Source organism: Pygocentrus nattereri, chromosome 26, assembly GCF_015220715.1.
Source record: "Pygocentrus nattereri isolate fPygNat1 chromosome 26, fPygNat1.pri, whole genome shotgun sequence".
NCBI classification, from domain to species: Eukaryota; Metazoa; Chordata; class Actinopteri; order Characiformes; family Serrasalmidae; genus Pygocentrus; species Pygocentrus nattereri.
The window spans coordinates 19350658-19422746 of NC_051236.1; the positions used below are offsets into that span (position 1 = coordinate 19350658).

Consider the following 72089-nt stretch of genomic DNA (forward strand, 5'->3'; position numbering starts at 1 on the left):
TAGCTGGCCTAGAAAGTAAATCATGTAATTTCAGGATAATCTGCAAAATATAGGAAACCATTAAAGAGAATAGAAACTTGATAATCATGTCAGTTAAATTCTGCTATCTTTTATACTTCCTTACACCAAACTGTCTTTTTTTTCAATGATTCCATCTCATCCAGGATTTAACAGACTGCTGATTCCCATGTAAAGCCAAAATGAATCACACCTGATCATCTATAAATAATTTTGGTAATTTGGTAAAAGAAGAAAACTTTTCCTAGTATTTTAGAGTACAATAGGTGGCTGTTTCACTCATACTCATTTTTAAGTGAGGTGTTGTATTCATCATTAATTTCTAAGCTTTGTTGTTTTATACTGTGTACACACAAACGTCTTCTGCTTGCAACAGATGGCCTAGGTTAAGGGGCTTAAAGGGGGAATTTATATCACACCCTGGATAACATGACACTAGGAGTCATGTCTTAACTAGCCAAATGTTTTAATGCTGGTAATTAGCTTTATTATTATTACAATTACAATGATATATATCAAAATGTAGTCTACAAGCTGAACTCAAATTTTAGCTATTCACTCCCCCTCTCTAATTTGCTCCAGTGTGACCCTGTTTATTAACAACTCCACCATTCCTCTTCTTGTCTTTTGATTATTGTTGTCCTTGGAACAGAGCCTGTTTTAGTAGCACTGGCACCTTGTTTGGAGCAGCAGAGTGATCATCATCACATCCTGAGGTTAGCTCAGTGCAACAGGTGCACATGCATGATTTGAGGGGCTGAATCCAAGAAGGAGCATTAGGTAGCTCAGATAGGTGCTCAGGCTTAATCTGGGATTAGCGATGCAGCTCTGAAGATTGCCTTAAGGATTTCTCGGGTCTCTCTGGGGGTGGAGGCAGAGAGCTGTGAGCCAGGCAGGTGATCGGACTCTGATGCTAGACACTTATTTCATTCCAGCTCTAATTGGCCAGATTGCTTATTCATTAAAAAAGCATGGCTTTCTTACATAAAGAATGGTTTATAGATTATTCAGTGTAACAAAAGTTAAAAAAAAAAAAACTAAATATTTAAAAAATGTTAAATACTTTGAATCATAGTGATAACAGAGTATGCAATATTCCACGATAAAACATCTTTAACATCAAAGACCATGAGTGTTCAACTCTTGGTGTAACTCTGTGTGTCTCAGTGCCACCCAGTGGGTTTTGGGATTTGTGTCATCTGGTCTTCAAGAATCACATGACAGCTGCCTCCTGCTTTAGGCTATCAGGGCATGATCTCTGTAACTGATCTGAGAGGCCTTTCTGATGGGCAGTGAATCTACAGTTTGTGTTGTACTGCTATATACTCATTAAAATATTCATTAAATTATATTCATTAAAGTATTTTTTTATTATGAGGCATGAAAAATACTAATTTGTCCACTTTTTTACAATGTGTTTCTTTCACCTTTGCATCCACTTTAGATGGACAAAGTTTTCTTTTTTGTAAAAAAATATTTCCTGCTCTGCAATAATAGTGTGTTATTACTACTGCAGTAAGTTTTGAATAATTACTGCTGAACTATTGTTGCTGAAAGTCTTTAGTTGAAAGCGTTACAGTAACGTAGTGGACGAGTCTCACTGAAAGAAAGCGAGGTGCGAGATAACGAGTTTGAGTATTGCATATTACTATTAGAAATTATAAGTAATATTAATAAGAATAATAATGTTTCACCCACCTGTATTCCGTCTAGGCCTCCTTCCCTGGGATTGGCTAATTTGACAGATCGCTTGTGAGGATGGACTACTGACCAATCCCAGTGCAGGAGGGCGGAGTTTGTCAGAATGCAGGTGGGAAAAAAAATAACGTGCTTGACAATTGCTCTTGGCTCCGCCCCCTCCACCGCACGTTAGCGCTCAGTCTGTGAGAAGTCTGCCTCAGTAATAGTGGATACACAAACATCTAAAACTGTGAGGACGGTGGTGGATTAATATGACCCTGTTTCACGCAGAACACAGTGGATTATGGCTCAAAACACAAAACGTGGATTTTTTTTTTCAAGAATGGGATTTTACCGTGTCACATTGAGAGGAACTTGAGGATTAAAAGGTGTCCAAGCTCGTTCTGACAGAAACCCAGAGAGAGAGAGAGAGAGAGAGAGAGAGAGAGAGGTCATCGCAGTTAAATCTGTCGATGAAGTAACTTTTATCATCTCATTCAAGCCTTGCAGGTGAGTTTCAACGAGATTTTGAGAAAAATCTGTCAGAAGTGAACAGCAAGTGTACAAAAATGACTGACATTAGACTGTTTTTGTGTATGAAACACATTTGGTAGGCTATTTCACCAAAGCACTAACTAGAACATAGGAACACGAGAGCTACTGTGTGCAAGCAGTTTAGCAAGATTCACCCTCCGTGGCTAAATACACGGTAAAAATAGTGCAGCCAAAAAAATTACTTCATGGGGTAACAAGCAACGTAATTAGTTTTATTCATCTGAATATTATAGATGAACGTTTGTTTCATTCAGAGTGCTTATCTGAGTTGAATTAAACCAGTTCAGTTGCTTGTTAGCACATGAAGGAACTTCTTAGGTTACCGATTTTTACAGTATAGAGATGAACCATCTTAGAGATGGGCTTCAAGTTATCTCCTCAAAATGTCTCCTTCAAAGGTATCCTCTGGAAAAAATAACATCATTCTGTTTCCAGATCATTTCAACCTTGTAAAACATTAGGTTTTTTTTTACATGAGGGAGGGAGGGAGAGAAAGTGATTTATTTTTATTGTGAGTGGTCCACAGTTTCTCCCTGTCCTCCTGAGCAAGCCAAAGGAGCAGATTATAGATCTAGTATGTAGATGATGAGAGAGACTTTGAGTAGCTGAGCACAGCTCAGACATTCTTAGCCTCAGAGCAGAACTGACTTTTGAGTTTTCAGATTACTTCCAAATTTGTCTTAAAGATTTTTCCTGCCCGAGTGCACTTTCACTCGCTCCGAAGCACTGTAAGCATTATTATTATAGCTGTGTTATCTTTAAGAGCATTATAATTCTTAGTCCACTTTCATCCATCTCCTCCCATGCCACAATAAAACTACACATCACCAGGTGGAAATATAAATGTGTCATTTTGGTGAAACTGTATTCATGCTTTCAGGAAAATAAAGTGGCAAAATCAAGTTAATGCACATTTCAGGGTTTGTAGAGCAGCCTACTCCCATTGTCTTGATACATTTAGAAACTTGTAGGCTTGCAGGCTGAAGCTGTGTGGCTGGATTTATGTAAATCTGTGGTGTGATCTTTCTGAGGGATGGGTGACTGATCTTGTTTAGTGTTTAGGCTGTCCGATTAAGCAGGCTGTATTTTTAGGCCTGGAGCTCAGATGGCAGTATTGTCTGCGTGAAAATTGGTTTGCAGAGATCACATCAACAGCACGTCTCTCAAATCTCCTCAGACCACGGTGCTACAATCATGTGTACAGCTCTTCATGCATCTTCATGTAATGATAAACAAGCAGGATGTGTCAGTTCAGGAATACTAAAAACATTGGAGATAAGTTCATCATTTGCAGCAAAGCAAACCAATGCACAGATTTGAACAGTGAAATATGAACAATTTACAAGTAGCTACCATAAACGGCTTTTTAACCAATCTTATCAAAAGGAAAAAAGTGAATACAGACACCTGAACCTCCCTGCCAGCACTACGCAATTAAAATGTCATTGTTAAAAATTTACTCTCATGCTGAATTAGTTAAAAATTTGCCAGATGATAATGCATTTCTGCTATCTTTTACAGCAAGATACAAAAGCTGATGGGCACAGTGCTCAATATGCATTTCACTTTTTTTTTTTATTTAAAATGTAGCCATTGTAAAGGTTTTCTTGTCTATATTTTTTCCAATAATGTATTTATAGGCTATGCGTGATTTGTTATATTGTAATTGACTAATTGTTATAATAATTGGTGGAGTCATTAATATGAATCAATAGTGAAAGCCCAAATAAAAACAAACTCATTATTACATATTTGGTAAAGCTTTTTGTTCCAGGCTCTGGTGACACATAAAAACATCCAGTTGGAGTGAATTGTAAGCTACAACCTTTGTGTGCAGTGTTCTAGCAGGAGCTGCATGTCCTGGCAGGGCTGAGCGAGAGCAGTGAGAATGGCGAAAATCTGCACCGAAGAGTCGTACCCATCAGTTCGAGACATGGACGATGAAGTGGACCGAACTGATAATGGTGCCAGCAGGTTTGACATCACTTTCCTTATTTGTGTCTTGTTCCTTGTTGTGTTTTGTATTTTTCACATATCTACTTTATATGGGCTATACACATTTAAACAGGCTAAATGCACACAGTCCTTTAAACAAATGATCCTCTTCAGTACACTGTTCAAAACAGTTGGCTCTTCAAGGATTCTGTAGTAAAGAAAATGTTTCTATATAGAACCGTGAACACTCAAATAACCTTTTGCACGATTAAAGGGTTCTTTGCATCATGAAATTGATCTTCAGATTGATGGAGAATGTGTTGTATATGGCGCTATATAGAACCTTTTTGAAAAGGGTTCTTCTGTTGTGACTATAACAAGCTTGTATCAATAGAAGAACCCTTTTTGGTGCTATATACAACCTTTTTCAAAAAGGTTTTTATATAGAATCATATGCAGCACATTCTCCAACAATCTGAAGAACCATTTCACCATGTAGAGAAGCATTTAATCATGCAAAGGGTTCTTAGTGTTTATGGTTCTATATAGAATAATTTTCTGTACTAAAGAACCATGAAGAACAATCTCTTGTTAAGTGTGTAGGGCTACACAATGTGTTCATTTGTTGTCATGATACCAGCCTTTTTTCTGTGGGCCTTTTGACCAGTCACATGTCCAGATGAGTTTTGATGAGTCAAGGTATTCATGTGTTCCAACAAAAGGAAATTATTTTGGTCAAAATAATGCTGACTAATCTTTTAGCCTTGTGACCTTATTTAGCACCTTATTAGTATTTTTAATATATTGCAAGGTGCAAAAATCTAATCTGATCATTTCTCCACATTGCCTAGCTATAACCTGTGGACTATTAAGTAGACAACAAACAATGGAGAAAGATGAATAAACAAGCATTGTTTTTCTATGTCTGTGCAAACAAAGATCACAGAATTAACTTGCATTCTCGATTGATCTTCCTGTATGTGAACATAGAGAGATGAATTTTTGTGCCTCTGACTTTCTTCCTTTCATTTATCATAGGATACATTCTATATGTGAAGACACTACCTCTGATATGCAAGGAATCAATTCCACAGCAACCAGTCAGCTTCAGGAGTCTCGCAGAAGCTCGTTCACAGGTGCTGGGGCCATGGCCAGGTAACACGTAGACATACTCACTCTCACCATCTAGACATCATCTACTACATCAACCCCCCTTACTGTGTAGTTTACCATCTTGCATAGCAGTGATTCCCATTCCTGGGCTTGGAGCATCCCTGCTGAGGTAGACCTGGTTAGACTCATTAGCTAATTAGCCAGCTGTTCATAAGGTGAATCAGCTAAGTTAGAACAGAGAAACCGCTGAACAGTACAGTGCAAGGATACTCCAGAACCAGGCTTAGGAAACACTACTCTGTAGAATCTATTATAGAATATGGCAATCTGGGTCAAATACACTGCACATGCAGAGGGGTATGTTTAAATGACAAATACTCACATTAAATGCTCAAAAATGCTCAAACTTAGTTGACAATTACAGTAAGTAACCAATGCTATGCTCAAAAAAAATCCTCACATCTTCCACAAATGGCAAATTAGAAGAGCAGTACTGTGCAAATGTTCCAGACCACCCTTCATTTATTTAATTTTCAGCCAAAATGCCGTGCAGTATATGTTATTCATTCATCAGCATCAGGAAAAAGTGTAAAAGTAAAAATTAAAAAATATTGAAGAGAATTTTACACAGAAGCCTTTACATTATTTTCCTTCTTTTTGTGAAACCTGCTTTCAGTTTTTCTAAGAAATCTGTTGGTATATTTTTCCACGATCAGGTCTTGCATGGTTGTTAAAATCCCATTTTCTCTAAAACCTTTAATTATTTATTGTCCTCCAGTTTTGAAATCCCGTTATTTTTACTTGTATTCTTTGACGTTTTCCCTTCTGTATGCAAATCTATTATCTTGTATCTAATCTCCTCAGAAACATCTCTTGAAAAGCGAATAATAGTAATTTTCAACAGATATTAGATAAATGCAGGTTGGTCTAACAACGAACAGCACGTTATAACAACCAGCCATCAGTGTGAGTATGTAAAGTGTGCATTTGACCCAGGAGGCAGTGAAAGCTACATACTGTAGAGAGCATGGGAGTGTTAGTCTCTTACCTGTATTGATCTCCCAGGCTCTCCCACTTCCTGTTTATGCTGCGGAACTGGGCGTCACATAGGCTGCAGCGTGAGGTCGAGCGGCCCGACTCCTTCTTAGAGCGATTCCGTGGGCCTGAACTCAAAGATATTTCAAGCCGGGGCAGCTATGCCCACTCCTCCTTAGGGCACCCTGACAGGCCTCATAAGAGGAAGTAAGTAAAAAGCACGGACCGTGGGGCAGTCTCTATAGCATGGTTGTCAGACTTCACTCCTGGAGGGCAACACTGCTGCTGAGTTTAGCATCTTATTTGGCCACTGGATTAAACTCATTATTGAATTAGCAATGAACTGAATTTAGAGTGTTGCACTAATTTCTGGGGGGCTGTAGCCCTCCAGGATGTGAGCTTGACACTTCTGCTCCACAGGATAAATAAAGATAATGCAAGTGATCACACTGGTATGATGCACCCTGGTGTGAAGTCAAGTGGAAGTGGAGAACTCGTCTGCATAAGACCAATAACCCCAAGGAAGATGGGTCTAGAATGGTGGACTGACTCAGAAACAGTATGTAGATTTCCACATAGGCTTCCCATAGAGTAGCAAAACATTGCTTTCATTCTAGTAAGAGAGCAGTGAAAGTATAGATTTAGTAGTAGTAGTAAGTTCATGTCTGCAGAAATTTTCATCAGTGCTGATTACTCAGAAACTGAACGCTCCTTTCCTCTTAAGAAATACCAGTCAATGGCCTCTAGCTGTGTACAATGTGAACAACTGCAACAACACAGATGAGTAAGTATTTAGTAGTTACTTTAGAGCCAAACCCTTAGTTATCACTAGGTGACTCTGTGACTTTAATATAACTAGAGGTTGATTAGTAACAGTTATGTGCATAGAGCCAAGGCATCAATCCATTTAACTAGAGATATAATGGTGCTGGTTTAAGAACATTATGTAATTTAGTTGATTTAGTTCCTTGTGTTAGTGTACTTACTAACAGACCTTTTGCAGTGTTGATGCTGCCACCTATAGGCAAACAAATCACAATTTACCCCATTAGATTAGTATTTTAGGTCTGTAGTGGCTCCCCCTGTAGTAAAGAATTTGCTTCACTTGATAAAAATACAATTATTACCTTTAGCAAAAAAGAGGAAAAAAAGAAAGATGAGAAAAAAGAGGAAGAGAAAAAAGATGGAGACAAGGAGGAGAAAAAGGAGGAGAAAAAGGATGAGAAAAAGGATGAAAAGAAGGATGAAAAGAAAGATGACAAGAAAGATGACAAGAAAGATGACAAGAAGAACGATAAGGATGATAAAAAGAAAGAGCCACTGTAAGTATGTTACAAATATTGCTGACTCATGAAATCTGTTGGATCAACTCTAATAACTAAAAAAAGGAAAGTATTACTGAACTGGATTCATTTAAATTGTTCTAAATGATCCCTATTTTGCACAGTGTAAAATATATTAGCTGCTGTACTGTTCAACCTAAGACCTTGGGCAGTTATTCTAGCTTTGTTTCTTTAGGAAAGAGGTGTGGATCATGGACCCGGCCGCAGACACATATTATCGATGGCTAACAGTAATAGCAGCGCCAGTATTTTACAACCTGATGATGATCGTAACAAGGTCTGCTTATGAACATGGTTCAGCCTGTAACTAAGCTTGGGGGTGTGGAGGAATGGGGTGGTTGAGATGCTTATGGTATTGTGGTGGTGATTTTATATTTCTATAGGGCCTGTTTCAATGAGCTACAGTCCACATACACAATCCTGTGGATCATTCTGGACTACACTGCAGATTTTATCTACTACACAGATACATTTGTAAGATCAAGAACAGGTAAAGACAGAGCTCTTACCTTTGAAAAAAAGATTTAAAAGCAAAACTGTTGATGTTTCATTGAGGTTTCATGTGATCTCACGTTTGACTTTTGAAGATTCATTTGTTAATGACCGTAGAACCCATGAAATAGATCAAAAAGTTCTCTTTTCTTATTTTTTAGGTTTCCTGGAGCAAGGCCTTCTGGTTAAAGATGGCAAGAAGTTGATGGACCACTATAGAACAACCTCACAGTTCAAATATGACATGATGTCAATGATTCCAACTGATATTTTTATGCTGAAGGTGGGATATGACAACCCAGAACTGCGGTTCAATCGCCTTTTTAAAATGTCAAGGCTCTTTGAGTTCTTTGACCGCACAGAGACCAGAACAAACTATCCCAATATTTTCCGTATCAGCAACCTCGTTCTTTACATCTTGATCATTATCCACTGGAATGCCTGCATCTTCTACGCCATTTCTAAAACCATTGGCTTCGGCACCGACACATGGGTATACCCCAACATTAGCCATCCTGAATACGGACGCCTGGCTAGAAAATACATCTACTGTCTGTACTGGTCCACTCTCACCCTGACCACCATTGGAGAAACCCCCCCTCCTGTCAGAGATGTTGAGTATCTGTTTGTTGTTGCTGACTTCCTCATTGGGGTGCTGATTTTTGCTACTATCGTTGGTAATGTTGGTGCAATGATCTCCAACATGAACGCCTCCCGCGCTGAGTTTCAGGCCAAGATAGACTCCATCAAGCAATACATGCAGTTCCGTAAAGTCTCCAAAGACCTGGAGGCCAGGGTCATCAAGTGGTTTGACTACCTCTGGACAGAAAAGAAAACCTGCGATGAAAAGGAGGTTTTGAAGAACCTTCCAGACAAGCTTAAGGCTGAGATTGCCATCAACGTCCATCTGGATACGCTGAAGAAGGTGCGGATTTTCCAGGATTGTGAAGCTGGACTGCTTATCGAATTGGTACTCAAACTGCAGCCTCAAGTGTTCAGCCCTGGAGACTACATCTGCAAGAAGGGGGACATTGGAAGAGAGATGTACATCATCAAGGAAGGGAAGCTTGCTGTGGTGGCTGATGATGGCATCACACAGTTCGTAGTACTCAGTGATGGAGCTTACTTTGGAGAAATCAGTATCCTCGGCATCAAGGGCAGTAAAGCTGGGAACAGACGGACGGCTAACATCCGGAGTGTGGGCTACTCCGACCTGTTTGCCCTTTCCAAAGACGACCTCATGGAAGCACTTACAGAGTATCCTGAGGCCAAAAAGGCCCTGGAAGAGAAAGGGAAGGCCATCTTGATGAAAGACAACCTGATAGACGAATCAGTGGCCAACGCAGGGGCTGACCCCAAAGACCTGGAGGAAAAGATTTTGCGGCTGGAGAGCAATCTTGACCTCATGTCCACCAAGTTTGGCAAACTCATGGCAGAATACACGTCCTACCAGACCAAGATCAAGCAAAGGCTCTCCAACATGGAGAGCAAAGTGAAAACACTGCGGGCAGAAGATCTGTCTGAAGTGGTCGAAGACAAACAGGAAGAGAAGAAAACAAAATAGATACAGTCTACAAAACACAGGATGTGAATGGATATAGCACAGACAATGGGCTTAAGGGTTTCTCTCTTTTTTTTATATGTAAATATTTTCAAGTATAGGCAGCACACTACTTTAAACTCTTTATACATTTTGTTTATAAATGTCCGATGTGTGCTTCTATTACGTACTATTACTTTTATGCATCATAAAGTTTAAGTATTTTGAGTTGAATTCATGTGCATATATATATATATATATATTCTCATTGTAAACATTGTTTCTTATATGATGTTTTTCCTTGTAATCAGACAGTGTGGGTCTGCAAGCAACATTCAAGGACTTCTTTATCCTTCAGAGTATGTAATGTCTACTGCATAAGGGTCTTTTTTTAATCTGTAGGGACATTTCAGGATGCTGCAACTACGCTTAAAGAATTTGACAAGTACTGAAGCTACAGGAGAAAATGTCCTTATTTCTACAGTTTCATACACGTCAAAGGACTAACCAGTTTACCATGTGTTTACCAACATGTAGTTTATGTTAGTGAGCTTGTTTTTGCCGTTGGTCAATCAACAGCATTTCAATATGACAGCTGGTGTTCCCTTCAAAATATGCATGGTCAGTTATTCCCAAAACAATGCATAAAATCTTCATTTAAAAAAAAAAAAAATGAGATGCACTGTCCTTTGGGCCACTGACGATGTTTAACACCTAAATTTAAATATATTATTTAATAAATTATGAAATAGACTCTGCCTTTAATTCATTCTCTTCAGCGACAAGTGGATTGCTGCTTTCAGCTAATATAAAAAGGCATCGAATGAGGGTGCTTTCAGATAGCTGATAGTGATTTTAACACATACATGATTCAGACAACATATAATCTGGTTTAGTTAATCTGGTCACAAAAATAAAGTACTTGTTAATATATTTTGATTACATTTTTGATTAGGCAACATCAGCAAACTAGTATTTTAATTGACTGAATGTGCCTATTAAATGCACAATAGTTGAGTCACTATGACTGCTAACAAAAGTAATTCAAATTCATGTAATTCAATCATGAGATTACATTACACTTTTTAAGTAATCTAAAGGAATACATTACTGGGTTCATCTGAAAGCAGGGTTATAGTTGGGTCAGTACTGGACAGCAGACAATGTGGGAATATTATAACTATGATATACTGTTTTAAACAAAACCTTTGTGATACCTCAAAATCTCACTACCTCGCTACCTTGAAGTCACAACGCAGGCTGGTTGTGTCTGCTTGTTTCCTTAAAATATCAATGTTCATTAAGAGTATTCATTTTTAATTTGGTAAACTGCAAAACATCTTATGACTAGGGTTTGTATTACTGTACATTTAAATTGTCTTCAGACATTTAGTGTCTGTCTGACCTCTGTGGGGTTGTTAGCCAGCCTGTGTAAAAGGAAATTACTTGTTTTACTTTACCAAGACAGAGACCATCTTGCACAATGATAGATGATTAACCAGTTCTAACAAACCAGACATGAAATACCAATGCTGCTCTAAAATCTCCAAATAACATGACCATTGGCTTTATAGAAGGTACAGATACTATAAAGCTGCTTCAGGTTGAAACACCGTACAGCACTATTGGAGTGCACCTGACTGCAGGGCAGCATTCATTAGGCCAACACCTACATAATCCCCTCATGGCAAGTGACATATACCTATATAAACATATCAGTTGTCATAACACTTTCTGGGGTGAAAGGACATCAGAATCGACTGAAGCAGCATGTATGGCAACTATTGCTTGTTACAATAAGGCATATGTAAATGTTGATATGGGTTTGTATCAGTTGTCATGAAAGACATGAAAGAGATTTAGGTTTTTTGTAACCTTATGAATATCACCGTATAAAATCAGCATGTGTTAAAAGAACATCTTATGGCAAAATTGAACACTGGCCTTTCTGTGTTTCTTGGAAAAGTGTTCAAGAGTGTCTTTACCACATGTAAGAGTTCAGGCTGTGCTTACCCCATGTAAGGCTCTTAGTACTAGGGAGAGGCTATTCAGAGGCACTAAGCCACAACTCAGGTGGTGTTAAAAGTGGCCAGGGATTGACCTAAGCCTTATTCTTCCAAGTTCATCAGGAGTCTGAGTGGAAGGCAAGAGGTTAGGGAACAGAGTTAAAACAGTCTTCAGACTGGTTGTGTGTAGAGAGATCCAAAACAACTGTACCCAGATACTCCCAAACACTCAGGCTGTAAACAGGAGGAAGGCCAGCCTATTTTTTACTGGCCAGTAAGGGGCATGGACCGGTCACCATATATCTAGCACTGAACTGCTGCAAAATAAAAATCATACTGCTGTAGTACCACTCATGCAAGAAGTGGAGAGAACCTCGGTGAGAAAGAAGGCTTATTCAACAAAGTGTTAACTGGGAAAATTAAAAAGTTTCATTTCATTTGTGTTATTCAAGTTTAAGAGGAATATAAACAGGTTTGAATGGATGAAATGTATGCAAGATGTGTACTAATGAATGTCACTTTGCTTAAGATTAACTGTATTTTTAAAGGTATGCTTTTTTAAGGACATTTTGTTCATACATATTGTCTTTCTTGTGTCCCAGTAGCTATTTTCCTGTTGAATCCTGTCCCAATATATGGCCCAAATCCAATATTCAGAAAAACAGCAGTTTATGGGCTTAGTCAATGGGAATAGAACCCGGCAACCACTCACTTCAGTCTTAGAGCAAATTAAAACTCAAGGCTACTGTTTGTTCTAAAATCTCAGAGCAGTTAATCATTGTTTTAGAAGAAAAAAAAAAATACACATATATTGTTTTTAAACTGTTGCAGGCTGCTAAAATGGTTCTCCGTCTTCAACTATGAGGGCTTAGTGTGCTTACTCTCACATCACATTCAGTCATGGAACTACTGAAAGACAAGCCATTTGAGCTCCTTTATGTTTACACACTAAAGTCACTAAATTTCTGAGTTTTTAATTTATTTAAGAATAACTGGAAACAATCAAATGCTTTCATTCTCAATGTCAAGTTCTGTTACCCCTTTAATGTGAGCGCCATCAGCAGTGGAACAAACCACAGACACATTTATCTGAGAAGAAGAAAAAAAAAAAAACAGCAAAATGATGAGCAAAAGAAAATCTCAGTGGATCCAGGGCATCACTAAAGTGGGTTTCCAGCTGTACTTGGGTAAACCTGAGGGGTGAATCTCAGGATACATGTTTGGCACGTCATGATAGTGGTACAATTTGTGCCAATATCCCCTCATTCATTCAACAGTATAGTTATTTGGGCCAGACACTGTGCGGAGCAAAACAAAGCTACTAAAATATTAACCCAGCTGACTTCAATGGAGTACTGATAAGGGCATTTTGTAATTAGCTTAAAAGTCTGCCATCCTGAATTAAAATGAGACTGGTAAAGGAATAAACCTCAATCTCTCCGAATAAGGGCTTTACAAACATCATAAAGGAGAGGTGGTTTTCTTTGTCTTTCATTTATCTATTCATAGTCTTTCCTTTGCCATGTGTACACCACAAGAGCAGACTGGTTTCGGCTAATCATGTCATCACACTGAAGTAAGACACATAACCAGACTCTGAGGCTAAATACAGAACACTGGCCGTAAGCAAGCAGCACAACTTGCCGACATGGCAGTTACAAACAATGCAGTTCCTCAATAAATACAGATTCCTGGTAACAAAAGTTGGACTGAAGTTGCTCTGTACCTCGAAAAGCATCGCTGGCAATGTGCGGACTGACTGGGGAAGACCTATGAACCATGAGCACGACATGTCAACGAGAGGTCGACAGAAAACTAACAGACATTCTGAATATTGAGTTAAGTGCACTTTCACAGTTCAACCATAGTACAACAGAAACGTCCTCCTCCCTTTACTTTTTTGTTCTTTTTTATATTTCTTTAGGTTTATGTGGTGATCAGTCCTGAAGGTGTTGGAAATCTCTAACCGTCCCTCCTTTTACCGCATAAGAAATCAAAAAGTGAGCTGAATTCCAGGCAGACATGAAAGAACAGACTTTATCCCTTAAAATAAATAGTGCTATATCTCAGTGCATACAAAAAGGGAAACTTAACACTTACATTAGAGGGAGAGAGCCAAGAGTCCAGTGTGGTTTTATGTACTATTTAGGCACAGGCACTCGGTCACCAGAACTTTCCCATTTTAGCCCATTTCATATCCTGCCTTACATTTAAACTTGATATTTATGTTTTGTTGTCGGTGTAGTTGATTTCGCCTTTGACGAACACACGAAAACTCTGAAGTTGAGCGAGTTCTTTTGCGTCTCCTCATGCCTCAGAGCATGCCGAAGCCTTTGGCATAAGTGATGGCTTTGAGGAGTCTCTCTCTAAGTTTCTCCTTCGTGGAGTATTCAGGGAGGAGCAGCACGTTGAAGCAGGTGTGAGAGGTTGGTAACCTGATGAGTAACAAAACGACACAATATCAGAAAATTCAAACCAAAAAAAAAGAACACTCATGTAACAAATAAAAGTTCAGAAAGAAAACGTCAGAAAAATTAGGACAATTATAAATCTCCACTATGCAAATCCCTTGTCATTACCTGTCTGAGTCTGGCCCATTTTTGGCAATGATCATCTTCAATTTGCCCAGGCCACCCACCGGTGCTCTGTCAGTGCCTGTGGTGAACTGCAGAAACAGCCTCTTCTGCTCCTGTCCAAATGAGTGCACCGTCTCCCAAAAGTCCCTGAAGGTCAAACAACAGTATTGTCATCATTATTTACATGTTCAGCAAGTAATGCAAGAATACAGTACATGCTTTCCAGTACAATCATCATCTAAGCCTCCACCTTTGTTGGGTCCTCTGAACAAGGCAGCTAAGTGGTAATTATGGAGCAGATTTGTTTAATAAGGTACGGTAACATGAGATTTTATTCTACGCAATTTCAAAGTATTTCTATAGGTCCACACATAATGCAATGTGCACAAGAGGAACAACAGCTGGGATGCTATATACCAATATTTTAAAAAACCTGGATATACAATGTTCTGCCATTTTTTTTACATACTTAATAATGTGACAATCCCTGTTGTAACCGCCATCATATTCTGTAGTCTCTTCGAGTGCTTGAAAGTCAAGATTCTGGAAGTGAAAAACAGACACAGGTATGACCCAAACCACACACAGTGCAGACACTGTAAAATCAGATGACTTTAACTTTGTATACAGCTCACTTACTCTGCTGCCACATATAAGCAGCTCAATTTCCTCAGGTCGAAACAGATACTTCAGTGGAGACTCATTAGTAACCATATGGAAACCTCTTTTGAATGCCTTGAATTGTTTCTCCACACTTTTGTTCAGCATATATTCGGCATACAGCGCTACAAATTCCTGCAGAAACGCACACAGTTAACTGATCACAAATTAATTTGCACTGCTGTCAAACTAAACTTTTTTGTGTAAAAAGGTGACCGACCTTCCTGTTATCATTGGTAACAGGGATTTTCTCTCCACCTTCCCTTAAATCATACATGACAGGGTTGCCAAACAGGTCTGTCTGTGATATCTGGAACGTGATCATCATGTCTTCCTCCACGTTGCCCTCATACTCCAGCAGCTCCTTCAAACTCTGATAAAGAACCTGTCCAAGGAAGCAGCACACATGACAAAATAGTCAGTCACTTTTTGTTACATTTAGTTGTCTTTCATTAGTTTCTAAATATGTAGCTGAATTTGCTTATTTGAACTGCTTGAACAGGGGAAGTGTTTTAAATTGTGCTCCTGCGTCTCCTGCGTGTCAAGCGAGTTCTCATCTCAAGTTTCTCCTCTTTTCTGCTTTGACATACAAAGAAATAATAAAACAATAGCCAAATGCAATATTACCGGATGAGAATCAGCAAGGTCTCGGAAGGTTCCTTTCTTTCCCATTAGCTTTCTGTAAACCACCATAGGGAAGTGCACGTCCAGAATGCAGTTATTGTAGATAGCTAGGCCCAGGACAATACCTATCAAAGTGAACTGGCCTTCATTTTCAAATGATGAGGGGTTGAACCAGAAAAGCTTTGTGCTTTCATCATAGGTGAACATGCCTGCAAATGACATGGAAAGAACAGGTATAAGGTATGACCAAAAGACAGTTATTTTGTAGTAGATGTGTAGTTTGCTGACATTTACCTCTATATTAAACCAGCATTAAAATGAAGTATCATCATACACCAAAGTGATTACAATTAGATTAAAATGTAGATTATTAAACTAGTAACGCAAAGACACTATTTTTAAGACCAAGTACGAGCCAATACACAGTTCTATTCCATACTGAGTAACCTACTTACAATTAAGTAGTTATTACTGTAAATGAGTGCAGTATAACTTAACAATCCAGGTGATTTTAAATGAAGTGCATTAGCTAGCTATGCTAAATTATTTACTATGGATTAAGTAGCGTTGCAGAGTGGGTCTTGCTGCATGTCAGAAAAGTGTATACAGCTGTAAGTAATGCATGTTTCACAGTTTTGGTTCTCATCTGTCTCTTTCTTCACCAGTCTCTGTAGAACAATGACTGCAGATATAACATCCAAGGCTAATGCATCCAATGATCCCACTTGTGGGGTTTTACTTCTTCCTGGAGTCTATGGCTGGTTGAGCTATAGTTGCATACACTGTGTGATTTTATGAATACTGTTTTCAGTGACTCACACTGTAGCTTTGAATAGACCATCATGTATGATCAAAGTACAGTTTTAATTACCCACAAAGCATGAAAACATCTGGTCTGCCTGACCTGCTAAATGAAACAGACCCTACAGTAATCTGCACATTGAGTACTGAGCAAACACTGAAAAACTGAGCTGCAGCAGAGCTGCTAACACTGCGGACTGAAGCTAAAAGCATGCATGGATGTACACTGTAGGTCAATACGGTCTGTCTACAGTCTATTTCATAAGAGAAAAAGAAAAATCCATTTTATTAATGTTTACACCTCATAACAGCATAGACAAACTTTGGTAGAAAATATTGACTGTTTTGCTTTCACCTGTACTGGGGATACGATTGTGATTGTGCTTAATACAAGATAAAATCACACAGCGTAGGTCTGGTGAGAATATGCCATGGTGGAATGTTAAGTGTCCACTGACTGTGTCTGACCGCCACAAGGTCTGCAAAAATTCCTTGAGTGAGCAAACCCTCGTTCACTGCCAGCTTGAATCGTTTTTTTTTTTGTTAGCGCATCAGCACTAACTCCACTAGGCTTATGTAACATGGTTTTAGGTCGTATGAGACACTAGTATGTATGAATTTTTATGAGCATGAGTAAATTAGAGTAGTAACTGCCCGAACCCAGTATCCATATTGCTGCACCCCCACATTAAACCTCAAATCCTATTCACAAGCATTATAATACTGGTATCAATTTTCTCATACCAACAATCACTTCACATGATCTTTCTCCTTTAGAACATACACTTTGTTTTGTTTTATTTTTGATTTACAATTCCTTTAAGAAAGGCTATTATAAACTATAAAAATAAAATATATGTACTGGGATAAAATAATCTTTGATCCAGTGAAGACACACCAAGGAATCTTTGCAGACTGCAACACACGATGAGTCGGAAAGGAATGGTAACAGACTGGCATTAAATCGCTATTTAGAGCAAAATTTATGTTGTGACTTTTAAAAGAAAAACAACATTTTCATGATGAAAATATGAAAATTATTACCTATATCTGGGTTGAAGATCTCCTCTACTACCAGCTGAAAGAACTCTTTGGAAACACCTCCTTCATCCACACCCTGCTCTCCTTCAAACTCCACATACAGCTGCTTCTTCAAGTCTGCTGGGTTTTCCATGGCGATCATCTCCAGCTGAAATCATGAACAAGGTGGAAGTGTCATTGTCTTTCCATCCACCAGCACTACATATGTCTCCAAATGTAAATAGGTTTTTATACAAATGCTGAAAATACAGTGGCTCGGGTGATGTCACCTATGCCATACCATTTCCATGAGCAAGAAAAGCTTCAAAATCTACCCCAGACTTACCCTGACAAGAGCATCATCTATGATGTGGTCTCTGCGCACTTTGAGGCGCAAGTAAGGGTTGAGCTGCTGCCCCTGCACCAGGCTGTAGAGGGCAGTGATCCTGCGCTCACTGTACATGCGGATCCGGTTGTCATAGTAGAGGCCCAAGTTTTTCGTCACAGCGTTAAGAATGAATGGACAGGTCATGAAGGAGAACTTGCTCTCTGTCTCCACCTTGAAGAAGGTGTAGTCCTTGTCCATTTCCAGAACATCATTTAGCGGTTCATTGATGAACTCTTCAAATGGAATGAGGGGTTTCCGGCAGTCCGACGTGCGGATACCCAGTTCCGTCTCCAGCGGGTCCACGCGCGGCCCTTTCTTGTTGCGCCGCTCCTCACCTAGCAGTTCCTGCAGGGTCAGCTCACTGGACTCAGGGATGGGCTCATCATCCTCCTCTTCGTTGTGGTCTGTGTCAAGGTCGCCACCCAGCACGTTTGCATAGTAGACAATTTTCAAGCACTTGGTGGCCGCTACCACGCCGTCATCCTCGTTAACCAGGTTGTCACTGTTGAACTCGTTGCTGATGACTGTGTAGGTTATAAGCTGCTGGAACGTCTCCACCAGGCGCCGAATCTGGTCGGCTCCATACTGCGACCAAAGGCGTGCTAGCTTGGCCAGAGCTGGGAGAGGTAGCTTGCTCATGGCCTTGCAGAACTGTGGCAGGGCAATCTCCAGGTACTCGGGACTGTGCAGGTTGTTGTTTTCCATGACAATGATGAACACGTTTAAATAATTGGGATCAGCCGCATACACATTATGATAGGTGAGGTCACATTCCACGTTAGGCGATAGGTACACCAATGCATTCAGGAATGCTGCCTCAATCTTCTCATTAGACAACAGTCTGTCGTAAACTCTTCTTACTGCTTCAATGTCCACAGACACTTCAACCGGACCCAGCTTTTGGACGTTGTTACTGTCGTGAGAGGCCCCTTCTCCACTAGAAGCAGCAGCATCAGGGTCCACCTCCATGGCACTGGCCGAACCAGAGGCAGTCTCTTTTTCATCTTCATCCTTGTCCTCGTCCTTGGCCTGCAGTGACTTTAGCTCCTCCTTGGTGTGCTGTTTAGCCTTGCGAAAGCTCTGCACCAGGCTTTCTGCACTGGAGAAGACCCTCCCAATGACACGGATCAGAGGAGAGTAGTCTTCCGTCTCACCACAGAGAGCGAGAATTTCGTAAACCTTTTCCTCCGTCAAATAATTCAGATCTGAAAAATCACAGAAGCAAAATGAGTGTTCAAAAAATATTGAAGATACTAACAATAAACATTTAAAAAGTAATACTGTTTTTAGTAGTTTTAGTTTGATTAGCTTCAAAAAGTGAGTATTAGCAAAACAAATAAAAATCCTATGCTTACCTCTGAAGTCTTCCCTGGTGGAAGGCAGATCCTTGTGGTTCATCTTCCCGTTGCTGCAAGCAGAGAAATTGTGGGCTCCTTTGGCACTATTCTCCGGGAAAGCCGAGCTGGCGCCTTTCTTAGAGGGGTGAGGATCACACAGTTTGGCGTTATTCTTATACAGCTCCAGGGCCTTGATGGCCGCTGCATTGTTATCCATGCGCCGGAAACCAGGAGAGGAGCCACAAGCCTCGTTCGTGCAGGCCTCATTTCCACAGCCCTCAGTTAACTGGTGGTAGTAACGCTCAATTAGATGCTTTGCAGCCGCTCGCTTCCTGCATCAGACATTCAAACAAGGCAGCAGGGGATTAGTAGGGTTCATTCACAAAACTACTTTTAATGCCACAAGAGCAAACACAACTCTGCAAAACAGTATCAAGAAGTATAGAGAGCCAATACAGTACAGCCACTTCAACATCGCAAACAAAATGAAATTTGTACAAACACCCTGCAAATACTCGCTTAGTTCATGTCCACTATATATATATATATATATATATATATATATATATATATATATATATATATATATATATTTATTTTTCCAAACAAAGTTGAAGATAAATGAAAATCAATCAGTCAGAACACCAGGGATGAATATATCAGCATTCATCACAAGAACAGAATATGACTGACATAAGAGTTACTGCAATACTAGAGATAGTTCACAAAGAATATAACTGTAAGATAAGCATAAATACTCATGCACCACAACTTATAGAAAACATTTCATGCCACATTCTAGGCTACAGTCGGTTTCTCAGAGAACACATTATTTTGGATTTTGGCTGCATGCTGATCATGACACCCAGGCATCAATTACATTGTGTGACAGCAGCCACAGCATGGATGTAGGAATCACAAAAATCCAATATAAAATGCCAAAGACAGAGAAAATGCTGACTTTTGCTTTTTGTAATCATGCTGGTACAGACTATTCGCTGTGCCACAGCCATCAATAACAACAGTTTGACAGTGCAACAGACTCCAATACTTGCAATACAGAAAAAAATGTGCTACTTAAAATCGGAAAAGGGGTCTGTGAGAAAAAAAGACCATTTACTCACATTAGACTTGCTTAAAGTTTCCAATGCTGGACTCTTCTATACTGTAGAACTCTAGAGAGAACAAAATGTGGTCAGGAAACAATCCTGTAGACGATGAGAGGACAGGTTAGCTCTGGACTTAACACAGCTTTCCATTTTCTGGTCATGCAACATTAACGAGTAAACTACAATACATATGAAGTAACTGTACATTTTAATAAAAACAATCAGGTTTGTTCATACTTATGTGAAAACGCAACATTTGAGAAGGACAAGTGCGATACGGAGGACCATGATCGTGTTTTTGCAGCCTGAGCTACGAGAGCTAAGTGGAACTGACAGGTGCTGTGCAGAGGAAGTCAATAACAAAGGCTCCGTGCAGAAAACATGCGAGGAGAGGAGAACCTAAACCGCGGAACTCGTCAACCGCTCAGACGTGTTATGACTGGAACACAGTGAGGAGGTAAAGTGTAGCTGGCAGTCCGTGTGTGGGCAGGCCGCCGGGGGGCAGGGGGGGTATGACTGTGCACAAACACGGTACGAGCGTCCAGCTAACTTCCACCGTCAACAGCGGCGGCATTTTCAGCGACCGCTACGGAGCCACTAACACAAACGTGCAGTCTAATGTTAAACACAGACCGAAATCGAATCGATGAACCGACGGGGCGCTCCGATCCGGCGCCCAGCAGCAGCGCTCCGTAACCTTGCAGCAACTGTCACCGGGAGAAGCTTCACTAGCTCTGAGCTAACTCTGCTAGTTCGCTAACTAGCCTAGCCAGCTCCGTTCTTAAGCGCTAGCTAATTCATATTTTTTCAAAGTCGCGCAGAACTTATTTTTCCCCACCTCGCGGTGTTAATATTTAGCAAAGTCACGAAAAAAACAAGCCCTCCCCGAAACTCGGTCGGCTCCTCAGGCCGCAGAATCCGCGCTCTCTCCCCCCGCAGCGCCGGAGCGCAGTAGCGGGGGAGCCGAGCCGCTAAAAAGCGCGCCCCGGCGCCGCGCCTCTGCGCCCAAAACACAGCCCGAGTGACACGGTGACAGCTTACTTCTGAATATGCTCTGTCGCGGGCTTCTAATCCTGCCACTCAACATCACAGTCGCTCCAGTTCTGTCTGTGTTCAGCTCCAGCCCCTCAACCAAACATTCTCGGCCATCTTGATAGCTGAGGCAAACACGGACCGTATCCCAGGATGCAACGTGAAACCTTAACAAACCATAGACGTTCGCCGTCAGACACAGTGCCGGAAAAACAAAGATACCGCATTTACTGTCTGTCTCAGGTTAACCCTTCAGTCGGGCGTCGCACTGATAGCCATTTGAAATGGCTTGGGCACATCCACAAAAGACGAGCATAGCTGCTCGTTTTCAGTTCGTGTTTGTGACTTTTCCCACACTTTTACTTTACTTGGTAATAGGGGTTCGCAGTGCTAACACGTGCCACCAGATGGCGCAATTCAAAAACGAGACCATAGAAATCTTCCAGCGCTACGTCAGACCCGATTAAAGGGACAGTCCGGCCCGAATGGAAAGGGTAACCAGAGAACTTGCAGAGAGGAGAATCCCCGCTCTGCAACGCCTTCCGGTTTGCTCGAACGCTAGAGGGCGCTCCCGAGGGGGTCCAAAATGAACAGGTTGATATGGAGCATTTGAGCAAGGCCATAGCTTATAAATGCTTAAACATTTTTAGTGTAAAAGAATACATTCATTTCCTGAACAAAGAACACAATAAAACATTTTAACAGCGCTGTTATGTTTTTAAAAGCTTTTAAACTCGAGTTATAGGAGTTTAAAACGGCGCGCCGTGTCTGTCAATGACGTCAGTGAGTGCGAACAGCCAATGAGCTGCTCCGTTCGCCCGTCAATCATCACGCTCTAGCAGTAAAGCCCGCCTCCTGCTGCCCGAAACCCGTTTGCTGTAGAAAAAAAGGAAATATATAGATGAGTTTTCTTTGCATTTTTAGTGAAACACATCCGTCTTCTTTCTAAAATGAAAGAAATGTCCTGGACAAGCGATTAGAAACTATTCTTACTTTTCGTTATTAGGTGTTGAGCTGCATTTACTCCCATTCATTGAGGACTCACTCGCGAGCGCCCCCTGCTGTTTAGCAGTCCTGTGTTTGTTACACGGGGGGAATAGGGAGTGGCCAGGCTCCTCACAAACCGGCTCTGGTGTGACCGTCTCTACTGCTGTAAACATGCTTATTCACATCCTGCAGCAGCAGCGCTGTAGTGACAAGAATGAGATTGTCTGATTTAAAGATTAGCAGCCCCCTTTTCTGATGACATATCTTGAAGGTGGGAGGAACTTTGAAAAACTACAAGAGAACTTGTAGAGAGGAGAATGACCAGTTCTCTGGAATTACCAATCTGTAATGTCTTCCGGCTTTTTCAAACGCTAGAGGGCGCTCCCTAGCGAGTCCAAAATGAATGGGTTAAGATGGAGCATTTGAGCAAAATCATAGTTTACAAATGCTTAAACGTTTTAATGTAAAAGAATACAATAATTTCCTGAACACTGAATAGCATAAAACTTTTTAACAGCGCTGTTATGTTTTTAAGAGTTTTTAAACTCGAGTTATAGGAGTTTAAGACGGCGCGTTGTAAATTTATGACTGGTCTGTGAGCACAAACAGCCAATGAGCTGCTCCGCTCGCCAACCAGTAATACCAGCGTCCTGCTTTCCGAAACCTGTTTACTGTCGAAAAAAAGGAAATATTTAGGTACGTTTCTTTGCTTTTTCAGTGAAATACATCTTCTGCTTTCTAAAATTAGGGAAAAGTTGTGGGCAAGTGGTTTGAAACTATTTTAACGTTTTGTTGTTAGCCGTTGAGCTAAACTTCCATTGAGTTTACTGAGTTTACTTACATTCATCGAGGACTCGCTCGTGGGCGCCCTCTGGTGTTGTGCAGTCATGTTTTTGATCTTACTCTCAACATTATAGACAGTAGGTCTTCTGATTTGTCCTAATAACTGACCTCATTTTCTTACATGACTGTTTTCAGTCTTAGACCTTTGCTTTGTTTATTTAGTTATATTGTGCAATTTACTGCTGTCTTACATTTAGGAATGGCAAACCTGTGGCACTGTGAAAAACAGTATGCACAGATCCTCATTTCTAACTAATCAATTGGTTATTTAGTGAAATAGTAACTTAGTCTATCATTCTAAAACTGTTAGCTAATAGACTTCAGGCTAAAACCACCTGTTTGCATCTTTCAAATGTAATTCATTTGTTATTATGTGCTTATGAAAGCGATCACAGATGTTTTTACACATTTAAAACATAGATAATGAGAACAAACCAGTCCCTGCCACTTTGTGATTACTATTGTGTGTGTGTATGGGAGGCCTGACACCTGCTCCACTGATTAAATTATCTCTGAGGAGGAAGGGAAAGATGAGGGCTTGTTTTTATTCTGTAGTGGACAATGGTGGCGTGTGTAGTGCTGAATAATGGAAAGCACATTCGTGTTTAGAGTGATGCAGCTGTGAAGAATCGAGGTCTCGTGAATATAGACAGCTGTTTAGCCCCAAGTCAACAAGGTCCCAGATTAAACTCCACACACAGACACGTATGCTTACGTGTAATGAGATGGACTGGCTCAGTGAAGCCAAACAGAGCAACTGTTGCGCAACATAGCAACCTTTACCCAAACAATTTTGCATCAACAATGAAGACTGTTTTCAACAGCTTTCACATTCTGGAGATTTTCCAGACTTTCACCACAAGACTGAGGTACAAATTGTGCAAAACATCTTCATTAGAGACAGAATTATGAAAGGCAAACAGTTAAGCAGGCTGCAAAAGTCTGTTCGTGTCTGAGGTGTACTTTAGTGTGGGTGGCATTTCAGTGTGTACAGTAGTCTTTTCATGGCCGTGCTTTGATGGGAACTGCATGACAATTTGATTCTCTACAAGGGGAGTCAGTAAATGCATATATGCTATAGACTGGAGGAAGGTGGTCAAGTATTCAAGACTGGTGGAAGAAATCATCAATAATCTTCCACATTTGGGTGACACAACACTCACTGCAGAAAACCCGGATGACATGAAGGAAAGTTACAGTACAGAGTGAAAAGGTGGGACTGTAGCTCAAAGAAAACAAGTCACAAGGGGAAAGACTCCTAACATTACTTCTGATGGTGAAGATTTAGAACAGCATTTGGTGAACAGCATTTGTCTGCTTAATGCTTGTCTACTGGATCTCCTCAACAGTTAAGAAACATGATACAGATTGGCACTCAGTAGAACAAGGGTGAGAGAACAAAGGTCAGAATTGCAAATTTACAAACAAAGGTCAGAATTGCCCAAGCTGTGGTCTTCGCAGTGGTTCTTTATGGATGTGAAAGCTGGACAATAATAAGGACAGGAACAGGAATTTCAATGGCTTTGAACTTTGGTGTTGTTGAAGACTTTTCAGAGATCCTTGGATGGCAAAGAAAACAAACAAACAAAAAAAAAGGGGAAAAAAAACAAAAAAAGGAAGAAGACAGTCAGCACTGAGAGGAAATATGAACAAGCCATTAATAAGGCTAAAAAGACCCAAACAGAAGACTGGATATTCTGGAGAAACATTATCCCTATGGTTGCCAGGCGACAGAGTGAACTTGACAGTACATAATGATAATAATAACTGTGAAAAGTTAATTATATTAATAATCATGTTAATAATAATGACAATTATAGTAAAGGTGCACTGTGTAAGTTTTAGTGGCATCTAGTGATGAGGTTGTAAACAACTAACAAACAACAACAACTGATACCCCTCCCTCACCCCTCCCTTTCCATGTGTACAGTAGAACCTATGGAGTCCATTACATTTTTGCTCATTTGTTGACGAGGATTCACCCTTCCTCGTTTTTTTATAGATAAATAAATAATAATAAATAATATATATGATCCTCTATTTGTGAAAATTTGGGTTCTCAAACTTCTCACAACACAAAATAATTTGCCAGCAGCAACTACTGATTCTTCTACTTTGTACATCTTCCAATTGGTGCTATAGAGCTACCAAAGTCAAGCTGCTGCTTTAATGTAAAAACGCAAGACTAAGTGTTTGACTTGTCAATCCTGGGCTGCTGTAGAAACATGGCAGCACAATATGGCAGCCTGTGCTGGAAGATGACGCCTCCCTATGTAGATATGAAGAGCTCATTCTAAGCTAATGAAAACACAATGATCCATAGTTATTAATAGGTTGGTGACTATAAACTAATGAAAACATAATTTTGTATACTATATTCTATTTCTGCTAACATATACCCCTAAATTTTACACAAAAAATGAATAATGATAACAGTTCATAATAGTATAAAAGCAGTTTATAAACAAATTATTTACTAATTACTAAGTTAAACATTGTACATTTAAATACTATAAAGTAGATGTTAAACATACAATAACATATTTAAATACAATATTTCAATATTCAGTATTTTAGGATCAACAAAATGTTATTAAATGCTAAATACTATGAATAGATAATGTTATTATCTATTTATATTTGAGGTGTTTTGCTTATTAATTATGTTATAACTTTCCTTTTGATGTTATACACCTTGCACAGTTATTATGGAATAGGATAAAGTTGTTTTTTGGGAATAATATCGATAACTGTAATGTCTCAGCACAGATTTGATTTAGGGCTGTGTCCGTTCAGGGACAGCAGTGGAGGAGAATATGATTAGATTAAGTTAGTGACAGCAGGGTCTTTGCAGGTGAAGCGAGGAATCAGGAGAATCCCTAAGGCTGTTTTCCCTCAGAGCCCACTGCCAGGTTTGATGTCAAACACAAGCCTGTGGGTGAGAGATGCATTCCCACAAAGCCTCAGGCCTTCTTTCAGCAGCAGGGTCCCTGGAGACATTCACAGCAGAGAATGCACCTACAGCTCTCAGAAGGGATGGTCTCACACACACACACACACACACACACACACACACACACACACACACACACACACACACACACACACACACACACACACACACCTTTCACTCGCAGTCATAGGAGCCGCTCTACAGGGAGTACAAACATGGCTCTAAGAGAATTGCTGCAAAGCAATAAGCAAGACTCAGGATTTTGCACTTGACATTCAAGCAAAAGGTTTGTAGCCTCTTTCTGCAGCCCCTAGTGACCATTCTGCCACTCAGCAGTTTTTAACTAATATAATGAAAAAAAGAGTTCTATATAGAAATATTTTATGATTAAAATTTTCTTTAGATTGAATGTATTGTATGTAGAATCTTTTAAGTCCCTACATAGAACCCATGGTTTAAAATAGGCACGAATTGCCTTTACTTTTTTTGTTCGGTGTTGCAGTGCAAATATATTTATATTTATTTATATATTTATATATATATATATATATATATATATATATATGCGTGTGTGTGTGTGTTTGTCAGTATATAAATAATTAAAACAATATACAGTTGTAAAGAAAAATACACATTAATCAAAGAAACATTTCCCTAAAGGACAAGTACAGCATTTTTAACCTAATCTATAGCTGGCACATCTGTATTTGATGATCAGTGATAATTGACAGTAATTTTGAGTCATTTCTCTGACAAAGCTGTTCTTTGTAAGTTTCTTTGTTAAAATTGAAAGAAGTAGCATTACTCAGCCAGGAGGAAAAAACACATTATGGTATTGTGTGTGAGTGCTGCCACAAGTTGCTGTGTAAAGCCTGAAATTACAGGGTGTTTTCTGTACCACATTGTATATCTTTATGTATTAACTCTTAACTCTTTATGTATTAAACTTAAAATTTCAGGATTATTACATACTAAGGCTTCTTATTCAGTAACTACAATGCAAGGTACTCTAGTGCAAACTGACTGGACTATTCCTAGGTCATAGGAGTGTGTACTCTTTCACTCTTTACACTCCCAATAATTTGATTAATCCTCTCAGAAAAGGGGTCTGTAGCACAGCCAACAATGCAAAATGTTCTTCCACACGTTGCTTCCACAGTTCCAATGTTATATGATTAAACAATAACAGAACTTGTCAACACACTTATACAACCCCAATTCCAAAAGTACAACATGTAAATAAATGTAAATAAAAGCAGATGCAATGATTTGCAAATTTCATAGATCCAAATTTAATTCACAACAGAGCATAGAACACAGATCAGATTGAAAGTGAGACATTTGACCATTTCAGGAAAAACATGAACTCTTTTAGAAAATGATGGCAGCAATGCATCTCAGAAAAGTTGGGACAGGGCCATGTCTACCATTGTATAGCATCCCCTCTTCTTTTAACAACAATCTGTAAACATCTGGGAAATGAGGAGACCGGTTGCTACAGTTTTGGGGGAGGAATGTTTTCCATTCTTGTCTGATGTAGAATTCTGGCTGCTCAACAGTTCTGGATCTTCTTTGCTGGATTTTTCATTTCATTATGCACCAAATGGTTTCTATTGGTGAAAGGTCTGGACTGCAGGCAGGTCAGTTCAGCACCTGGACTCTTCTTGTGTGAAGTCATGCTGTTGCTGAAATACGTAAGGCCTTCCCTGAAAGAGACACTGACCGGATGGAAGCTGTATATTTCATTCAGCATTAATGGTGCCTTCACAGATGTGCAAGACACCTATGCTATGTGCACTTATGCTTCCCCATACTACTGTGTGCTAATAACAAGCCTGGAGGTCTTTACTCTGGAGGACACACTGTCCATTATTTCCAAAAGAATTTCAAATTTTGATTCATTGGACCACAGGACACTTTTCCACTTCGCCTCGGTCCATTTTAAATAAGGTTGGGCCCAGAGAAGTTGGCAGAATTTCTGGATCCTGTATATATCCTTGTATATGTTTTCATCTTTGCATGAAACTTTCACTTGCATTTGGGGATTGCACGGCTAACTGTGTCCAGAGACAATGATTTCTGGATGTGTTCCTGAGCCCATGCTGTGATTTCCAGTACAGAATTATGCCTGTTTTCAATGCAGGGCTGCCTGAGGGCCCGACAATCATGAGCAGTCAATATTGTTCATTGGTCTTGTCCCTTGCGTACAGGGATTTCTCCAAATTTTATGAAACTTTTGATGATGATATGTACTGTAGATGGTGGGATTTCCAAAGTCTTTGCAATTTTACATTGACGAACATTTTTCTGAAATTGTTCCACAAGTTTTAGATAGTTTTTCACAGATGGGTAAACCTGTGCCCGTGTTGCTTCTCACAGACTCTGCCCCTCTAAAATGCTCTTTTTATAGCCAGTCATGTGGGTTAGTTGCAAATTGCTTCTCCAGTTTTTTTATTAGCACTATTTACTTTTCCAACCCTTTGTTTGTCCCAACTTTTTTGAGATGCGTTGCTGCCTTCAAGTTTTAAATGAGTTAATATTTTTTCTGAAATGGTAAAATGTCTCACTTTCAACATCTGATATGTGTTCTATATTCTATGTGATTAAAATATGGGTCTATGAGATTAGCAAATTATTGCATTCTGTTTTTATTTACATTTATTTGATTTTACATAGCGTCCCAAATTGTTTGGAATTGGGATTATAATAGAAGTCACTGAGCAGTTGCTTCAGTACCACATGATGCAGATGTGGCAAACAGAGATTAGGTTGAAAAACACTGGACTATTCCTTTAAGACATATTTGAATGTTTTAAAAGGAATAAGTTTGATCAAACTAAATGTTATAAATAAAGGACATCGCCATTTTTCAGCAGAGGACATGAAGGACACATCACCATTTCTCAGCAGAGGGCTCTATAGATTTTACCTGCAATCTAACCATTGAAGTAAAGGTGACAAGCTGTCCTTCTCTTTAGAAATGCAATTAACTTTCCACCCCTGCAGCTTTCTCTAATATTGCAACAGTAAAAATTTCATGTGGGCAGGCCATATGCGGCAAAATCAGACCCAGTTAAGATATTTTTACGAGAATGAATTTTACAGCAGTCTGGAGATAGAGCAGTCTGAAATATACTGTGATAAAACAATGCTGTTGGTTCAGGATGCTCTGTAGATGGCACATAATGCCATCGATTTCCAGCCATCGTAAAACTCAAGGTGAGAATTTATTGTGTGCATCACACAAACAGGTGTAGTTGCTGTGGTGCAAAGAAAAATGACTGTCAGTTGAACTGATCAAAGCAGACAGCCTGTCCTGTAGAGACCTCGTAATTGAAGGTCCTCGATGACTGAATTCATTTTAAAAGTATCAAACTGTAGTTCCTACAAACCAATAAATACCCTGCAGCTCACTGCTATGGAAAAATGAAAAGAATTAACTTCTGTTAACCACGTTTGGATGCTTCACAAGTGGCACATGGTCCAGTCATATAGGAATTACAATTTAAGAGTCCTAACTAATCTCATTTGATTCTAAGATTATGACATTTGAAACACTATAAAGCCAGTTCATTCATTCAGGAGAGTGGCTTACGTGCAAATGAAGGACTTCAGCCATAAATGACTTCCATCAGCAACTCAAATCAAGTGACATGAGTCTGAGCCTTACAACACAGAGAGAGTGGGAGAGAGAGTGTGTGTGTGAGAGAGAATAAGAAAGAGAAGCAGTGTGAATATAAAAAGAGAGATAAAAAGAGAGAGTGTGAATAATATATTTATAGAAAGAAGAGAGATTGAAGGATGAGAAAGAGAGAGAGTGAGAGAGAAAGAGATAGGGAGTGTGAATAAGAGAGAATAAGAGAGAGGAGAGAGTGTGAATATACATCATAGAGAGAAGGAGAGAGAGAGAGAGAAAGTAAGAGAGAGGTTATAAATATGAAGAGCAGAGAGGGTCTAGAATGCAGTCACTGGTATTATCTGGAAATAGCACAAAAATGGGCTAAAAATAGAAATCATCCAGTTGATCACCAGGCCATTCCATGTGAATATCTCCTATTCTAGGGGTTCTCAATCTTTTCCACCTTAAAGCCAGCCTTTTTATCAATGGAAAGTCTGATGGCCCACAAGACAACAAAACTCAATGTTTTTGCTTAAAAATGCCATTTTTGGGATATAATCAGCACAGTGATATGTGGGGGGCTACTCTCTCCTACTCTTGCATAAATGTGATGTATATCAGTGAGCATGAAATATCAGCAGAATAATATTGGTGCAAGTGGACAACTGAAAGGTCAGGTGTTTCTAGAAGAAAAGAGCAAACAAAAGCGACTCAGCTGCCTTTGTGCACTGTTACTGCAGGGCCTGAATGAATGTTGTTAATTGTCTGAAAACATTGTATATTTGTTTTTTATTGTTAAGTCAATTATTTTTTCCACACAAAGTGCCATCACAGGCTCACTAAGGACCGCTGGCCCCCTTTCAGTAAGAAATCATATGCTGTTTACGTGACCATTTGCAGAAATCCAGTTATGATCGGGTTATTGAGTGCTTGCAAACACACTCACTGGTGTGTGCATGACAGTTTTCATTGCCCCTGGAAGTCATTTCAATGTAACAGGAAGGCAGAGTTTTACAAAATAAGAGCATGCACAGCAGCACAAAGGAAAGGGTTTCTGTAAATATTTTATCCTTTATGATAATTAATCAGATTTTAGGGCCACCAGGATTTGTCGTTGGGACCGTTCAGTCATCCTGTGCATATTCTACACTGTGTAGGGTGTGGTAGAAATTAAAAAATATCCTTACCATTGCCAACATTGCTAAAAGGCTGATTAAATATGTAAAGGCTGATTAAACTGATAGGAGCAGTTGTTTGTTTATCTTTAAATGTGGATGGAAAAGATTAACATTTTACTCTGCTGTTGATTATGTTCTTATTCTGCAAAACTCTGCCTTCCTGATTCAGTGAAATGACTCCCAGACCTGCTGAAAATCCTCATGCACACCAGTGACTACAGCCTATGTATAATCATTCACACATGCACATACAAAGTGTTTCATATCTGTGTGCAGGTGGTGTGTGTATGTGTGAGTGTTTCAGTGGTGTGTGTAAGTAGTGTGCAGTGCGCATGTTCAAGTGTATTTCACCTTAAATGGCACCCTATACTACATATAACGGCCCCTGAATACATATAGAATACATCCTGAAGACTCAGACGTTCTTCATCCTTCTCGTTCCGTCTCTCCACCTCTCCATCTCTCTCTCTCTCTCTCTAAAACGCAGAAGGAATTTGAATTTGCTGCTTCTGACCTTTCAGAGAGCGAGAGGAGGCTGCAGTTATATTTATCATATGGCTGTCCACCAGGGTGCCCTACTTTGAGTGACCTTTTTCAGCAGGGCAGTTTAACACTTAATGTGAATTTAAAAATTACAAACTCTGTTCTCTGCAGGTATAACAAAACATAAAAGAAGTAGAGAACAATAGTCATCCTCTTACCAACCCACTACTATGAACTTTAGTGTGAGTGTATTTCAGATCTGTATTTGTGAAAGTCGTTTGAAAAATAAGTCTATTTCATTTTTTTCAATTTGACACTGTGATGCAAGAGAAACCTTCTTCACTGCAACTGCAGCTAACGACATGACAATGACAGTGCAAACAAAACTACTGCAAACTGACAGAGACACAAAAAGCTGACCTTTGGTAATAAGGGATAATCATTCCCAGTGTAAAGCCTGTCCTCTGGATGGCTGGTCACTGATGGTTGACCCTCCAACAGGTCTGAGCTTCTTGAGTTCTTTGAAATGCAAAACTCATCTCAGACAGCAAAATCTACATCAACAGATCCAAGATTGACCCTGACCGGCCTTGGAATAAGAAAATATTTATGTGGCCAAAGTGAAGCCAGTCTTAAGATGTGGACCATGTTATTGATATCTTATGTCCATTATGAGAAAATGTCCATTAACATGATTTCTTTTTGAGAGCTGAGCACTTGAAAGCTGAAAATTACACTCTAATGTTCTTCAGACCCTTCAGAGACTTCCAGGAGATCTTTTCTCTAACTGAAGAGGTCAAATCAGTGTTCTCTAAAACACTGATCATCTCTTTTGTTGCATAAGGCAGTACTGTACCAGTCAAAGCTGCAGACAAAACTGAGTAAATGTTAAAAAAATATATATATGAGGTAACAAGCAATTTACTTGTTTCAATTCAAATAAAGAATCAAAGAATGCAGAATAATTTAAAACTTTAGAAGTAAATTTATTTCTAAATCAAATATTTTAAAAGGCAAATATTCTACAATTTTCCATTTTATTTCATTTTTTACATTTTTAATTTTATAATTTAACTTATATATGTTTACACTTATATAAGAATATAAAACATATAATGTGCAGCTATATTAGCTTACAAAGTTTTATTTACCCCAATCAGGGGTTATTTACTGTAATATTTCAATAATACCATTTTCAACCTGGCTATTTTCAACAGGCTGTTTTGTTACTGTGTCTTTAATATCAATATATGTAAATACAAGAGATTGGTAGAACAGCCAAAATCTATCTACGAATTAAAGCACTGACAAAAGAAGATCAAAATTATCAGTTAAAAAAACTACTGAGTACTGAGTACCTTACAGAGTGACAGTGGAATGTCTTAGTAAATCCAGGATCTATTAGCAGAAGAACTGGAGTCTGTTTGGTTGTTTGACTCTGTTCTTGTCTTGTTGGGAATACTGTGGTCTAAAATAAAATGCTAAATGTCCAAAGTCACAGGTGTGACCAATCACAAAGCAGTACAGATGTTGTCACCAATAAAACAATAAAAGCAATTAGTAACTAAATGTTAATCACTAAAATGTAAAGAAGTAAATAGTTTTTTTTCCTTATTAAAATACTTGAGTAGAAGTAAAAGCACCACAATTTGAAAATTGTACAAATCCAGCCATACTTTACTGAAGTACATTTACTTGAGTAAATCTAACCAGTTACTACTTATCGCTGGTTATCCGCTTTTTTTTTCGATACCTATCTTAAACCTAAAACTTAGCAAACTAACAAGCAACATGATGTTGTGACATACAGTGGTGTATGGGGGTGTTCAAACAAACGACTGTATCAACCATGAACTATGAAAGCTGTATCAAGGAAATAAATACTTTGAAGTATCTGTAGTTTCTCTGAATTTCGGAATTAATTTTCAGAACTACAAGATTGAGGTTTATGAAGCTCAGGCACAGAAAGAAAAATGGTTCTACACTACATTTTATCAGTGTCCTTGAAAAGCAACATGCAAGGATATTACAGTTCAACCAGGGGCCCTTAAATGTCTTCATGACAAAAGGATAAGAGGCATAATCAGAATCCTTATTCAGCAAAGACAAGATGTACAGGGAATTTCTTTGGTGCAGGTGACACCATAAAATGAAATCCAATCAAATAAATACAGAAAAAGAGTCTAGTTTCATTCAAGCACTGGTATACATATGTACAGTATGTGCAGCTTTGAGAACAGAACAGCTAACATGTTTATAAAATATGTATATTGCAATAAGTTAAAGTGCAAATGTGTACTGACAACATTAAAGTGGAAAGGTTCTCAGTTTGAAGGATTATGACATGGTATATACAGTGGATACCTTATAGTCTCTCTAATGAAGTGCATGCAGAGGGATGTGAGAAGGGTCCTTGTTTAGGGGGATGATGGTCTGGGGAAGGAAGCTGTGGAGGTGACGGTTGGTCCAAGTCTTTAGAGCGCTCACTTTTGGTCTCCACTGAGATGGACACCACTGGGAGAGAGAGTGAACAGGGTGTGAGGGGTCAGCCATGATTTTCCTTGCCCTCTTCCTCATCCTAGATGATTAACATTTTCTCTGCAAATCACACTGTTCACTGTAGTTTGTGCTTGGTGTGCAAAGATGCAGAGCCGAACCAGATGGAGATGGAGGATGTGAAGATGGATTCATTATGACAGTGTAGAACTGAACCAGCAGTGCTTGGTGATAAGGAAATACAAGCGTGCAGGGACTGCAGTGCTGTATTTGTCCCATTTGAGATCTTGCTGTATGGTGGCACCCAAAATTTTTAAGACTCTGTTTTGTTGACTGCCCTGCAAGAAAGACCAGCATGACTGGGCACCTGCAACCCAGCATATGTTGTGTTTTGAATGCTGGTATGCTGGACAACCACCATGACTATGCTGGGTGACCAGTTAAACCAGCACCAGACCATCATAAACCAGCTTATACCAGCATGGAATTAATGCTGGTCTGTACTGTTTTTCTCAGTAAGGGGTGTAGCCACAAATCGCAGTGGAGGCAGTAGTGTGGGTTTCTTTCTGAAAACAGTGGTCTTCTCCACAATATTTTGTGTATAGAATAGGTCTATAAGCAACTCCTCACGTATCTTAAGCAGGAAACTTCTGCCTCTCTAAAACAGCTGATGCTATCATACATGCTTCTGGGCTTGTGGTGCATGTAGACAGGAGTGTGAAGTCCTGTGATCCTAATCAGACAAAATTCACTGCATGAATCTGCCTCTTATCTTCAGTTGAACCACAAGGTGGATGCAAGAGCTTTAGCATAGTCATCACATGAGAACTCATCACTCAATGCTTTCCTCCTCATCAGTTTTCGAATCTGCTTAAATGGCACTGACGAAGATGTGCTCATCAATCAGCCCACAGCCTCCTCCCCCTCCTCACACTTCATTTACAGGCTGGATAGACACCATCAGAACCAGACCTGTTGAAGACCATTCTGCTTTTTCCCACCTTTAGACACAGTACTGGTGTCACCTGTCCAGGAGAATCACTAGAGTCATCAATCAAAAGCTGCTTTAAACTTGGGCTGAGAAAAGGCTCTTTAAAAGTCTGACTGCTCTTAATTGCTTATTGCTTATTGTTGGCTCAGTTCTCTATTGTACTCTATTTTTAAACCTTCTACTGTTGCACCTTTCCACTGCTGATGCTTACGCTTTGTAAAGCAGCCTGGAGCTTTACGGTGCAATTATATAAAAAAAATTATTATAATTTCGAATATGAACAATTATACAAGTGTTTACATATTTGTCATCCCTCCTCCACCTCATGCTAAAAACTCACTTTGTCAAAGCATTATTCTTGGTAGCAATAGTAGCAGTAGTAGTAGCAGTAGCAGTAGTAGCAGCAGAAGTAGCAGCAGTAATAACAGTATTTGTAGAAATAGTAGAAATAGCAGTAGTAGAAGCTGTGGTGTTGTAGTAGTAGTTGAAGCAGTGATAACAGTAACAGTAGGAGCAGTAGTGATAGTACTTGTAGTAGCAATAACAGCAGCAGCAGTAGCAGCAGCAGTGGTAGTATCAACAGTAATAGTAGCAGTAGAAGCAGTAATAGCAGTAGTAGTAGTAGTAGGAGTAATAGCAGTAGAAGTAGCACCAGTAATAACAGTAGTATTAGCAGCAGTAAAAGTAGTAGTAACACCAGTAATAGCAGTACCAGTAGCATCAGTAATAGTGGTAGTAGTAGCAGCAACAGTGTTAGCAGTAGTAGTATCTGCAGTAACAATAGTAGCAGCAACAGGAATAGTAGTGTCAGTAATAGCAGTAGTAGTAGAAATAGTGGTAAAAACAGTGATAGTAGTAGTAGTAGTAGCACCGGTAACAGTAGTAGCAGCACCAGTAATAGCAGTGGTAGTTACAGTAATAGCAGTAGTAGTAGCAGCAGTAACAGTAGTAGAAGTAGTGGTAATAATATTAATAACAGAAGTTATACTACTACTAGTAGTAGCAGCAATAGTAGCACTAATGACAATATTAGCAGTAGTAGTAGTAAAGTAGTAGTAGTGCAAGTGGTAGCAGTAAAGTAGTACTATTAATGGGAGCAGTAGCCGTAATACACTGCAAAAAAAAATAAAGGGAACACTCAAATAACACATTCTAGATCTGAATGAATGAAATATTCTCATTGAATACTTTGTTCTGTACAAAGTTGAATGTGCTGACTACAAAATCACACAAAATCATCAATGGAAATCAAATTTATTAACCAATGGAGGCCTGGATTTGGAGTCACACACAAAATTTAAGTGGAAAAACACACGACAGGCTGATCCAACTTTGATGTGATGTCCTTAAAACAAGTCAGAATGAGGCTCAGTATTGTGTGTGGCCTCCACGTGCCTGTATGACCTCCCTACAACGCCTGGGGTGCTCCTGATGAGGTGGTGGATGGTCTCCTGAGGGATCTCCTCCCAGACCTGGACTAAAGCATCTGCCAACTCCTGGACAGTCTGTGGTGCAACATGGTGTTGGTGGATGGAGCGAGACATGATGTCCCAGATGTGCTCAATCAGATTCAGGTCTGGGGAACGGGCGGGCCAGTCCATAGCTTCAATGCCTTCATCTTGCAGGAACTGCTGACACACTCCAGCCACATGAGGTCTAGCATTGACCTGCATTAGGAGGAACCCAGGGCCAACCGCACCAGCATATGGTCTCACAGGGGGTCTGAGGATCTCATATCGGTACCTAATGGCAGTCAGGCTACCTATGGCGAGCACATGGAGGGCTGTGCGGCCCTCCAAAGAAATGCCACCCCACACCTTTACTGACCCACTGCCAAACTGGTCATGTTGAAGGATGTTGCAGGCAGCAGATCGCTCTCCACAGCGTCTCCAGACTCTGTCACGTCTGTCACATGTGCTCAGTGTGAACCTGCTTTCATCTGTGAAGAGCACAAGGCGCCAGTGGCAAATTTGCCAATCCTGGTGTTCTTTAGCAAATGCCAAGCGTCCTGCACGGCGTTGGGCTGTGAGCACAACCTCCATCTGTGGACGTCGGGCCCTCATACCATCCTCATGGAGTCGGTTTCTAACCGTTTGTGCAAACACGTGCACATTTGTGGCCTGCTGGAGGTCATTTTGCAGGGCTCTGGCAGTGCTCCTCCTGTTCCTCCTTGCACAAAGGCGGAGGTAGCGGTCCTGCTGCTGGGTTGTTGCCCTCCTACGGCCTCCTCCATGTCTCTTGGTGTACTGGCCTGTCTCCTGGTAGCGCCTCCAGCCTCTGGACACTACGCTGACAGACACAGCAAACCTTCTTGCCACAGCTCGCATTGATGTGCCGTTCTGGATGAGCTGCACTACTTGAGCCACTTGTGTGGGTTGTAGAGTCCGTCTCATGCTACCATGTGTGTGAAAGCACCACCAACATTCAAAAGTACCAAAACATCAGCCAGAAAGCAGAAAGGTACTGAGAAGTGGTCTGTGGTCCCCACCTGCAGAACCACTCCTTTATTGAGTGTGTCTTGCTAATTGCCAATAATTTCCACCTGTTGTCCATTCCAGCTGTGTCTAACAGCATGTGAAATTGATTGTCAATCAGTGTTGCTTCCTAAGTGGACAGGTTGATTTCACAGAAGTTTGATTTACTTGGAGTTATATTGTGTTGTTTAAGTGTTCCCTTAATTTTTTTGAGCAGTGTAGTAATATCAATAGTAAAGCAGTAGTAGTACCAGCTAATACCAGCAGTGGTAGTAATAGCTAACTAGCTGTAGTAATAGCAGTAGTAATTGTAGCAGTAGCAGTAGTCATAGTCTCCGCAGTAATAGCAGCTGTAGTAATATGAGTAGTATTTGTATTACTACTTTTTATTACCTGCAGCATTATTAACAGCAGTAGTGGAAGCAGTAGAAGTAATAGCAGTAGAAGTAACAGTGGTACTGGTAAAGGATATTTATTTGACGAGATATGTTAACCGTGTTGAATGTGAAGTTAGAATGACAGAAACATGAATGCTCAAGCACTTTCGTTGTGCTGTATGTCAATAAAAAGGCTTGCAGTGAGTCTGAGAGAGAATGTTCTGGTGTTTTAGAGCCATAAATTGAATTAACCTCATCTCAATTCTATTTCATTCAATGAAATATTTCTGTAGAGCTTTTAACAATGCACATTATCCCAAAACAGCTTTATTGAAATCCAGATCCAGTGTTGCCAAGGGAGAGAAAAATCACTAACAAACACTGAGAACAATAAAGAGTAACACAGAGAAATCCCTCCTTCTCTGGTCAAGTATATTTATATCTTTCATATTGACCCCAGAATGTGAAAGATATTTCTCCACACAGAGCAGCATGAAGTCTAACTCTGAAAGGCAACTTTCTAAATAATGCATGATTTCAGCTGGTATGATTTTTTTTCTTTACTGCTTCAGAAGCATCATTATGCTGCACACATAGCCCATGAAATAGAAACTGGAGTCATACATTCACAAAGACATTTGGTTTAGGCAGCTGTCACTGCTATTTGTGGCAGAGAGGCTTCAGTCACTCAATTAATTACACACACACACACACACACACACACACACACACACACACACACACACACACATATATACAAATCTGCATGCCGACAGACACACAAACACACAAGAAATCACTGAATTATACATTACACTGGTGGAGACAGTAGCAGTGGTACGTTCTAAAGAAAACATTATTTTGTTCTAAAGAAAAAGAACTAAAAGAATCAAACGGCTATCCATTAAGTAGTGATTGTGAATAATTTCATAGTAAGAAACACATATATGAGTGTGTTCACACGGTGAAGCAGTGCTGTGGTGCCATACAGCCACTTATGGAGGCCTGTGCAATTACTCACATGAACACTGGGGGTCTCTGTAAACTCACGCTTGTGTTAACACCTTCAGACACTTTCTCTGATCATACTCTGTATTTCAAATGAGTAGATGTTATTCCTCAGACTTTAGCTTAATAGCAATTTTACTATAGTAATAGAACAGTTGTTAGGCGTGGCTTGACATCCTTGTATTGTTGCATATAGTCATCAAAACCTTGTATCTCTGAAACATTTACATTACACAGAAACAACAACTAAACATAGTATCATTTTTTCAGTATTTAATGTGTCCACCCTTTATTACAGCTATCACTCTTTTCAGAAATCTGCAGGTATTTTTTCCATTGTTTCTTGTAAACACCTCCAAAGTTCAGCCTTTGATGTTGGTTTGCATTGTCTGATCCTTATGATCTAAGTGGTCAATACCAAATTTAGAGTCAGTCCATAAAACCTTATTCCATGTTTCATATGTTCAGTTTTGGTGTTCTAGCACAAACTTCCTCAATTTTTATCTATTTTCTTTTCTCAGTAATTTCTTCTTGACAGCTACACACACTTTCAGACCCATAGCATTGAGTTTTCTTCTCACGGTTTATCTGCTGTTTATCTGATCGTGCCAGTGTTGGTGGTCTACCAGGTCTTGCATGGCTGTAATCAGTTTTTCTGTATTTTTTAATACACTTTGGAACTCCAATTTTAGAAACTCCTGTTTTTTCACCTTTTTTCTTTTGACTCTCCCTTCCTTATGCAAGTCTAATCTTATCTAACATCTAATTTAATCAGAAATACCTCCTGAAAAATAAATAAGGCATACTAAATTGTTTGTTTTGACTGGAAAATAATGGAGTATAACAGGAGTGGTCTGTTTTTCTATTGGTTTATTCATCATGAAATGTTTACATAATAACATATATACATAATTTTTACATATTGACATAACAGTGAAGATCTGAATTCTGGTTCTCCAAAGCTTTAAAAGGTTCTACACGCTCACATATTGCTTTGGTATGGTTTTATTAGGGAACTGAAAGCATCTGGACATTTATCAGCATTCTCTCATGCATCGAACTCTTTGTAGACTAAAACATGCCATCTTTGTTTACTTACAGCTACAGTTTCCAAGGAGCTCATTCTTATATTTGGATTTTTAAAAACTTTATAGTTTCCCAAGTTGGGCATTTGATTGCTGCTGTGTGAATGACAGGGTTGTGCATAAGCACTAACTGGATGTTGAATCAGCACCTGCAGAAAGTCTCAAACCAGAGAGAGAGACCGCAGGAATGACCCCCAAACCCCCCCCCCCAAAAGAGCATCAATAAACCATTAGGTTGGTCACAGTAGGGGCTGGGAGTCAAGGGCGTGTGTAAATGTCTTATAAATGAATATATATTTTGTTTATTCTATCCAGTGATGGACATAAAAGTAGTGAAGGTTTAATACAGAGTTACTTTATAGTTCATATCAATGAAAAATCTAATCTATTCACTGTTAGAAAGATTTCAGCTTTGTTAGAGATTGTAAACTCTACAGTGTAGAGTTAAAAGTGCTTAGGCTGCAGTTGGTCAAAATTCCCAGCAATCATTTACACATATATCTTAAAGGTACAGTAACAACCACAGCCTGGTTAATTCTAAGGGATACAAATGATGTGTTTGGTACATAAAACCACACAAATGTTATAAGTGGACCTCAGTTATTATATGTTGGCTGACTTTAACATACTGAAAAAAATAAAAACACCAAATGTGATCTGTGCAAAAAATAATTTTGTTTTTTATTTCTCAATATGTTAAACTCAGAAAATGAATAGAAACTGCACATTAAAACCTGTAGAATATAGCACATTTAAGTGTGTTCTCTGTAGAGAGTTTGTTAACTTAATCAAAAATATGTCATTTAATGATGAGTGTTTGAGCTATGACAGCAAATACGGAACTAAAGAAATAAAATTCAGATGCCAAATATGTCTTGGCTTACTGGTTGTTTTTTGTTTAAATGAGATTTTTGCCAAACTGTTTCTTGAACATGTTGTCATCTCTGCTTTGAAGCACTGGTTTGACCATGTGCAGTCATCCCACAGTAAAACTGAGTATGTGTATATGCTGCTCTATTTGTAAATAATTACAGCCCAGAGATATCTTTCTAGATATTTATCATTCATTCACTTTAAGTTCTGAATCAGATGTGAACGACTAAGGAACGAGTGGACAGACTGCAGACTGTTTGACCTCAGCGCTACTGGAAGCCATGGAAAGAGGCCAGGGTGCCTTGACTGATGCAGGTACTGTATATTCCTCAAGATTAGAAATGAGATTTAGTGCAGCTCATTGACCTCCACACTCTCTGTCCTTCCTCCTTATTCCTCCTTAAGAACCCTTAAATCACACTCAGCCCCCAAACAAGACTCACTCATGTATCCAGCATCGCTGATTACAGCATATTGGATGCATGAAGGAACTGCTCTTTCATCCACCTATGGGCAGTTCCACACAGCAGACTACAGTATCCTGCACTGAGAATGGCACAGGATGATGGGGCATGGTGGACACCTGCCTCATTTGTCATTAACCTGTACTAGACATAAGAACTTGCACTAGATGTTTTAGTCATACAAGACTGTAGCAGCATTAGCAAGACTGCAGCAAGACAGTAGCTGTTACAGAACAACAGTTCTGCAGTGTTACAGAAACAGCCTGACTAGGCAAAATTTCCTAAATACTGTTTGTACAGTACACTGTTCTGTACACAGTACATACACTGATGTTAAATTTATCTATATTGAAAACAATGCTTCAGCTTATGATTTTTTTTTCTAACAGCATTTTAAAGCCCCAGACTCTGCAGACACGATCTCAACTGTCCCCTCTTGTAACCATGATGTATTAAAGTTGACGAAAGTTAAATGTGTGTCTGTTTATTAGGAGGAATAATGGTAGTGTGCTCGGCTAAAGGTTTTGCGAAACTAAAACTAGAGAGCAGTGACACTGACAACATGAAGAGCCGTCACATTCACAACATCTAAGTTCATCATGATTTAGTTTTGTTTGACCTTTTTTTTTTTACATCCATAGTGGTAGCTAGCTGTCACACTAACTAACTTCATCATTTTGCCTATGTGTTTGTATATCAGTGGTCTGTATATGGTTGTTTGTCAGGCATTGTCAACCTTGACTGAGTAAGTTAAGATTTTCTAACATGATAAGTTAGATAAGATTTGCTTCTGTTATATGAATTTGTGAAACATCTTGACCTGTTAGATCTTAAGACAAATGTATAGGAAGTTTCGGTAATACAGCCACAGGCTCCTGGATAAATAAGGAGTGACCTATAAATCCGTATAAATCCGAAACTAATAGCCAAGCAAAAGGATCTATAATCTATTAAAATTTTTGGTAAAATCAGACAATGATAGTATAAACTACAACCCCAATTCCAGTGAAGTTGGGACGTTGTGTAAAACATAAATAAAAACAGAATACGATGATTTGCAAATCCTTTTCAACCTATATTCAATTGAATACACTACAAAGACAAGATATTTAATGTTCAAACGGATAAGCTTCATTGTTTTTTGCAAATATTCACTCATTTTGAATTTGGTGCCTGCAACACGTTCCAAAGAAGTTGGGACAGGGGCAACAAAAGACTGGGAAAGTTAAGGAATGCTAAAAAAACACCTGTTTGGACCATTCCACAGGTAAACAGGTTAATTGGGTTAAAAGGGAGCATCCCTGAAAGGCTCAGACATTCACAAGCAAGGATGAGGCGAGGTTCACCACTTTGTGAACAACTGCGTGAGAATAGTCCAACAGTTCTCGTTTCTCAACGTGTAATTGCAAGGAATATAGGGATTTCATCATCTACAGTCCATAACATCACCAAAAGATTCAGAGAATCTGGAGAAATCTCTGCAAGTAAGTGGCAAGGCAGAAAACCAACATTGAATGCCCGTGACCTTCGATCCCTCAGGCGGCACTGCATTAAAAACCCACATCATTCTGTAATGGATATTACCACATGGGCTCAGGAACACTTCAGAAAACCATTGTCAGTGAACACAGTTCGTCGCTCCATCTACAAGTGCAAGTTAAAACTCTGCCATGCAAAGCAAAAGCCATATATCAACAACACCCAGAAACGCCACCGGCTTCTCTGGGCCCGAGCTCATCTGAGATGGACTGACGTAAAGTGGAAAAGGACTGTCCGGATTGTTATCAGCGCAAAGTTCAAAAGCCAGCCTCTCTGATGGTATGGGGGTGTGTTAGTGCCCATGGCATGGGTAACTTGAACATCTGTGAAGGCACCATTAATGCTGAAGGGTACATACAGGTTTTGGAGGAACATATGCTGCCATCCAAGCAACGTCTTTTTCAGGGACGTCCTGCTTATTTCAGCAATGCCAAGCCACATTCTGCATGTGTTATGACAGCGTGGCTTCGTAGTAAAAGAGTGCGGGTACTAGACTGGCCTGCCTGCAGTCCAGACCTGTCTCCCATTGAAAATGTGTGGCGCATTATGAAGCACAAAATATGACAACGGAGACCCCGGACTGTTGAGCAACTGAAGTTGTACATCAAGCAAGAATGGGAAAGAATTCCACCTACAAAGCTTCAACAATTAGTGTCCTCAGTCCCCAAACGCTTATTGAGTGTTGTTAAAAGGAAAGGTGATGTAACACAGTGGTAAACATGCCCCTGTCCCAACTTCTTTGGAACGTGTTGCAGGCATCAAATTCAAAATGAGTGAATATTTGTAAAAAACAATAAAGTTTATCCGTTTGAACATTAAATATCTTGTCTTTGTAGTGTATTCAATTGAATATAGGTTGAAAAGGATTTGCAAATCATCATATTCTGTTTTTATTTATGTTTTACACAACGTCCCAACTTCATTGGAATTGGGGTTGTATATACAAAAGTGAAGAGTAGCTTGGGATCAGAAGCCCTCCAGGGTAAAATGTCCCCTATTATTTTCTCTCCTTATTATCTTCTCATCTCCTAAATGATGTGGCCAAATCTAATCTCAATGCATTTTCTGAACTGCTATGGTCTAACTAACACTAAAATTTAATCTTGATGACCACATTCCTGGGCTTCATTCACCTGGAAAGTTTTGATGTCAGTTGTACAAGAAGGGCTGGGAAAAGCAGTTAATTTGGTTTGGAGAGCGAAGACATCCGGCCTCATTCACCAGTATTTTCCTATGTTTTTTTTCTTGAGAAAGATCCAAAGAAAAATCCAAGTCAAATTCACGATGTGTTTTTAAACCACAGAACTGTTCACAACCTTTGTGCTCTTGAGTGTGGAGATTCTGTTCTTACCTTAGAACAAATCCCAAATGAGAAAACAGGTGAATATCAGAATCTTCGTGAGAACTGCATAATTGGGTTTTAAGAAGAATTTTTTGTAAAGAACAGTTGGTGAATGAGACCCAATATTTTTAGACGCTCCTCCACCTGATACTGTCTCTACTCGAACCAAGCCAGTCATTCTGTGCTTCAATTACTCAAGTGAAAAGACTCTGGATGGACAAAACTGTTTTTGTGGCCTGGGGCTAACACATAGGCCTTCGCCTTGGCCTGCTATTTTGACATGTGGGCTTCAGTGAGTTGGCCATTTGAGTGACAGTGTGCATGAAGGACAGGGGCAGAAGTGACACTACAGACGTAACGACTGGCATAAATCTGTCCCGTTATAACACAGCACTCACAGATTAGCTTCAGAGACAATGTCCATCAGCCATCACACCATGCGATGCGTCGACCTTGCTGCCAAATGATGCACATTAAATGCAGGAGCCACAGATGCAAACGCATCCATGGACCTCAGATGATGAATATTCATGTTTCTGTCCATCATACTCCGCCTCTAGTGGGAAGAGTGTGAGTGAAGGTTGTTGGTAGGACAGGAAAAATGGCAGTACCCCCCTCATTAGTGCAGCGAGACTGCTGGAAAAGTGCCATAGGAAAGGCAGAGAAAGAGACATAGAAGAAAGTGTACAGGGGGGTAATTAAAAGATCATCAGAGTGTGATATGATCATCATGAGTACTCTCCACTTGTGTACCTGAGGCATGGCTCCACCTCAGTGGGTTTTCTCTCTGATCTTTCTAATTAGACTCTCCTTATTTAACCTTAACACATCAGACTAATTATCACACAGCAGAGCCATTCACTAGAAATGTGTGGAAGAAAGGCCAAAGAGAAGGGCAAAGACCGCAGAACACACCCAGAAAAATGGAATGGAGCTTTTTTAAAATTTTTTATTTGTTTGGGGCAATAATAAAAACAATTGGTTTTTAAAATATTCATGTCTACCAAACAGTCGAGATGGCACGTTGTGGCATATGTAGTGACTCAAAATGTGCTCTACCAAATAGTGGAGCAGAACATGGTTAAAATCAACAATTACTCTTACCACATTTTGTGCTTATAAGACATCAAGTAAACTAAATATGAATTTATTGAGAACCTTTTTAAAAAGGGCTTTATATAGCACCCAAGAGGGTTCCGCTATTGTTACAAGCTTGAGATCAAAACAATAGCAAAACCCTTTCTGATGCTACATAGAACCATTTTAGTAATAGTTATATATAGAACCATTGTCATTACTAAAAAATGTCTTTCTTGTTTAGTTTTATTTAATTAATCATTCAATTATTTATTTACCCATTTATTTTTAACTGAAAATTCATGCTGAATCCTATAAATACTAAATCGTTTGATAGTCACATTAATTTTATTTCATTTAAGCTACCTCTCTCTGTCTCTCACTTTTTGGCTCTCTTCTTTCTACCTAGATACTTATATAGTTCGTGTTATGTTCCCCTCAGCTGTAGCTAGGGGGAGGAGAGGAGGAGTAACAAAATAATATGGCATAAAGCAGGAATGGAGGGAAGGGCACCAGTACACAATAGCGATGTTTACATTAAAACTTTTACTTCGCTTCCATTGGTAGCTGTACATAACAGGAGCACAACAGGAGCATATATACATAGAGAAAAAACAAAGAATAACACATTCAATATGAAAACTAATAAATAATAAAGTCCCACCAGCCACAAAGGTGGATGGTGCCAAAGAGATGAACAAAACAAAACAAATCTAACCTACCTAACCAATACAGCTACTAATGTCCCCAAAATACAGCGGGTGCCACTCGCCCCTTACCTAGTATGTCTAGACAGTTCGGCAACTATAATGCATGCAAAAGGTATAGGCGCGCCCAACTTGCCTGTCCACACTTCATGCTGGAAAGGGGAAAAAGAAGCAGAGAGAGAGAGAGAGAGAGAGAGAGAGAGAGACAGAGAGAGAGAGAGAGAGAGACGGAACACAAGAGAGAGATGGTACTGACTACATTTACAAGGACACTACAGCAGACTTTTGTTAAGTGTCTGACATGCTGAATGCTCTCCTCCATAACCGGCCACAGGTGATCCTTTTATCCGCCAGACCCACAGCAAGAATCAGACCCTCTGATTGGTGGAGAGGAGAGAGAGAAGCACAGCCAAGCATCAGAGGTCCACAATTATCCGACACGCGCCCAGCTGCACCTAATCTGGCTAAAGTAGAGAAAAAAACCAAACGTACAACACTGGCACGTAACAGTTAGCCTGATCTAATACCTGCTCATTTTCTAATTATGTTACATGATACTGTACCACCAGTATGTTAGTTAACAGCAACCTTTCAAATGTCAATTGTAGTTTGTTATGAGTAGTTGTTATGAGTATGAGTAACACAGTTCAACACAGAACTACCATTCTTTTTTTTATCTTATCACAAATATAGCCAAATACAGAGCTGGTAGCCTAAATGACCAGCTGCTAAATCATGCTGTTTTAGCTAGCCACTTTACAGGTGGCCCAAATAAAAACAAATTAGGTGGCTTGCATTGTACAATTGTAATCTGTTAAATAATCTTAAATAGTCTTAAACTCTCACATTTTGTCTTAGCTATATTGTATATCAGCCTATAGCATGTGTGCTGGATAAAGTTACACCTCGAGAAGTTAAAGTTGCTCTGGGTAGCATTAGCACAACAAATGATAAACCAAATGATTTTGGATGAACACAGAAAGAAGTTTAGTCTATGGCCGAAACACAGCTGTTCTCAGCTGAGAATCAGTCACTGCTGACTGTCTGTACATTAGTTACGAACATGATTGACAATCAACAAAATGAAGGCCTGAGGCAAAAACGGGCCCCAACAGTTGCTGAGTAATAATCAGAGGGCAGAGAAAATAAGAGGCAGACACATTTTTCACTCAAAACTAAACTGGCCTTACAAGATGTTCAGCGCAGACATGTTTGATAAGGCTAACATTAAAGCTAATGCTGAAGCTAGTCAGAGCAATATTACAGACTGAGAGAGACTCGTTGTCTTGAACATGATAGTTTTGGTGAAAGACTGGCATGAGTACAAGTGTATTAATATTTATCTTTACACAAAGATTTAATCATAAAAGTAAGTCTGATTTATCAAGCTAATTGTTGGCAGCTAAATGAAGAAAAGCTAAGTAGTTGGCTAACTGAGCTTAACATTGGTGTGTTATGTTCTTTATCATTAGACATAATATTAAAGTGATTTATTTTAAGAAAGTGCAGTGACCCCAGACAAAGTTTAGCTTACCTTAGAGCAAGTATAAGTCTATCTGTTAATAGTTTTGACACTGAGTTGTGATCATTGTCTTCCCCACATTTTAATCCAAAGCTTTTTCAGCTTCAGGAATGGCATAAAAACAGCACCATCCTCTAAATGATCACGTCAGGCATTATACATTGCTCAGTAACACATTTCCACCATTTCTTAGCCTAATTATACAGACTAATTTACTGCCGCTGCTGTTCTCACTGTAGGTTCGTTTTCAACGGAGGAGGTAGCGCTTAGAGATGACTGGGACTGAGACGTGTGTTCTATTACAAAACCTCTATGTTAAAGGGGCATTTTATAGAAAATCCACTTTTCCTCTCTTTTTTGAAACAAGAGTTTCATGTAGTATGTAAACACTGTTAAAGTTTCAAAATGTAACACCGACTTCAAAAAAATTTTGAATTCATTACTTTTGTTATATCACAAAAACAGCACATTTACAAGTTTTCAGGCATTTTGAATGACGCACAATACAGGAGAGCCAATCAGAACAGAGCTCAATTACATGAATCTGTAAAAAACTGCCTGTTTCTACATAAATGAATTAGTTGTTATGGAAGCAATAAACAATTAATAAAGTAAGAACAAGTAATAACAAATAATCAAGTGAATTACTTGTTATGGAAGCACAGAAGCAAATTTACATTTGTGATTTGGTGCACTAGTTTTGTCATTTACATAGAGATTTAGATGCTTTATGAGTAGTTTTATTTAGAGGTAAATGTATTTCCAGAACTGCTTACTCATGCCTTACGTGGTTATGCAAAAATAGTTTCAAAATTATTACAATGTAACTTTTATGCATTTGCAATCTGTAACAATGTTTTTGAAATTGCATTATCAAACTGAGCACCAAGCTAGAAAGCTAGTCAAATTCAAATGTAAATGGGAAACAGGGCCTCTCCTCTTTACACATTCTCACATAATGTGCTCAGTGTGCATCAAAAGGCCATTTGACCAGACTGCATTTTCATTTCGTCTTTCCAACCTGTCAATCATCCTGTCAGTTTGAGCCCAAACTTGCATGTATGAGTTGAAAATTTAAATTCAAACTTTACATTGTGTCACGATTGGCCCCTCCCAGTCCTGTCCACATGCGTTTGTTTTGGTATCTGTAGTCCTGCCCCTCATTTCGTGACTCCGCCCCTGATTGTTTTCACCTGTCCCTTGTTTTCCCTTTGTTACTTAAGCCCTGTGTTTCCACTTTGTCTTTGCTGGTCTTTGTATCAGTCTTTGTTTGATGTGTTGGTCTTTGTTAGAACTATTTGGTTGTTTGTGTTGCTCGTCATGTCTGCACCCCGTTCTGTACATATTGACTCTTTGACCCTGGACCGTTATGACCCTGATTCTGGATTTGCCCTCAATAAAAATCGCTTACCTCCGCACATGCGTCTGCTACCTCGCTCCCCGTTACACATTGCTATTTTGCATATTATATTTTCATTTTAATTTTGATACTGATGATGCTGATGCTTCCATATGGTTTTGGTGCATAAAACCACAGAAATATGAAAATCAGAGAAAACAACACCACAAGAAAAATGTAGGATATGGACCCTTTAAGAGTCAGGACACACTTCCTCAGTGAAATAAAAGAACACAGTGCTAATGACAAAATATGTTAAAACACATTGTGAGCTGAGAAAAACCAGAACTGTTTTTCAGGGCTATTTAGTTGATCAGAATATGCTTTGAAAATCTTTCCTAAAGACCTCAGTATACAAAAATATACATTTGGAGTGTATTCAGAGCCTGCTGGGAAGTCTTCAGAAGCAGTGTACCGCAGACAGGCCACGCTGAGGCCTCTTGGGAATTTAAAACAATCTCGATTCCGGCTCATCAAAGTGATGAATAAAGTAGAGGGTCACATTCAGCCAACGTATTTTATAGCAACTCTCCTCCAGAACAGCTGAATCACTCTTCACTGTCTGCCTCTGCACTGGTTTCATCACTCTTTCACCAGTGAATTTAAACTGGAAATGTGTGGAATGTTTATATGAAAGATGCAACAAGAGAATATCATAACTGGACAGTCTTTAATAGATAAAATACAAGGCCCTTATATCTATTTACAAGCACCCTGAAAAACAAACTGACATTTTCATCATTGCATCAAATAACGACAAGTCTAGACTGACTGTCTAGTATAGTAGACAAGGCCTCCAACTATGCGCTCATATCTCTCCAGAATATTAAGAATATGCAGATTAGATGATGAACCTGGAGCAGTGCAGTGTATGCTCATCTCAAGCTGAAGCTTCGTCCCAGTTTCCCCTTAACTCTGGAGGGAAATTAGAACTTGTGACTCAAGGCCAGTGCAGACAGCACTGCTAGAGACAACCTGGGCACAGTTTTTTTCTCAGTTTTACGAATTTATTTGTCAGGGACCAAAAGAAAACACAGATGAGAGCGCTAGAGAGAGAGCACGAGAGAGAGCGCGAGAGAGTGAGAGAGAGGAGAGAGGAGAGAGAGAGAGAGAGTGAGAGAGAGAGAGAGAGAGAGAGAGAGGAGAGAGAGAGAAGAGAGAGAGGAGAGAGAGGAGAGAGAGAGAGAGAGAGAGAGAGAGAGGAGAGAGAGAGAAGAGAGAGAGACAGAGAGAGAGAGAGAAAGAAAAAGGAGAGAGGAGAGAGAGGAGAGAGAGAGAGAGAGAGAGAGAGAGGAGAGAGAAGAGAGAGAGAGAGAGAGAGGAGAGAGAGGAGAGAGAGAGAGAGAGAGAGAGAGAGAGAGAGAGAGAGGAGAGAGAGAGAAGAGAGACAGAGAGAGAGAGAGAGAGAGAGAAAAAGGAGAGAGGAGAGAGAGGAGAGAGAGAGAGAGAGAGAGAGGAGAGAGAGAAGAGAGAGAGAGAGATCAATGCTTCAGTGTTGTGAACTGGGCTGTGAGAATGGGAGAAGAGACAGTGAGCAGTGAAGACTGATCATTATCCTGGTGTCAGGAAAAAGGGAGTTGGTTGTGAAAAGTGCAGCAGCAACTGATGGCTGATGGCCAGGGCAGGAGAAGAGAGGAGTGGAGAAGAAAGAGAACAGGAGCCACATCAGCAAAGCGGCCTGTGGCTCAAACCCCCCCCCCCGCCAAGCCTTAACGGAGATCCATTAATAACATCCCAAATGTCTGCCTCCCTGCGATGCACCTACAGATGCTACAACCGCCATGCAAAGACCAACCGCAGCAACTCTGGGCCAAAGATCATCCATCTTCCGCACCCATCCTTAAGGAGGCTGCCGGCATCTCAGGTAGAAGTGAAGATTAAAGTCTTCTTCAGAAAAGTCCCCTCTCAGGGGACCTTTGGTCTTAAGAGAAGTGATGGTGTTTAGCACAGCAAAAGTGTGTGAGAGAGAAAGGTAAGGACTTTTTAAAAAACTTCTAGCTGGTGTTCAGACGGGACATAGCCACCAGCAAACTGTTTTCCAGGCCACTCCTGAGGGGTCATGAGGGGTGACACTGGCTTCTGCTCTGCAGGCAACAACTATCTCTTTCCTGTGGTTCTTCTTCCACTTGCACTGTATATAGAATCAGATTTTCCAGTGTCATGATTATGAGTCATCCATACTCACAGCAGGGAGTTATGGGAGTAGCTTCATGCAAAAAAATACACACACAGTACTGCGTCTAGTCTGTTTTAAACTGACTTACTGTAACATGCTGTTAGTATGCTTAAGAAATGTTAAACTGTATCTCTTAAACTGCAGGGCCTGTATGTGCCTACACATCACATCCTTACTCTAATAACTACATAACGTCTATATTGCTTTCAGAATTATAAGTCTTAAAAGAAGTGAATAACAAGCCAGCACTCGATTGGGTTTGGCTTAACTCCCAAATGAAAGATGAGATGGTTAGTTATCCCCTGCATGGACCTGCAGTGGGCAGATGTCCCCTGGCTCTTCCATATGGCCACAATCACTGTTCCCCTGAGAAAACACACCCAGCTGTGGCCAGCATGACAGTAGAGATTCAGACACATCCACTATACATCCCTAGAGGCTCCAGAGTGAAGCTCTGGTGCTTTGGCACACTGTTTGATTGACATGTGAAGTATTAAAGGGAGAAGCTTGGTCTATTTGCCTGGTCAGGTGTCTTAGGCCCTAGCCCTGTTTCAATACTTTTGAAGGGCCCATATTCTACATTTTTCATGTGTTAAATTTCTTTCTCTGAGGTCCACTTATGACATTTGTGGTGTTTATACACCAAAAACGGTCCATTTTATATTAATTATTGCATACCTCCTTTTACTCCTTATAATTAAAATGGCTCTGTGTTTTGAAGGTTGATGTATAAATTTCTGCTATGATCAGCTGCCCTTTATTGTGAGTCATTTGAAGAGCAGTCTGAGCTGACTCTCTCCTTATAACTGGAGCCCAATCGATACAGGATTTAAGAGTGATGCAGGTTTCAATATTTGAAGACTGAAAATCTGATATATCCAATGTATTGGCCAGGTAACAAGATGGAACACAAATAGGCCAAGTGCCTTCAAGTGCAGTAAGAGCAGAAAACTGATAAGACCTCCTTCACTCCTCACAGACTCAGCAAGCAGCAAGACAAAATTTGTGAAAATGAATTTGCTATAGTTTTAAATCATGAATCACCATTATTTTTTGTTGTTAGCCTTGTAGCCTTTAGCTTGTTAACTTGCAAGCTAGCACAGTGAAGTGATTATTTCAGCAGTCACATATGGAGTAGTTTGCAACATAAAGCCCAACAAATGGAATTTTCCAAGTTTAAAATATTAGTTTACTGCTGCATCTTATAAACAGCTTTGTCTGCCCTTATATTTGTGATTGAAATAAGAAAGGAGTCGGTCCCTTGTGCCTTGGGGTGGGGCTAATCTCACATGCATCACTCTAGCTAATAAAAGTAACAGAACTTAAGAAAACTCCCCTGAGAGGAAATAGTGAAGCCAAATGAGAAAAGTAGTTGCAAAAAGTATATAAAAAAAAAAATCATGACCTGTATTTAATTAAAAGTGAATGAGGACATGTTAAAAACCAGTAATGAACGGAGCCAGAATCACAAATGTGAATATCTAAATATATACCAATATTTTCACATACATCAGTATATTAAAATACATACACATATGTAGATTAATGTTGTGAATTTAATATTTACATCAAAACCGCATGTAAACATATGTAAACGTATCAATTAGCTTGTAATATCTTGTAAAAGAACTGCGTGACACTTCTGTGAATCAGAGGTATCATTTTGCATATCAACTTTTTTTATTCAAACAAAAGAATAAATCAACTGAACATTCAGGTACAGATCAACTTGTGGTAGCTGCACAGAATGAATGTAACAATAAAGCTTCGGCGTTTTCATTTTTTTAGGCAATAATAAATATTTCCTCATAAAGGACATATGAGTATTATCCATTTAAAACGGGTAGATCTTCAAAAAGCAAGCAGGGTTGAATTGTCCATCCACACTGATGACAGACAAACATAAAAATCATTTACTTTCATCAGCTTTTATTTCAGTAATACGAGTCAAGAATCATTTCTGTCCAACAGAAGAACGAACACAGCAGAAAAGAACACTTAGCCAATTTAGAAACTGTGACACAGAACCGCTCTTTACAGGTGATTTTGATGAAGGGCCACAAACAGAGTGAAGTTTTTTTAAAACAAAAAAAATGTAATGAACTCCTCAATGCCAGTGAGAAAAATTACAGTACAGTGACCGAGGAACACAGCGACCGTAGTGAGACCGTCAACCACTGTGTTAAGTGAACAAACTGTACCCAGTGGTTACATGTGCAGGACCAAATCTGAGGGAAATGAGGGAGAGCATTCATAGTGACTGCTGCCCTCCAGCTAAACGCAACTTTTTGGAATGCAGCTGAGAAGTAATTCTATTACAGCATGTGATTCCCTGCAGGGAAGCAAACTGAAACTGGCACCAGGGGGACTCGTGTTTGTGTTCATATCCACTAAAAGAAACAAATAAAATAAATACAGGAAAACAGTCAGTCTATTTAAAAAAAAAAACAAAAAAAAAAAACAAAAAAAACTCCATTTAAAAACAAAATGTCTTATTTAAACCTTGGTTACTGTTACAACGGTCAAATCGCTATATATACACGGTATATAAATTTACTATAAGGCATTGTTGTCTAAAAATAGCATTGTCTCCAGTGTTAAGGCATTTGGCAAATTTTACAATACAAGTGCCACTGAGAGTACAGATATATATATATAGAACTGCAGCTTTGAGCATATTTATATGACACCAAAGGTTTCTTCAGGACAGACATACAGCACATTTCCCCTTGTAGTATAAGCTTTGGATATTTTGTACTGTAGGAAGCAGAGAAGTGTTTATAAGGGAATGAACCAACACACAATACTGCCTCTCACTGCTCAGCTTCCCCAAACCTGAGCACACAGACATCCAACAAGGCACTTATTCAGACTTTTCAGGACAAGGTTGCTTGTGTGCTTGTTTTTGCTGCTTTTCATCTGCCACCTAGACACTGTGCAAATCACTGGGAGAGATGCTGATCCACTCCTAGGAACACTTCACTGTTAGGGACCAACAAACAAGCCAAAAAACAAACAAACACCACCAAAGCACAATGGAAAACCACACTGATTTTTTTCCTAGCATACTTAACACCTGTAACAAGTCAACTTCAGGATCTGAAGCCTGTCAATTATCAGATGACCAGAAAAGGAAACAATACAAATTTGGTAATTTTCATGCATTAACCATAATCAAATGCTTGCACTGAACAAACCCCACAACGACTGCATACTGTGCTAGAGGAATGCTACAACTCTCCTGACAGCAGTTTCAGAAATCAAATAATAGGATAATTTGATAAGACTGCCTTTCTTTATAAAGCTCAAGGTCAAAAAGGGACAAACGTTTAGCAGCAATCTCTCAAAGCATAATTTAGGTGTCCACCTGGGGCTGTTTCAGAAGTTATACACACACCATTGTTTTTTTCAGCATTACAGGCCATTTATTCTGGCTGCATAGATGTCATCCACAAAGGCACTTCACTTGGGTGAACCTGGTGCCTTTCCCTTCATTGCACGTTACAGGTTTTAAACCAGGAGACCTTTCACTGCACTGCTCCCGCATTGCTCATTAGTTGACCGAATGGCAGACAGTGACAGAAGTGGAATGTTTATGTGAAATGGAGTCCTCTATTCCTGTGCTTTCGCAGGCTTTTTCCTGAGGGCCTGAGGTCATAAACACAGACAACCATTTATAGTGCTTCCTGTATTGGCACAGTATGACAAACAGTTACAACTCAAGTGGTGATGGTAAACAAACTTCACCAAAAAAAAAAAAAAAAAAAAAAACAAAAACCACGAGCACAGCAGTCCAGCAGTGACTGACAAAAACCTGATGGAAGCTCTAACCACTCTACTTCTCTGGAAGCAACTTCAAGGGTTAAAACTCTTATATGCGTTTTGCATCTTTGGTCCAGGACAGTCAGTGAGATATAAAAGGTTCATTAACATCTAAAATGGGGAAAGCAAGAAATGAACAGATTGTGGTTGAATCAGAATGGCTTTCCGAACAGATTGAATGAATTTGCATATATTAATATCTATAAGTTCCAACTGTAAGCTTCTAGTAAACAGCAAAAAAAAAAAAAAAAAAATTCCGAGAAGTGAACATCAATAAGCAACAATTTTCTAAAAGGTATTACACTGCGTATGAAACTTCAGCATTAAAGCATAAATCTCCAGCTCCATATAGCTTAATACACAAAAGTAAGCAGCATATGTAGTCAAAAAAGGCATATAAATGCTATCTTTGGCTGGAAATGATGCAAGCATCATTAATGTGTGTGTATCAAAAGGCAGAGAGAGGCGGTGCTCAGCGGCAAAGCGGGGATTTCAAGTTTTCTATACAAATCTGGCAACATTTGAACTAGCTTGTCATGATGCAAGTGCATGAAACATTGACATATTTCACCTCTGAGCTTCAGCATAATTCTGTAAAATGGTACCCTTGCTTTCAAGGCTGCTTTGTAGTGCATTAAGGTAAGCTGGTGGAAAAGTATTCAGCTACAGTGTTTTTTTGTTTATTTGTGTGTTCTTTGAGGGTTCTACAGAGGGGTTTCATGTACAGGTGCTAACTGAAGCTAAAGAGAAAGGGCACTTTGGAGAAAATAAATTTGCAGCTTTACTTTCAAGTGTCAAAGCACCTTCGGAAATCTGAGATATTTCTTGACCTTTAAGGCAACTTGGTTCTTAGAATGGTAAAAAATGTCAAGCTAAGCAGTTGGTGTAGTGCTGTTCAATATGTTTGACAGAACCTAGTGTTTGGAACCGGCCAGATCATCCAGGTCCGAATAACAGAAAGGAATGTTCCAAAATATCCTCAAGAGCTGAGATGGCTCAACAAGACATAAAAAGGAGAAAAAAAAAAAAAAAAAAAAAAAAAAAAAAAAAAACATAAAACACATACAAAAAACACTTAATAGTAAAACAAATGATAAGACCATCCAGTTTGCTTGTGCTGCCTACTCTCAAAAATAATCTTTAATCTTAATTTTACACATCTAAAATATATATGTATAGTACCCATCTATAGCATTATAAAAGAACTCTCCTGAAAATAGAATAAACTTTCTTATAGATAACGTGCAAATCTGGACCGGAGTAACAGATATGCAGAAGGCATCATAAAATGTTTGCTCTGAAAGGTGGTTTTGAGTGTTCCTGGAGATAGTCTGGTGAATCGGAGGGGTTCTCACCACCTTTCTGTATGAGAAGGCTTGGGTTTGAGCAGTCCAAAACTTCTTGGTTCTTTTTATAAGTAACACCAGGAGGACCCCCACTAGGGGGCGATATGAGCTGCACGCTTTCTGTCTGAGGCAGCAGCGGTGTGGAGGTGAGCCAGCCGAGTTCACTGGACTGTCCTGGGCTCAGGGATGTGCCCAGGTCTGAAGGAAGTGAAATTTCTCCAGCCTGAGGAGGCTCTTTGGGGTAAGGTAGAGTGCAGCTCTCGGTTAGGCCATCTGGGCCTGCAGGGTGGTCTCTAGACTTTGAAGTTTCAGAGTTTGGGCTTGCTGAGCCCCGTTTCCCCCCTCTGCTTTCCACTTTCTGAGCACACATGAGATGATTCTCAGGATTCTTTGAGCTTAAAGGTGTGTCCTTCATTTCCATGCCCTTCGAGTGGACTGGATTGGCTTGTCCTGCTTTGTCCTTCCGTTTGGTGGTGGTGTTATGCGTGTGTTGGACCCTCAAGCTGCAGTCTTTAAAGAAAGGCCTGCAGAAAGGGAAAAGTGGAGGGCGATTGGGACGTACTGACCCAGCAGAGCCAAACTTCATCTTGCTCTGGCTCAGGAAGTGCCTGCGCATCTCCAGTGGCAGTTTGTCCAGCTGTCGTCCAACTTGCAACGGACTGGGGAACAAAGATCCTTGACAGGCTCTATAGAAGTATCTGAAAGACGCACATACGCACACACACACGCACACAGGTGTATGAGAAGACTGAGTGACTGAGTGGCACTGCATATTGTAAAATCAATACCAGTGGTATAGCATCCAGGTGTGAAGGGTATGCTTTTGCATACAGGCCCATGTTTTGTTGGGGCCGTTGACTTGCCTCTACTTCTTGTGTTATCAAAGCATATAATCTCCACCACTTCTTAGCAGATGAAGAAACATTCCTAAGGCTATCTTGCATTCTGTTTCTTTGCCAGCCACAGCATGTAGGCGACAGGTGGATTGAAATTTACACCATTACCACATTGGATGTTTACATTGTAACTTATTTGACCTCATAAGTTTAGTTTATAAAGAGGTATCTAGCTGATATCAAAACTGACCAATTCATCAAATGATGCTCAAAGTTAGATTTCATTAAATCTACATGAGTACAGTGTAAAATCAGCTTGATCTTAATGTTTATTGGTACTTCACTAAAACACCTCCCATGAGCTGTCTGCTGTGTCTTTGGTCAAACTTTTAAGTTCACAGACTGACAGCTTTTTCCAAATTTGGTCATTAGAGGAAAACTGTAAAAGACACCCAATACTGAGACTGAGTCTCAGCCCTGTTCCTTGCATAGTGATTTCTCAGAATCTTTAAATGATCTTATGTACTGTAGATGATGAAATCTTTTTTGAAGTTTTTTATTATCCTTGAATTTGCACATGCAGGGTGGTGAGTCCCTCCCCATCTTTACTTCTGAAAAACTCAGCATGTCCGAGATGCTCTTTATACCAATCATGTTACTGACTGCCATCCCAACTTTTTTAAAACATGTTGCAGGCATCAAAATCAAAATGCACATGCCAAAAATCATGGGACAGAAACTAGTATCATATAGGACCCCCTCTAGCATGGGGAAGTGCAGCAACTTGATGTGGCATTGATTGATTGATTGATTGATGCGGCATTGAAGTGGATGGAAGACACCTACAGGGATGTTGAGCCATGCCATCTGGATAGCCACCCCTAGCTCTGTGATATTTGTAGGTATCTGTCTTTATTTACACTATGCAGTGTCCCAACTTCTTAGGAAATGGGGTTGTTGAACAAATCAGCTTTGAATTTGTTTCCTTGCCTCAACATCAGCAGAACACACACACACACACACAATTAAATCAAAGACACCCATGTTTACTGAGTTGACAGTCATCTGATATGTACAGTTTCAGTGAAGTCTGCACCATCTTTAGATAAGGTTTTACGTGTTTGTAACTTTGCCACTACTGTGTCTTTCTTAACAGCCTCTTGCAGTCATGCCTTTGTTAATATAATGGCATGAAAAGGGCAAACTCTCTATAGAATCGATCAGATCGAACCTCAGATGATAAGGTTCAGTTGACTTCTGAAATGATCACTGAATCATATTTTTGATCTGTACTGGTAAACTGAAAACTTTCCCTGATCAATGTAGTTTGAAAGTGATGGCGCCACTGTACCAGTTCTGTACTTTACACCTGGTGCATAGTTGGAAGTCAGTTTGCGAAATGTTGAGTGTTGCAAGGTTGCAACTTTCTTGTTTTCTACCATTATATAATAATATTATTAGCCCTATAAGTATTTTCCACTATTGTGTCAGGTCTTGCAGAACTTGCCTTGTGTTTGTCTGTGTCTTGGAATAAGATAACCCCAGCCCAAAATCTCTGCATATGGGCCCTGGAATGACTTGTTACACCACTGATCTATACATTCAATGCAAGCTCTTAATAAATAGCCAAAGGCCAAATACCCCTATGACGTGGAATTTTATCAATAAACCATAATTTTGAAATTGTATTGCAAATGACCCAAATGAACACTCATTAAGCATTAAGGCCAATAAACTATTCATTACTCAAATGTAAATACATAATATATAATTTCTTATATAGCCACACAAATATACATAGTTCAGACTTTATCTCCATGGACCAAACATGAAAGCCCTGTGCTATCAAACCTCAGTCCAAGATTCATGAATTTAACAAAAGTGTTGGATGTGAGCACTCCACCAACCCCTCCCACAGTGGGATTCTTCACCATCTTCCAGACAACTCACTGTTATGGATGCCAAAAGCTATACTTACATACAGACTCATACATAAACACAATTGTAAGAGTGCGTAAAACAGTCAAATGCAGTAAAGCATACCTGGGCAGAAGAGCAGCAATCGGAGTGATGATACACATCAGATAGAACAGAGGGTCACCCAGAAGTCTTTCCATGGTCCAGTAAGGGTTGGAGGGGGAGTAACAGGTTGGGCAGGAGGCGTTGTAGCACAGGGCCACCATGAAAAAGAGTACTATGCTGAACGCAATTGATGTCCAGTTCATCCAGGTCTGGAACACAAAAAGAACACAAAGGGCAAAGACATCAACTGACAGAATTATAAGCCTGTGTAAACCTGTAACAAGAATACTGCTTTACGTATGCATTTTATCATCTGACAAAAATGATGCACAAAGCTATTTATCTGTGTAGTAAGCATTATAATAAATACAAATAAACATTAAAGCATTGTGTTAGCTGGTGGAAAAAAACAAAATTATATATAAGCCAATTTCAGAGTAACAGAACTTTTACACCCTAACCCCCTAATACTACAGACTGAACACAATAAGCACACGCTAGCCTCTATTACATCTTAAACCGCCTGAATCAAGCCCATCTCTCTGGTACACAAGTTAATTTCCTTGAGCAGGTTGGAAAATGATGCACCTGCCAATCCACCTTTTGGAAACATTTACTCTTAAAGTGCAGCACTGGCCATGAAGAATGACCTCGTACACACAAGAAGCCGTCGTGTTGGTGAAGACGGCTGAGCCGCCGGGGGCATTTTTCACGCACAGAAACTTGTCAGCTGAAAATTTACAGCAGTGGTGTAATGGAAAGAGCTCTAATCCAATTCGGCCTCATAAATCTAAAATGGGCTAGAGAGCGAGAGAGAGAGCGAGAGAGAGAGCAGAAGAAGGAGCCTGGTAGGCATAAACCACACACACACACACACACACACACACACACACACACACACACACACACACACAGCCCCCCCCCCCCTCCCAGGGCTCCATCTGAGGAACATATACCACAGACCACTTGTGTGTGTATATGTGAGAATGAGTGGTGGAGGCTGGGCAGTGGCTGGCTGCTTTTCTTGTCAGGCTAATGCTTCATTTCTGATGGCGCAGTGTCTCCTGATTCAATCCAATCAACCCAGCTCAATGCATAAATATCTTGAGCCAGGTCAGTCTGCCTGCACTACCACAGCTAACAGCCTCATCACATTCCTGGAGAGATGCTTTCCTGTCTGTACTGTATTCTGCAGTACAAACACAGAGAATGGTTACTGCTGAAAAACTACAGTCATTTCACCAGCTCCTCACATTTCCTTACAACTTTGTCTAGAGTTTTGATACAATACAATCAGATAATAATCTTTATATTGTACAAAAGTCAGGCACACAGTGTGATTGTAACATGTCTTTAGGTCCAATTTGGTTGTCATCTACAAACCTTTAGGATTGGACTGAGTTTCAGCTTTAGTGGCCATAATTTGACATTTGTGAGGTAAGCAAAGCCCCATCACTACCCAATCTGTGTCCCCTGCCCATTGTACACCGAAAATCGAACATGAATGGCTTCTGAAGTGTTTTTGTGCAAAATCATAGGTTGTAAATGCTTCATAAAAAAAATACATACAATTTTTTGTACACAGACCAGCACAGAATATTTCAACACTGCTACCATATTATTCGGTGCTTCTGAACTCCAGTAACAGAACTTTCTAACAGCGCCCAATTTACGTTCATGGCCTCAGTAAACATGAATCGCTTCATCCAATGAGCTGATCAGCACACCAACCAGTCATCACTCAAGTCGCTGAAATGTCAACCAATCAGCGCTCAGTAGCAGTAATGCCAATCAGCACTAAGCAGTAGCAATGCCAGCCAATCAACACCAAGTAGCAGTAGTGCCAGTCAGCATATCATAGTGCTAAGGCAAGCGTCTTATTGCTCAAAACCTTTAGAAAACCAGAAAACTTTTTTTTTTAATACATTTTTTTTTATAAAATACATCCTCCCTTCCCACAAAAAGGTAAAAATGTTAAGATTTTTCATTTTCAGTAGTATAGCTCCATTCAGCCCTATTCATTAAATACTTGCTCACAAGCATCCTCTATCATTTTGCAATCATGCCTTTGATGTAACAGTAGAAATAGGAAGTGGTCAGGCGTAACAAAATGGTCATATTCATATTCTTAACTACGTGTGCATTTTGCTGTCTCGCCTGCTTGGCAAGCTATCCAGCTAACACAGAGCTTTCTGTGATTATTTAGTAGTTTTGTAAAACATGTTTGTGAAAACATCCTTAAACTGTACTAGCATTACAATAACAATAGCATGAACAAAGCTGGGCAAATACAGGCTCAATTACAAATGGCTTTCTAGTGTCATTATATACACATAACTGCTTCTCCACACAGACAGTGTATTATATGTCTAAATGAAAGCCATTTATATTCATATCTAACAGTTAGTGTACTGTTCGGGTGTATAAGCCACAGTGCACTGACCTACTCAGCCTTATACTCTGCTCTCAGGCTAAACCAAAATGAAAGGAACAGCAAGTTTTTGTCCAAATTCTTTTCATCTCTGCCCTTAAACCTAAATGTTTCTTCTGACAGAGAGAAACTTATAACCAGGTTGTATTAAACTAGGAAAGACTACTTATACAGTGGTTTCTGTATTAAACACTGCTTTATAGTGATGTGCACAGCAGGTGCATGTTCATGATTTGCTATTAGAGCAGATCTAATGAAATATGTTTCCCCAAGCTAAACGTAACCTAATGCAGTGTACACATGTGCAGTGCAAATCAGGCAGAGGACCTGCCTAAAGGAACAATGGATTTTGACATTCCAGAAATTTTGTCCACTTGTCAGTTTGTGCAGATCTCTCAAAAGTTCTATGCAATCTGCATAAAAACAACCACTACACCAAACAGGTGAGAACAAATAACATAAGACAGGCAATAAAGGCAACATTTTATACAGTTACGTCTATATATGCCAACTCAGTTTTGTGTGACAAATTGCAAGGTATAAAAGTTAATAAATCCATTAGGCAGTGAAACCATATTGTCCTACCTTAGACATAAATCTCTTGGCTTCAGTACAGTTGCACAGCATGGCAAAAGACTGCAATGATGCTGCAGCACATTTGCTCAGTAGCTTACAGAGTTTCATTGTTTCCAACTAAACACTTTTATAGGAAATTATCAATATACATAACTATCAATTTGTTGCGTTTCATGTGCAGTGTAAGCACCCTTGTCACAGCAGGTCAACAGCACTGAGCATATAAATCACAGGATTTGGTCTTTCCCAATAGGCAATTCAAATGTTCAGCACAAGCCATCACCAATGTACAAAATTTGGGATATTTGCCTTAAAACCATAAAAGCATATGGAGACAGAATCTTAAAAACCACATTATAACATTGTAAAACACATGATTACGCTACAGTTTTTTCAGTCTAACATACTTAAGTGATACTTAAGTAACACCATATGGCATAATGTTAACTGTGGCAAAGACACATCGCCACTGATGTGAAGCATTACTCTTATGAAACAGCAAAAGCTACTTCAGTGCTAATAGCACCTCTGCAGAGAAAAAAGGTTGCGAGTTTTTCCTCACCCAGGTTTTAGTTTCAATGCCCAGGTGCAGCAGAATGGTGAAAAGGGCAAGTGTAGTGATGGGAGTGCCCCAGGTGAACAGATCCACGTTTGAGTCTGCATACGCCTACAGACAGAAAGCAAGACAGAAACAGATAAGCTTCAAACAGAATCTACAACATATAAACAGATTATACAGAAGTAGTGATTTTTGACCACAGACTCACAAAGTAGGGAATGAAGAAGCAGATAAGGCTTTGGTAGAAGGCATCAATCATATTCATCCAGAACATGTACGGTTTATACTCCTGTGAAAAGAGGGCAGACATCTCAAGTTCACTGGCCTGCTCGGGCAGCTGGCAAAATCTGACAGAGCAGGCAGCAGTGTGTTTCATTAGAATACTATAGGATGGCCTTCTAATGGAGCAGCAGAATGTGACGGTTCAGGGCCAATAAACTCAGCACAGGCATATTGGGAGCAATGCAGTGGCAGCAATTCCGGTTTAATTGCCCAGTGTTGGACAATCCCAGCATTCTGTGCACGGCTTATTGGATTTTATAAAAGATTTCCCCAGTTTGATTACCATTCCCTAGTGGTGCTCCTCTGGGCCATTTCTTCTTTCATTTCTGAGGTAAAAGGACCGGTATAGAAATATCGCTCATGAAAAAAAAGCAATTACACTGTATGGGGAACATATTTTCCCCTTAGTTAAAGAAGAATTATTGCAGACACAACATTTTGAAGATACCGATATGCATGTGTGCCTGTGTGCGCATATGAACACAACAATGAGGTTACTCACTTTTATACAGCTACTGGTAGCACCATAGGAATGAATTTAAGCCAGTGCTTATTGCTTTTCTATGGTCTCTTCTTGGTTTGCATGGGATTCTAATAGGGTTTTTCTTTTTGTCTAAAGCAAGGCTTTTGAGGCCATTAGCTGTCTCTTCGCCAGCACGTGTTAAGGTGGTCCGAGGCGCTCAGTTGGCACCTTTTGCCTTGGGCCTGAATTCTTTAGATTGAACCTGTTTGTGTTTCCAGTGTCAAGCAACTGTCTATGGAAAACAATGCTCCTGTCCCACCCACTGAAAGTCATATGCCAAAAACGCAATGGCTGCAATTTATCTACACTAATGGAATTACAGGTTGATTATGACAAATTGTCTACTTGTTATCATCAGCCTGTTTTTGGCAGTACTCCTGTCACTGATCAGCAGCATTGGTATTGTGCCATGGCTAACAATACTGCACTGACTCCTCTATGCTGTGCCGTGATGAATAGGGTGAAACATCATCAGGACAAAATTTTTCTTGCACCCCCCACCAACATCCACTTCTAATGTTTGAGTGCCTCGTTCAAAAAGCAGTCTGGAGTGAAATATTCTAAACAAGCTGTTAGCTTTGGACCGAAATCCTCAGGGACATTAGAGAGAAGAGAAAAAATAAAAAAATTTAAAAATCAGCCACTCATGCCAGATATCTGGATGGAACAATATTTGTTTACTGATAACCAGGAACAGCACAATGTTTAAAGAAAGCATATTTTGCATTTTTCCTGTATCGTGTTTACAGTGATTACATCTGTATGGTTTAATGTACCACAAACAGTCGGAATTTATTTTTAAATGACCAACTTATTTTTAAATTTTCCAACCTCTCTATATCCCTTAGAAATAAACACACTATTTGTTATTGTGCTTTTAAGACTGACAGATGTAAATTTCTGATTTGCTGCCCTGTATTGTGCCTCATTTAAAAAGCAGCACTGACTGAAACACTCCTTATAACTTCAGTGTGAATGGGTGGGGCTAAACAGCTGCAGGCTGAATGGGTGGATGTATGTATATGCATGACAGCACAAAAATAATGCATTCAAAACAGACATTTTGCTGCTTAGTTTCCATAAATGGACCTTATGTACTGGGGAGTGATCAGTATTATTTGAAGCTTTAATAGTGTTAAAGTAACTACTACAGAGTATCTGCAGTCTGCAGTTACTGCACTCATCTAAAATGTTGTTGGCTGAACAACCAGTCATATGCAAATATGTCCAAGTTTCTATAAATGAGGACTGAGAATATTTTCAAGAAAAGAAAAGTCAGTTTTTTTTACATAATGTCCCTTTACAGGGAAAAAGGTACCTCAGAGTTCTGTCCACTCATATAGAGTTGAGGTAGTTCCTGTAGGGTCTCTGCTGACACGTCTTTGTCCAGAGTGCCAGTGATGAGCTGGGGGAACGCAGAGAACATCAGGTTGAAGAAGATAAGATACCACTGATCAATCATGGCTGACCCGGAGAACCCACAGTAGAACTGATACCAGAAGATGAGGGCCACAAACATCTGGAGAGGGAGTTTTAGGAAACACAAGGAGAAAAATAAAGTAAGGACAAAGGGGAAAAAAAAGCACCACTAGCCTACAATGAAGTATGCAGCTGTTGTCTCATTATGAGCAATGCATCATCATTAAGCGGAGGCGCTCCCAGGACCACACAAGGATAGATCTTCATTAATAAAAGAGCATATAAAGAGAGAAAACACCAATGCTTAAGCGCTACTCATTTTAAATGGTTGACGGCAAAAGAAAATAACTTCAGGGAGGTCCATGCAATGTCATCTATAACATGTCTTTATAGAAAAAGCCAGGACCTGGGGAAGTAACTACGTTAAAGTCAGAAGTCCCAACGCATTTTTCATGTGCACTATGGCATTTTCCAGCAAGACGCAGGATCAGGAAGGGTCTGTGAGCTCGAACTCTATGATGGGGGGGAATGGTTATATTATTTAAATAATAATAATTTTCACAGGTGTAAAAAGTTCACTACACTTTAATCAAAGATTACAGAAATACAAGAACTTTGTCTTTTTGGATTGGTTTAACAAATTATGCTTAATACAACCAAACATCTGAACTAACAAAGCAAAAAGGTCCATTTTAATTTCAGGTTGACTTTAAGGCAGTGGTGTTGTGAATGCAGAGAGGCAGTGGCCACATGATTTATTACTTACCTGTACATACAAAGTGTTTCAAAGTTTGGAAATGGGTTTTACCTTTGCTATAAGCACATGAAAAGATGTTTTAAACCTATAAAACATGCACAATTACTACCACCATCATCATAATCATCATCTGCTTAGTCCAGATAGGGTCACGGTAGGGGGTGCTGGAGCCTATCCCAGCTGTCATTATGTGAAAGACAGGATACACCCTGGACAGGTCGCCAATCCATCGCAGGGCAGACACAAATACCTTAAATCTTAAATTCAAGACTGCCCAGCACTCAAACTGCCCCTAATGATTGTGTTCGTGTGGATATTTTCCACATTCTTCAGCTGAATCAAAAACACTACTGGTTGCAAAAGCTGGCTTGCAAAGTTTGCTTTTGTAATTGTGCACTGACAAAGATGCATGCGTCAACGGTTGGTATAGCGTAGTGAGTAACACCTCTGCCTTCTATGCTGTAGACTGGGGTTCAATCCCCTACTTGGAGTACCCTACGCTACCAATAAGAGTCCTTGGGCAAGACTCCTAACACTACCTTCACCTACCTGTGTAAATTGATCAAATTGTAAGTCGATCTAGATAATAGCGTCAGCCAAATACCATAAATGCAAATGTAAATTTTATGCTGATACACTGCCAGGAATGGAATTCTCTTTGGAATTGCATCTCCCTGAGGAATAGTTGGAATACCTTTTTGCCCCTTCTGTACTGATCAAGTATCTACTTTTGAGCAGAACTGTATTCTTGGAGTGAGTATCACTGCAGGGTTTACTTACTCACACCCCTATTAGAGAACGTAAATAGTCAACTTCAAGTCCTTACAGCATTTTTGTAGAAAAAGTAGAGGATCATGTTGGCTAGACGGGAGTAGCACCAGTGCCCATGAACCAGAAGCAGCTTCTGCAGGTACTGAAACCGAGGGAGGGCAAAGTCACTCGCCATTACTGCCTGCAAACACAAAACACGATCAACATCAGTGACACAAACACACTAGCCAAGAAAACAAATCCCTGGAGCACTGACCAGAACAGCTTGAAATCACTCCATTTAAGATCACCTGAAACATGTGAAAAAAATTTGCATATGCATATAACGAAAGCAAAAACAAACAAACAAACAAACAAACAAAAAAACAACAACAACAAAGCCTTGTTTGAAGAATGAAAATAAATAAAATCAATCAGATGAATGGCATTTTTGCAAAAAGGGAATTGTGAAAAATGTCCCACACATACATCACTCTTGTCCCATTTTCTAAGACATTTGTGACAGCTGCATGCACCAGACAGTTATGTCATCCATCAGTCACAGGGTTATACATTTAGCCTGACATCTCCAGCACCATCTTTTCCATTGTCAGTCTCTTCCTGTCAGTTAGGGAGAAAAGCCTTAACTGCAGTATTAAAGTTGGAGAAGACGAGGACTTTTCTGATCGGGGTCTAAAGGATTAAGTGGAGATCAGGTTCATAACAGGAGAAGCTTGTTAATCATGCACACTGAGCTCAGCGGGACAAGGAGGAAGTTAAGTGCATCTTGAGACTTAATGAGATGCCAGTGTGCTGAGTTCCTAATGAAATTATTAATCAGGCCAGAGTCGTTTTTAAGAGGCAGGAGACAGGAGAATGTTTAGCAGATGCGCTCGCAGTGCACCGTGCCTCTTGCTGCCTCACCCTCAGGTTAATTGGTGTGCTTCCTCATCAGTATGAATGTCTTGCTCCCGTGTCCGGGTTGCATCATCTGGCACAGAAAGGGGACTTGCGTAGATGGAGGTGGTTGGAGGGCAGCAGTTGTGCCAGGGCTGATGTCATTGTGCAGGGTTTGTTTCCAGCGCAGGACAAAGGGTAAGGCCTGGTGAGCTTGGCATATGCTGCACATTGACCCAATGCCAGCCAGCTGGTGCTACCAGTATACTAATTAAAGGGAATTTCTGCATAATTAAATTTGTAAAATGTAAAGAAAGTCGTTCAGAGTGGTTTGATGTGAAATGTGGTGGTGATGGGGCTGAGACATTTGAAGCCCTTATACTACATTTTCCTTGTATTTTACTTTTCTATTAAGGTACTTAACATTTTCCAACATCTCTTACAATTAAACACGCTGTTTTGGTACTGTGCCTTTAAGACTGATTTAAGACAAATGAGCTCTGTTCTGGATTTGGCTGTCTTGTATTTAAATAGGAATAAACAAAGATAAACTACTGTAGGCTATGCGTAAATGAGCTGGTTCTCATGACATCACAGAAACAATTCATTCAAAACAACGGTTTCCATATTTGGAGGGTATGAACTTTGTTTTCAGGATTTACCACCATTTAATCATTTTCAACACTACATTTATTAACTCAAGACACTTGTGGGTCCACTGTTTATTTTAGATAGCAAACCGAACTGATGTGCTTACAAAAAAACACTCCACATAGCTGTTTTCAAAGAATTCAATGACCGAATTAATTGAAAACAGAATTCTCCATTAAGACATAAAACGAAATAATGTTTAGATAAATGTAAGAACTGTGTTATCAATATAAAGGCATGTTCGCTTGCATTTTTTAAAAATTATTTTTAAAGCAAGTTGAGCACTGCCGTACCTTGCAGAATGTCCATTTTCCAAAACGTGATGGATCTGTAGAGACTGGGCTTCTGTAAATGCCTTCTGTTCCACCTTTTATTAGACAGTCAAGCTTTTTTAGAATATTTGAACATCTCTCTTTAATTAATGTTTTACATTATTAATTTGCTCTGTTGCTTTAGGTGATTTAAATGGATTATCTTTAATACTTTAATTTCTTCCATTACTGGTAAACTTCATCAGCTGTCTTTAAAGCACTTTTAGTTGCCATCAGCATGAAAAGTGCTCTATTAAGTGTTCTCCTCCTCCTGTTTCTTCTTCTTCTTCACTTAGGTTTTCTCTTCTTATTGTCTTTTTTATTATTATTATTATTATTATTATTATTATTATTATTATTATTATTATTATTATTATGATGATAAATGATGCTTGACCAGGGAAGTACAACTTGGGCCCTGGAGTACTGTAGTGCAGCCATGTTGATTTCCCCACTCAAATACACCTACTAGACCACATAATTTACAGCTGAGTTGCATCAAGTGTGTCCGAGCAAGAAAATCATTGCACCAAGCTGCACTCTGGCCTTCAGGATTGAAGATGGATGCCAATCACCTACATGCAATTATATATACATAATTAGTGAGGTTAAGTCAGTTCTGACTCCTAGCCACCGTACAGTGTTTCTCCAGAATATGTTCTCTGTGATTGTATCCATTCTATTTGTAACTGGTGCCATTTTCACATTCTCCTTCAGCTGGTCATAACTGTCCTTTCCAATAAATTGGTTCTTCTCATATATGTCCAACGTGAGAGATTCACTTTAGTTATCCAGGTTTTCTTCTTCATCCAAGGTACTCTCAAAAGCCTTCTCCAGCACCACAGTTTGAGAACAATACTTTTCCTGTCCTGCTTTGTAATTGTCCAGCTTTCACATGCGTAAAGGACCCCAAAGAAGACCACATCCTGGACAATTCTGATTTTTGTATGTAGAAACACTTCATTACATCTGAGGATCTTTTCGAGTTCTTGTGTGTGTCAATCTGTAACTGTTTCAGTTCTTGACAGATGAATCTGCTTTTAACTGACCCAAGTAGTCAAAAGATGTCTGGCACTTCCACATCTTCACAATTACAACACATCTACAAAAGCATAATACCTGCAAGAACATGCAGAGCCTCTTACAGCATTAATTCAACAGCTGCTCTGTTAAACTATCCAGTGGTCACCTTACTGTGACTTTGATTCTATCCCTTTTCTCTCATCCTGAGCAGTCTCCTCCTTTGTTTCCCCTTACCTGCATGCCCTCTTGTCCCGAAATGCCCACTCCAACATCCGCCACCTGGATCATGCTGACATCATTAGCCCCGTCACCTAGGATTAATGAGAGAGAAAGCAAGAGAGAGAGATTCTTTAATAGAAACGTAGCACAGTATGGGAGTGCTCAGCTGAAGGAAATAAACGATGAAATAAATATTAAAAAAAGCATAAGGCAACCTCAGAAACTGGCCTTTGCAGTTAGCTGGCTATGAGAACAGTAAGTGTATTCTGGGACTCACACTACCTCAATATTAAACAGCTCTAATGCACTTTAAAACAATATCTCTACAGCTACTGTAAAGGTGACTTAAATTTAAGTAATCAGAGAAATACAGATAAAAGCTCACCAGAGTAGAGAGGAGAGCTCCAAATATTTGTTCAAACCTGACAGGATGTCACTTTACAAATTCCAAATTTGTCAGGCTCAGGTTGGTTTCAAATTCCACGTTCGGATTTTTTCAGCCTGCCACTTACTTTTAACAGATTTGATTTTGTTTTTCTCCATACTTCACTCTTTCTCTCTACTTTTAATACCTTAGAACTACTCTTATTCTGGCATGATGGAGCAACACACTTGTGTTCCTGACAGACTAACACAGAGGGTCCATGAGTCCCACGCTTGTAACGCTTGGTTTGAATACTTTTTCAACGCACTCACAGTCGTCAGATTCATCTACTTGGAAAAGGATTCAAAAAGAATTTGGCAAAGGACACCTTTTCCTTTGTAACTGAACTGTCTACTATTGTCATCATCTCTCCATCACAGGAAGACTTGCAGCAGCGCACACCATATTTTAGTGTTTTTTTTCCCTCCTAACTCAGTACTTCTCTCAATTTTAACAAAACAATCCTACATAGTTCAGCTTTAAGGAGAGCTGTTTGAGGCTGAGGAGGATTTGGTTGCTCTGCTGTATTCACTCAAAGCCTTCACCGATTACTTTCCAATAATCAGCTGCAGCCAATTCCTTCACAATCCACTGCTGCCTAATGTTGGTACCATATGCCATGGTTACTGGAAAATTTTACTTTGGAACTGAATATAGCAGCACATAATTGGTTGCTACAGCTCACGTTGCTCATCTGTCAGCAGTGTGCCCTGACTAACATTTATGACCAATAAGATTTTTAGTCTTTCAAACCAGCCTTTGTAAGAAGCAGTGTCAGGCAAGTATGTGTTTAGCAGTCACAAGATACCAATTCTTAAAATCCTGATTATAAAAGTCTGTTTGGCCATTGATGATTGATGAGTTTGTTCATTCCAAGGTAAAATAGATTTTCAACTTACTACAAAAAGGCATTCAGTGACTTTAATAAGCATATAAAAGTCTCCCTCTCTCTACACACTCACACATATATATCGCTGCTGTCAGACCAAAACCTTGCATCTCCAAAATGTCAACATGTATGTAAAACATACATTACTTTTAATATAAGTCAATGGAACCAGACTTTTTCCAAATGATTCTGGGCCATTTATTTTGGTCTGCTCATCATGAAATTTACACTTTTTGAATTTACGTCAAAATTACGTATTTTGAAATTACGTCAAAAACGGAAAAACATCAAAAATGGAGATATGAGGTTTTGTTCCGACAGCAGCAATATATACTGTCCTATGTTGCATTCATTTCACATACACAGTGACTGATATGGTCATAATTTTCCTCTATTTATTGTTTGTTCAGTGTACTGAATACCAATAATTGTGAACCCAGCATAGTGGATCACATTGAGCTGTGAGCTGAGGGTATTGCTACATTCCTTCAAATCAGCACAGGTAGTAAAGCAAAAAAACAAAAACAAACAAACAAAAAAAAACAGGGGTTTAATGACAAAGCCTTTCTTTACCTCTTGGAACACCAACAGAGCATAATACAATAGTTACCTGATTTGGTTAGCACAAATAAGAACAACAAAAACAATCACTGTTTTTTTTTTTCCACCAGTCAAGCTATTCAATTGCCTGACTGAGTACTGGCCAAACAGCTGTCTGGGGAGAACACACTGTAAACAGTACCCTTCTGCACAAACAAATACAGTGGCCAAATTCAACATGATCATTTTTGGTCTTGGAGGAGGCTGAGAATGGGATGCTGAGATGCTTTCATCTTAAATACCGTTGCATCCATTAAAGGGGAATTCCATAGTTTTTTTTCTCTCAAAATTTCTGCTTTTTAAACAGTTCAGCTTTTAACAAAGTAATTCACTGTTCACAGCACTGCTGATGGGATCTAGACATCTAAAATTTATTACACCATTTCACATAAAACACCTCTGAATAACTTCACATCTCAACCACCGAATAATGCAGAATTTCTGAAAAATCTTTGCAATTCTCCTTTAATAATTTGGCAGGAGGAAGGTCCCAAATCATTCACTGATGCCTGAGGCCTCTCTTCCATGACCACAGTGGACGTTTCAGTCTACTTCCATTTTCTTCTCTTCCTAAACTACCATTTGAAAGCTATAAATATACTTGTGTCATTCAAGGCAGCAAGACATTAAAAAGTTTGTTAAATAAGAGACACAAGGATTTAAACCTCAAAACGACCTCTGATGATAATCTCTCCTCTCTGCCACAGGCAGGTGGACCAAGCCAGAGTCTGCTTGGATCTTACATTTCCATTTTCTCTCTCTCCCTCTCTCCCTCTCTCTCTCCCTCTCTCCCTCTCTCCCTCTCTCCCTCTCTCTCTCTCTCTCTCTCTCTCTCTCTCTCTCTCTCTCTCTCTCTCTCTCTCTCTCTCTCTCTCTCTCTCTCTCTCTCTCTCCC

The 72089-nt window shown here is 39.6% G+C and overlaps 3 protein-coding genes across 4 annotated transcripts in view; 1 reads left to right on the top strand and 2 right to left on the bottom strand.

Moving 5' to 3' along the window:
• Positions 1-1913: 1913 nt before the first annotated feature.
• Positions 1914-10164, top strand: cnga3a (cyclic nucleotide gated channel subunit alpha 3a). The gene is made up of 9 exons (XM_037534975.1): positions 1914-2208; positions 4091-4227; positions 5227-5343; positions 6367-6543; positions 7061-7120; positions 7425-7658; positions 7855-7956; positions 8063-8169; positions 8333-10164. Exons 2-9 carry the CDS (start codon positions 4142-4144, stop codon positions 9733-9735), a joined length of 2286 nt encoding a protein of 761 aa, XP_037390872.1. The 5' UTR covers positions 1914-2208; positions 4091-4141; the 3' UTR covers positions 9736-10164.
• Positions 10165-12679: 2515 nt separating this feature from the next.
• On the bottom strand, positions 12680-21432 carry ube3a (ubiquitin protein ligase E3A). 2 transcript variants are annotated; one of them, XM_017720505.2, is made up of 11 exons: positions 21274-21432; positions 20248-20298; positions 19142-19455; positions 17745-18991; positions 17423-17567; positions 15581-15786; positions 15174-15338; positions 14933-15088; positions 14763-14836; positions 14297-14440; positions 12680-14152 (listed from the first exon to the last, which is right to left on the bottom strand). In XM_017720505.2, coding segments are annotated over exons 2-11 (2574 nt in total). In that variant the 5' UTR covers positions 20250-20298; positions 21274-21432; the 3' UTR covers positions 12680-14031. The 2 variants fall into 2 exon arrangements, with proteins under 2 accessions (XP_017575994.1, XP_017576001.1); XM_017720512.2 differs by having other exon boundaries at positions 20248-20331; positions 21274-21428.
• Positions 21433-55795: 34363 nt separating this feature from the next.
• The window catches only part of atp10a (ATPase phospholipid transporting 10A), a 67997-nt gene continuing 51703 nt past the window's right edge, over positions 55796-72089 (bottom strand). The window contains exons 15-21 of the mRNA XM_017718791.2: positions 69297-69373; positions 66257-66382; positions 64573-64773; positions 62658-62738; positions 62453-62557; positions 58905-59092; positions 55796-56723 (exon numbers count right to left, since the gene is read on the bottom strand). Coding sequence (XP_017574280.1) covers positions 55961-56723; positions 58905-59092; positions 62453-62557; positions 62658-62738; positions 64573-64773; positions 66257-66382; positions 69297-69373 — 1541 coding nt within the window. The 3' untranslated portion in view covers positions 55796-55960. The remainder of the gene's footprint in view (positions 56724-58904; positions 59093-62452; positions 62558-62657; positions 62739-64572; positions 64774-66256; positions 66383-69296; positions 69374-72089) is intronic.

Coding starts and splice junctions, on each gene's coding strand:
- cnga3a (XM_037534975.1), top strand. CDS start 4,142: ATGGCGAAAATCTGCACCGAAGAGTCGTACCCATCAGTTCGAGACATG. Junction 4,228..5,226: donor ACTGATAATGGTGCCAGCAG/GTTTGACATCAC, acceptor CATTTATCATAG/GATACATTCTATATGTGAAG. Junction 8,170..8,332: donor ATTTGTAAGATCAAGAACAG/GTAAAGACAGAG, acceptor CTTATTTTTTAG/GTTTCCTGGAGCAAGGCCTT.
- ube3a (XM_017720505.2), bottom strand. Junction 15,089..15,173: donor TTACCAATGATAACAGGAAG/GTCGGTCACCTT, acceptor GCGTTTCTGCAG/GAATTTGTAGCGCTGTATGC. Junction 14,441..14,762: donor AGGGATTGTCACATTATTAA/GTATGTAAAAAA, acceptor TTTGACCTTCAG/GGACTTTTGGGAGACGGTGC.